This window comes from Vombatus ursinus, unplaced genomic scaffold, assembly GCF_900497805.2.
Source record: "Vombatus ursinus unplaced genomic scaffold, bare-nosed wombat genome assembly UNPS02006779.1, whole genome shotgun sequence".
Taxonomy (NCBI): Eukaryota; Metazoa; Chordata; class Mammalia; order Diprotodontia; family Vombatidae; genus Vombatus; species Vombatus ursinus.
This window is the reverse complement of record NW_020946557.1, coordinates 22,901,307-22,973,395: the sequence shown is the minus strand read 5'-3', so window position 1 is coordinate 22,973,395 and position 72,089 is coordinate 22,901,307. Positions and strand designations below refer to the sequence as shown.

Below are 72,089 nucleotides of genomic sequence, written 5' to 3'. Positions count from 1 at the left end.
TAAAATTGACAGCAGATAATTTCTCTAACTACCACTTATGACAGTTCCAGTTTTCTAGAATTGATGTAAGAAATTATCATGGGGCAGGATATCAAAGGAATTGGGGGAAAGCAAGGATCAAAGGACCAATTACACTAAAAAGTTGCTGGTCAGGTTTTACTGGTATCGTTTGTGTTCTTCCCACCTTATTTCCTGACTTTGGGTTACAATGTTTGGTTTTCACAGGAACAGATTGCAACATGGTAATATTTTACCTCTTCCCAATGGGAAGTCAGGGCTCACTTTATGCACAAACAAAGTAGGCAACCACCTGCTTGGTGTGATTTCACGTTCTTTCCTTACACTATCTTACTTTTTCCCTTCTGAAAATACATAGTATTTAAGTGCATGAAACTATCTTAGGAATAGTGCATTAAGACATTTCTGACATGTTAATCTTAGGGCCAATGACTTTTGTATTCTTACCTGAAAGTAGTTTTAATAAAGGTAAAGGGGAGAAGGAACAAGAAGAAACTAGATGTCTACAAGTAGGTTCTAACAATACCGATATTGTTCATTCTTCATTTTTGAAGAGGACCAATGACATCACAAAGGTGGTGCTTTGACTTGCACATGCATTGGATTTAAGTCAAACAGAGTTACACAACATTCTTACTCTATCTTCCAGAGTCATAGAAGTCCAGTGCAGTGCCAATAAATGGTTGAGGAAGGAGAAGGATGTTAAAGAGTGATAATGAGGGCTCTAGTGCTTAGCACAGTGCCTGACATATAGTAAATTTTAATTAAATACTTGATGGCATGACTTGGTGACTTGATTCTAGAAGACAAAGTCTAGCAACTTGACAATTATAACAAGGAGTTGACCCTTGGAAAATTCTCCTACTCAGAAACACAGAATCTTGGAGTTAGAATGAACCTCAGAGGCCTTCTAGACTAACCAATATTAGAATAAGAATTCTCTCTGCCACACACTTGGTAAGCAAGCATTCAGATACTGTTTGAAGGTCTCCAGTGATAGGAGACTCACTACTTTGTGAGGCAGCCCATTCAGCATTTGGACAGTTCTAACTGGTGGGGAAGATGTGTAAAGTAACAACATGCCATTCTGAAAATTCTGTCAGTTGCTCTTACTTTTCCCTGGAGGTGGGGTGGGTGAGGGTGGGGAGAAGGATAGGAAGATTGGTTAAAAGGAACAAGTCTGAACTCTCTTTCACATGACAAACCTTCAAAAACTTCAAGACAATATAGTATAATGGAAAGAATACTGAACATGTCATCATAGGACCTGAGTTGAAATACCAGCTTTGCCACTTACAATCTGAGTGGAAAATTTCTGGATCTATTATTAGAGGGTTAGATTATTTGAAGGAACCACTAACAGTCAATATGTCTTCATCAAGAAGACGTCTTGCCAGACTAATTCATTCACCAATCTCCCCCACCCCTCCCGTTTTATAGGGTTTCTAGATTAGGTCAGGGAAATACATTAAGGACATCATATCCAGATTTCAGTGAGGAAATTGACAAAGTCTTTCATGATATCCTTGTAGACAAGATGGATAGATATTGAGGATCATACAATTAGGCAGATTCAAAAGTGATTGAATGACTGAACCCAAAGAGTAATGTTTAATGGAATAATGTCAATCAGAGGAAGCTGTCTGGTAAAGAGCCATTGGGAATTATCCTTGCTCCTATTTTGTTTACCATTTTTATTAATGACTTGGAATGATTATTACATGAAATGATTATCAAATTTGAAGAGGATTGGAAACTGGACAGTTGGCTAATATGTTGCATGACAGAATTAGGCTCCAAAAAGGGAATGACAAGTGAAGATGGGATTGAATCTAATGAAATGAAATTTAACCATTGCAAATGCAAATTCCCCCACTTAGGTTTATTTTTTAAAATTTATTTATTTTTTACTAACAAATTTATTTATTTTTAATTTTCAACATTTACTTCCACAAGATTTTGAGTTCCAAATTTTCACCCCATCTTGCCCCTCCCCCCACCCCAAGATGGCATGCATTCTCAATACCCCTTCCCCTAGTCTGCCTTCCCTTCTATCTCTCACCCCCTTTCTCTTATTTCCTTCCCCTTCTATTTTCCTGTAGGGCAGGATAGATTTCTGTACCCCATTTCCTGTATTTCTTATTTCCCAGTTGCATGTGAAAACATGTTTTTAAACATGTGTTTTTAAAACTTTGGGTTCCAAATTTTCTCCCTTCCTCCCTCCCCACCCACCCTCATTGAAAAAGCAAGCAACTCAATATAGGTTATACATGTGCAGTTATGCAAAACACTTCCATAGTAGACATCATGTGAACAACCAACTCTATTTCCCTTAATCCTATCCTGTCCCCCATTTATTCTATTCTTTCTTTTGACCCTGTGCCTCCTCAGAAGCATTTGCTTCTGATAACCCCTTTCCCAATCTGCCCTCCTCTCTATCATTGCCCTACTCTCTTGTCCCCTTCTCCCCTATTTTCCTGTGGGGTAAGACAGATTTCCATACCCAATTGAGTGTGTATGTTATTCCCTCCTTAAGTCAAATCCTATGAGAAAAAGATTCACTCATTCCCTCTCACCTTCCCCCATTTCCCCTCCACTGTAAGAGTCTTTTCTTTTGTTTTTTTTTGTGAGATAATTTACCCCATTCTACCTCTACCTTTCTCCTTCTCCTAGTATAATCCTCTCTCACCCCTTAATTTTATTCTCCAGATATGACCTCTTCATCTTCAACACATCCTGTGCCCTCTATCTATCTATCTATACATACATATAATTTTTTCCCCTCCAACTACCCTAATACTGACAAAGGTCTCATGAGTTACAAATATCATCTTTCCATGCAGGAATGTATACAGTTCAGCCTTAATAAGTTTCTTATAATTTCTCTTTCTTGTTTACCTCTTCATGTTCCACTTGAGTCTTGTATTTGAAAGTCAAATTTTCTATTCAGCTTTGGTATTTTCATCAAGAATGCTTGAAAGTCCTCTATTTCACTGAATGACCATTTTTTCCCCTGAAGGATTATACTCACTTTTGCTGGATAGGTGGTTCTTGGTTGTAATCCTATTTCCTTTGCCCTCCAGAATATTATATTCCATGCCCTGTGGTCCCTTAATGTAGAAACTGCTAAATCTTGTGTTTCCACAATGCTTGAATTGTTTCTTTCTGGTTGCTTGTAATATTTTCTCCTTGACCTGGGAACTCTGAAATTTGGCTACAATATTCCTAGGAGTTTTCCTTTGGGGATCTCTTTCAGGAGGAGATCGGTGGATTCTTTCAATTTCTGTTTTGCCCTCTGATTCTAAAATATCAGGGCAGTTTTCCTTGATAATTTCTTGAAAGATAATGTCTAGGCTCTTTTTTTGATCATGGCTTTCAGATAGTCCAATAATTTTTAAATTCTCTCTCCTGGATGTATTTTCCAGGTCAGTTGTTTTTCCAATGAGATATTTCACATTGTTTTCTAATTTTTCATTCTTTTGGACTTGTTTTACAGTGTCTTGATTTCTCATGAAGTCACTAGCTTCCAATTGGATATAGGAGCTTTGACTTTGTTGTCTTCTGGTTGTATGTTTTGATCTTCTTTGTCACCAAAGAAGGATAATATAGTGTGACTCTTTTTGCACTGCTTACTCATGATCCCGGCCAATTACTTGAGTTTTAAACTCCTTGTTAAGGTAAGAGTCTGCTTCCAATGTGAAGAATGTACTGTCCCAAGCTTCATGGGTTTGTATAGCTGTTTCCAGAGCTACTTCTAGGGACCTGTCCTCTCCACCGCCACAACAAGCTCCACCACACCAGCACTCCTCCTCACCCCAGGACCGCTCCTCAGAACTGTGACCCAGATCCAAGCACGGGCAAAGCAAGAGATTCCTGCCTCAGCACTGGCAAAGAGATCCCTGCAATCCCCCTCTGATCAGCCACTGGATTCCACCTCAGTCTGTGGGCTAGAAGCTCAGGAGGCAGCTGCCACCCCAGGGTCATGCTGAGACCTAGCTTCTCTCTTATCGCAGTCACAGACTTTTCCCACTGACCTTCCAAGTTGTCTTTGGTATTCATGGGTTGAGAAGTATGGAAACTGCCACAGCTGCCTGTGATTCAGTCCTCTGAGGCCCACTCCAGGTTAGCTGTGGCCTGAGCACCCTCACCAAACTGAGATCCTCTCCCCACCCAGTGCATTTTACCTTTCTGATCAACCATACAGGTTGTCTTGGGCTGGAAATTTGTTTCACTGTTTTTGTGGGTTCTGCTACTTTAGAATTTGTTTAGAGCCATTTTTTACAGGTATTTGGAGGGGTATGGGGGAGAGCTCAAGCAAGTCTCTGCTTTCACTCTGCCATCTTGGCTCCGCCTTCCCACTTAGGTTTAAAAGATCAATTATACAAACGTGGGATGGAAGAAGGAGAGACATAGCTAGACAACAGTTCATGTGTAAAAATTATAGGAGTTTTAGTGAACTGCAAGCTCATAATGAAAAAACAGGGTAACATGGCAGTTGCAGTAATAGAGTTGCAGGGAGGAGGAGCTTGATGGTGATGCATGCCAATTATGTGTTGGGTGGAAGTTCAATGGATTCAAAAGTGGTTGAATGACTGGACCCAGAGATATTAGTACACATGGCGTCATAGGACCTGAATTCAAGCACCAACTCTGTCATTTACAATCTGTGTGACCTTGGGCAAGTCCCAAAATAATCAGCTGCAAACACAAGTTGGAGGAAGAGTGATTAGACAACAGGTCATAGAAAAAATCCCTGGGTTGATGACAGTCTACTTTGACCTCTATTCTAACAGTATTACTGATGAGAACAGGAAATATCCCTCCCCATCAGACTGAGAGATGAACTCATTCACTATTCCCACTTGAATTTTATTAGCTTTAATTCAATTCAGAATCTTTCATTCAACAACAGATGGGGCTTGATTGATGTCCCTGATTCAGAGAATATGTTAAACCCCACGTAACATGTTTCTTTCTCTCTAGCAGGGAAGATGGTTCTCAATTAGCAGGGGGTAGGTTTATCTCCAAATTAGATTCTTTCACATTATATAAGTATTTCTAAAAGTCATTATGAAAAATGGCATGCAAATAGCAAGGGCTTCCTCAATAAGTTAAATTCCCCAGGTGGGTTTTAAAGGATGGTAGATTAGGACAAAAGGCCAGGATCTGCTCAGAATAATTTTACAATTCAATTGTTTTAATAAAGGATAGTGATTATGTTGGCATAGACTGAAGTAGTTTTGACATCAGCAATGAGAAATCAATGACAAAAACATAACATTTCAGGATTACTCTAACAGCATTGAAACCTTCGGAGGCCAGTTAACGCTGTAGAGCAAAAAATAAACATCATGGTTGCTGTGGCAACTAAGATCACCTTGGAGATGATTAATACCAACATGGCTTATAGTGGAAGTTTCACACATATCATACTTTGCAGAGCTAATCATGATTGAATGGTGAGCAACAGATAACTTAAATAAAGGAAGAATTGTCACAAACCTTTCTTTTTTCTTGCCTTTTAAGGGCTATTATCTCTCTTTGCATCTGAGGAGAGCAAAGAAGGGATATTTTAGCAATAGTCAAATTAAAACCTCCTGGAACAGACAAGTCAAAGGCTATTTTATTGGTAGTAGTAAAAATAATGAAAATAAAAACAATGAAAATTCACATTTTTATAGCACTTTGAGTTTAGCAAAACACTTTCACTCACAAACATTAATGTAAACATTTTCACTTCTGTGAGCTTGGTAGCTGATAGAATTCTTGGGAGGGGGATATGAAAGGGAAGGTTTTTGGTAGAGAGCATACAGTATACAAGGGCAGATAAGTGGTGCAGTGGATAGAGCTGTTTTAAAGACTCTTTCTTTTCTTTTCTTTTCTTTTCTATTTTTAAAAAGTAGAAGCTCTTGGACTGCAGCTTTCATCTTCTGCCTTTTCCCTTTAGCAATCTTCTTCTCCCACCAAGAATTTTTAAAACAGCTGGCCTAAAATCAAGAAAGACTCTTCTTCCTGAGCTCAAATCTGGCCTCAGACACTTACTAAATGTGTGACCCTGGGAAAATCACTTAACTCTGTTTGCCTCAGTTCTTCATCTGTAAAATGAGCTGGAGAAGGAAATGGCAAACCACTCCAGCATATTTGCCAAGAGAACCCTAAACGGGGTAGTGAAGAGTCAGACATAATCAAATTGAAACCCAGTATGACATCCCTAACAAGGAAATCAGGCACTTGTGGGAGGAAATTTGGCACATCCTCACTGTTTGCATCAGGAACAAAGTTCACAAGTGCTTTTTTTAATGTGTACCCAATAAGAGCTTTATAGTATTCCTGTTTGAGGAATTGGAGCCTGTGGTGTTTTGGCCAGATGTATTTTTTTTTTACAAGTTTAAGAGTTTGTTCCACTGAGATTGTTGCTCAGAAAAGAACTTCATGAAACCTTTACATTCAGATTTTTGGACAGGAGCAAGCTTCTACTTTTAGTCAGAAAAAGAGTTTTCTATGGAATGTATATGTAGTTAAAATCTCTTATCAGCATGGTTGGAGATTGGAGTAGTCTGACCAATTTTATATTATGCAGTAACACCTCTTTTAAAAGAGGGGATTTAGTTCAGCAACGCAATTCTTTGTAAGAAATTTCATTACCAGAGGCAAAAATAACAGAAGAGTCATTGTGCTGTGATATAGGATGTCATAGAAGGTGAAATATAGTACAGAAATCATTAACATAGATCAAATATGGAGGAAAATCAAAGATACCTGGAAATCTCAGAGCAGATTCCCAGGAGAGAACAGGGACTAAGTGAAGATTAGAAGAAAGAGGGAAGGGGCCTGATGCATTCGGTTAAGAAAGCAGAGTAGAAGCAGAGGAAGAGCCTGGAGGGGAGATACCCAAAAGTGAACATAAGCTTAAACAAGGAGGACTTCAGGTCCTAGAAGAACCCCAAGAGGTTCCCCGATTCCCAGTGATCTCCTGTTCACAATGTCTCCTATTTGACCAGTCCACAGCACATTCTTCTTAGAAGAGAAGAGAACCTCTGGCTGGGAATTGGAGAAGAAGGAAGGAAGAATAGATCAAAAATATGAAGCAATAAGGTAGCCCAATGGATAGAGCATTAGACTTGGAGTTAGGAAGACTGCAGTTCAATTTGGCTTCAAGCTTACTAACTGTGTAACCCTAGGAAAGTTATTTAGCCTCTCTCAGGCCCAGCTTCTTCATCTGTAAAATGGGGATAAGACTAACATTGACTTCTCATTGTTGTGACTAACCTTTTAAAAGAAGCTCATTGATTGTGGGATCCAGCTGGAAGGGACCTTAGAGGTCAGTGTATCCAAACTCCTTATTTTACAGATGAGGAAACTGAAGCTAAGAAAGATTAAGTGACTTGACCAAGGGTACACAGGTAATAAGTATATTAAATCCTGAGGCAGGATTTAAACTCAGGTTTTTCAGACTGCAAGTTTAGCAACTGATCTGTTCCACCTAACTGCCTGTCTGTTCAATCATTCAGTAAAAATCTGATCGACTTTCTTTTTCTTTCTATTCATAACAATAACATTGAGTCCTCTGTTGGAGTAGCTAATTCCAAAGGTTGGAGAGGTTATCAGTCTCTCCCACCCATTCCCCAACACTTAGCAGCAAATGCTCTCTAAATGGATATGTGGTAAATGTGCCTCTAAAAGGTAAAAGCAAAACCCAATGAACATTTCACATATAGTAGTTTATCAAACAAAGAGTTTATCAAAGTATATTGCAACCAGTTGGATCTCAATTGGATAGTGAGTACAGGGAATGTAAAAGCTCCCAGAGGCTCCTGGAAACTATAAACCTACTGCAGAAATCTCCAGTATCATTTCTTTTTTAGAAATTATTATGGTACTTTGAACAAGTGAGGGCCATACACCTGCAGGCCTATAGAGCACCTAGTCTTCTCTTTGCTGTCAACAGACACATAAAAGCACTAACATCTCTGTAATAGTCACGAGCTGAATCTTCAGCAACAATTCAATTTGAGATCAGATCTTTCTTGCTTGCACAGACAAAAAGCCCAACTTCCGATATGACTTATATGAGGAAAAAAAAATCTTTCTTTACAATAAACTGGAAAGATTTGGGTACACTGATTTGCCAGGATGGATCTGTCTAAGCTCATAGACCATCTTTTCTGAACTCATAATTAATCCTTTGGGCCAGTCAGCCTTGGCACACATTCAAGACAGAGGCTTCAGAAATAGTTGGTTAATAACTGGGTTAGGGGAGAGGCCTATAATTGGGCAGTTTCTTACAATTAGCCTAAAGATGACATACTTTCAGTGACCTTGAGAGGTTGCTATTATCTCGGGGTGGGCAGTCTGCCCAATTTAGTCACTAATAACTATCCTGAGAAGGACATTGGGAGAAACTACCATTCTCTTAAATTTTGGATGTAAACCTCTTTCAACTTCTTGCAAAAGTTACTAAGGTTTAAAAAAAAACTTTGAACTTTTAACATACAAATGATAAGATTAAAAGTGGCTATGCTTCAAAAAAATTATTAACTCTCATTCTATTTTTATTGTTTTATTTTTTTATATTAGTATTAAGTTATTTCAGTATTTAATGTTTTTACTAGCCCCTTTTATTTCTGAATAAAATCCTCCCTCCCCCTCAGCAAACCTTCCCTTATAACAAAGACGAATAAGAAAAAAAAGTTCGGCAAAACACATCCATCATGTCTGACAACATATGAGAGAGAGAGAGAGAGAAATTGTCTTTTCTTCAAGGCCAAGCTTCATCCTTGAAATTATACAAGGATGCTTTGTTTTTTTCATTCTTTACACTTATATTGTTGTAACCAATCTTCCTATGTTTCTCTGAATTCTTCATAGTTATCATTTCTTTTAACACATTAATATGCCATTGGATTCATGCACCACTATTTGTTTAGCCATTCTCCAGGCAATGAGCACCTACTCTGTTTTCAGCCCTTTGCTAGTCCAAAAAAATGTTCGGAGGAATATTTTACTACGTGTATTTCTCTTTCTGTTTTTGACCTCTGGGTGTCTGCCTAGTAGTGGGATCTTTGGGTCAAAGAGTATGGATAGTTTAGTCACTCTTTTTAAGCATAACTCCAAACTGATTTCCGGAATGGTTGAATCAATTTGTAATCTCATCCACAGTGGGTTACTGTGTCTACCTTTCCACAGCCCCTTCAGCGCTGTCAATTTCCATCTTTACCAATTTGCTGGGTGTGAAGTGATTTGTTGTTGTTGCTGTTGTTGTTGTTGTTGCTGTTGAGGAGGTGGTTGTGTCTGACTCTTTTTGACCCCATGGACCCTAATGTTCACAATGTTTTCTTGGCAAGGATATTGAAGTCATTTGCATTTCCTTCTCCAGCTCATTTTACAGATAAGGAAACTGATTCAAACCAGGTTAAGTGACTTGCCCAGGGTCACATAGCTAATAAGTATCTGAGGACACATTTGAACTCAGGTCTTCCTAACTCTAGGTACAGCGCTGTATCTACTAAGCCACCTAGCTGCCACTTTGAGGTGGTACCTCAAAGTTATTTAATGTAATAATAATATTAAACATCGGCTAACATTCATATAGCACTTTGAGATTTACAAAACACTTTACATATGTTATCTCATTTGAATTTCTCCTATTAGTGATTTGAAATAATCTTTCATATGGTTGTTAATAGTCTGAAATTTTTCTGAGAATTAAAACTGTCAACCCGACACGCAAACAAAAAGAATTACAGTTATCCCTTACACTTGACTGGGGAGTTGGTGAAGGTTACAGATGCAATGCCGCTGTGATCTAGAAAATCCATGTAAAATCTTTTGGCCTTTCCTTCATACCAGAGAAGTCTGAATTTTTTTTTCTTTTTCTTTTATGGGGTGTTTATAAAATTTGGGCTAAGTATTTGTTCATAGGCTGGCCTAGCTGTCATCTCCTGGCCTTCACATGTCATCTGAGGCTTCCGCAAAATTCCCCCCAAAAATTCCCATTTAATTTCTTATGCTGACCTGTGATATATTGAAACCACAATGGGAAAAGTCATGATGTGGAAAGGATAACTGTGTGATAAACCTTAATTGATAAATACTAATACATAATAAATACTCCTATTTAGGAAAAGAGTCTTCCAAAATGGGAGTTTCACTTGCAATTTCAGTAGACAAAAGGTAACAAATATAAGACCTTGCTCTATCCTTTGGCCTCACCACTACAGGTAGAAAGTCATGTATCAGTGGCACTTGGAAAAATGAAAGTTATTTCAGCACTGGCAAATAAAAAGTTCACCCTAGACACATCAGTTGCTGCTGTCTTGTTTCTAGAATATGCATTCAAGGCAATCAAAACCTCAGCATGTCCCCTCTATGAAATATGATTTGGCTCCCTCCTTTTCAAAAATGTCCACTTGACTTGGTCAAAAATCCTCTTTTTCCCTTAAAGAGATGGTAATGCCCAGAAGTTTGCTTGAGTGAATCTAGGAGTTGAAGTGAGAACTCATTCTTCTTTTCAAACTGTCATCTAGTCAACATCTTATCATTTAAAACTCTTCATTCTTTATTGATGTTTGCAGAACAGGGCTTAGTATTTTTCCTTGGCTTTTAGTACTAGAAATAAATAGCAGTTATCACAGGTCTGAAGTGGAATAAGACTAAAGAGAAAGGATGAAAGGACTTTGATTTAGGAATTGCAGTTAATTGTAGCTTCCTGCATTGATCAGAAAAAAGAGTTTGTCTTAGTGGTACATTAAGAGCATTAGTGTGAGGCCAAGTAGAATGTTTGAAGGACACATGGTACTCAGCAGAGAAATTACCTGGAACTTTTCCACTTTTCATTTTACTAATTGCTACTAGGGCTACTTTTGTAGTGACAGAAATCCATAAAATGTTAATACTAGGATTGACCTGTAATGCATAGTCTACTGGTCAGGGGAAAGTGGTAAGATATCCACTCCTGAATGATCTGAATAACTGCCTCAGTTTTCTGGAGACTGAAATAGGTGCAATATTGTGTAGTATGTAAAGTATGGAATTCAGCACTAAACTCAGTGCCACAGTTGTATGACCCTGCATAAGTCATTCAACCTCTCTCAGACTCAATTTCCTCATGGATAAAGTGGGGGAGGGAGAGAGGGGATTCGATGGTCTCTAAGATCCCTTCCAGTCCCAAATTTATAATCCTATGACTGTTCCAATTAGTGAGGGCATTAGACCTGGACTCAGTGACTTGGGAGATCAATTTCGGCTATGTCACTTAGTAATCATGTCAGATATTGGACAAGTCAGATCTTGGGCAAGACTTTCAAAGTTTCGGTTTCCTCACCTGTAAAATAGGGGAAATAATAATAATTATGCTATCTAACTCACATGTATATCGCAAAGTTTGCATTCGATTAATTTATTCAATAAACAATTATTCAGTACCCATTAAGTACAGAGCACTGCACTATGGACTGAGGGAGATATAAAGATCAGATAAGATATCTGCATAAAGTTGACAGTCTAGTTATGGACCTATGACACATAAACAAATGTAATCTTTGTTTTAGAGATTTCCTTGTGACATGAAGGGCTTGAGAATCTTTTGGAAGAACCTCTTACTTATTGCTCCTTAATTACTCATTATTGATTTATTGCTCCCAGATAATATGGGAAAGGAGAGGAGGGCTGAGCAAGCCTGGGCCTGTGATCATGAGAAGAGGAGAACAGGCCTGAGAGAGTGAAATGAGTACTCTGGGGCAGCGAGGTGGCACAGTGGATAGAGCACTGGCCCTAGAGTCAGGAGGACCTGAGTTCAAATCCGGCCTCAGACACTTGACACTTACTGGCTGTGCGACCCTGGGCAAGTCACTTAACCCCATTGCCTAGCAAAGAACAAAAAAAAAGTGAATATTTCAAATTCTCTCCCTTGTAGGTAGAGCAGTGTGCATGAGTGTGTGTGGATGGAGAATGAGGATGTTAGATTTACAGGATTTAAAAACTCATGTGATATCTACTTAAACAGTCAAACAGAGTGCAAGAATAATACACTTAGCTCTTTCCTCTATGTAACTATAAACAGCCCTTTCCTGCTATTTGCTACATGAGACTTAAATCACTTATTCATTCTGTTAATGAAGGTCTCATCTCTTTTTAATCGATATCTCACTACTTTCTAATTCTTGGGAAGGAGAGTGAAGCAATATATCTTCTACTTCAAATCCACATCAGCTCCAGGTTTGCAAAATGGAGTGGGCTTAAGGAAGAAACTTCAAGTTTTTAACAGGGAAAGAATTCCTTAATTCACAATTTACTTGTTCCTTAAAAGCAGTAGTGCCCCTGAAATGATGGTCAAACCTAGTTTGACCTACAGCTTTTAGAAGATGCTGGAGTGCAGTCTATAGAAACTTCAGAAAAAGAGATGACAATGTTACTCATGACCTAACCTAGACCAGAAGTAATGGGAAGGATGTAGAGAGGATGGACACAAAATGTACACAAAATACTTAACTTTACCCCTAGCTGTTCTTTCTGGTTTTGGACAGGTAAAGGAAATTCTAGATACAACTCTATCCCCCTTGCTCTGATTCCTCCTATCTGTCTCTGTCTCTGTGTCTCTGTGTCTCTGTCTTTGTTCTATCTTCTATATCAGTCTATGTCTGTCTCTATCACTCTGTCTCTCTTTGTCTCTATCTCTGTTTGTCTGTCTGTTTCTCTCTGCTCCCCCTCCCTCAGGTCTGACACCCTGAGGCTGTTTTTTTTTTCCTCTCTGGCTCAGTGCCAGAGGCTTCATCACTCCCCCTCCATTTCTTGTGTTCTCTTTTCTGATGAAAGCAATGAATCAGCTGAAATTCCAAAAAAAAAAATCACATCTGTTTTATTGAATGAGTTTCAGCCTACCACAGCATCTTATTGGCTGTCTGCTAAAAGATCCCTAAAATTTATGATGAGGAAGGGGAGTCAATTGCATCCCCAAATTCCTTCCCAAAGAAGTTTCATCAGATTGTTCAAGCGTAGAATTTTAAATGTCTGGACTATTGGTAATATTCTGATGGAGAGCATAAAAACAGAATTGTAATATTGCTAGCCATTCATTCTTTCACTGGGGCAATATTGATTATGCCTGCCATATACAGGCTACTGTGCTAGAGGTTGTGGGGAATGTAACCAAAAATCCTATAGTCTAATCAGGGAATAAGACATGTTCCCAAATAAGAACAGACACCTAAAAAGAGAGGCACAAAATATAAGCGTTCAGAGCTGGGTGAGGACATTCTCTTACTGTTGTCTCTCATTGCAGGCATAATGCTTTCCAAGAGCTAAAAAAAAGTGAAATGCAGGGAACAAGCTTTAACTAAGACACCTGAGTTACATGGCAAGCTGTACCTGAGGTAACACACTTGGTTATGAGCATGAAATAAATGATGATTCATATGTACCATGAAAAAAAACAATGAGACTCAACAGAGCACATGCCTGGGTACATTTTGTATACACATATACACATATACATACATACATGTGCATATATATAGACATACATATATGTATATGTGTGTATGTGTAGGTTTATATGGATACATCTGTATGTATGTGTGTGTACATATATATATATATATATATATATATTTTTGCACAATGGACAACTTTGACTTCCCCCTATAAGTTGTTCCCATTCATCATACTTTGTGTTTTCACACAAGAAATTATTTTCTTATTAAGAATTTTCATTGACTCCCTATTGCCTCAAGGATAAAATATAAATTTCTCTGTCATTTAAAATCCTTCACAGTCTGACTCCTATCTATCTTTCTAGACATTTCACATTGCTCCCTTTCACACTTACTGTTGTTTTCTTGCCAAGCTGGCCTCTTTGCCATTGTTCCCCATACACAGCAGTCTACCTCCAACCACTGCACCTTTCAAAGCACACTGGAATTTTCTTCCTTCTCACCTCTGCCTCTGGTGAGCCCTTGCTCCCTTCAAGGTTTGCCTCAGGTATCATCTCCTTTATAAGGCCTTTCCTGATCCCTGCTAGGCATTCTTCCCCTCCACCCCAAACTAAAATTATTTTTGATTTATTAGACATCTATTTTGTATTTACTTAACCGTGTACATGTCTCCCCTAATTAACCTCCTTGAGGATAGGAGTGATTTCATTTTTTGATTTTGTATCCCTAATGCCTTATGCGGTTGGTTAAGTTAAGCTCTTTTAAGTAGTTATAACTCAAATTCATGAGAGTCTGCTATTAATATACCAGGGCACAATACAACCAGCAAACAAACAAATAATCAGTATTTGTTGTTCAGTCATTTCAGTCATGTTTGATTCTTTGTTACCCCATTTAGGGAATTCTTGGCAAAGATACTGGAGTGGTTTGCCATTTCCTTCTCCATCTTATTTTATAGGTGAAGAAACTGAGGCAAACAAGGTTAAGTAACTTGCTCAGGGTCACACAGCTAGCAAGTGTTTGAGGCCAGATTTGAACTCAGGCCCTGATTCCAGGGCCAGCACTCCATCCACTGTGTCACCTAGCTGCACAAGAGTCACAGAATCACATAGAGATTAAGTAGAGGACTTCAGCTTTCACTCAGGTCTTCTTCCTCTAAGGATAAGGACTGGACTTGTGATTTCATTAATATAGGAAATTCTTAGACAAGGAAACCCCCTCCACCAATGGAGGCTGGCACCTTCATTGCATTCATAATCTTAGAGAGCCCTAAGAGTTTAAGTGACTTGTCCAAGGTCGTACAACCAGTATGTGTGCACAGTAGAATTTGAGCCCAGGTATTCCTGGTTTCACTAGGCAATATTGCCTCTAAAGTCCAAGAGTAGCGACAGTTCCACTCTGTTGAACTGCCCTCTGAATCTTTCATTTCTCCTTAACCTTCATCGAAACTTACCCGTCCTGTGCCTCTTTTCCTTATTGTCTTATTAAGTAACAGAAGTAGATCTGATAAACCAATTCTTGCCAAAATGTCAATAGCTGATGATGAATTAATGTGTTACTCCACCCAATATATAACATTTGCATTATTAAGAAGTCTAAATGTCTTAACCCAAAGAGTTCTGACATGGAAATTTTGTATGATGTGGCAGGAGCTATAGGAAAGATATTATTGATTAGGGGACCTCTTGTAATAATTCAAATTTTAGTGTCTAAAGCTGGCATGAGGTTCATAATCCATTTAGACCAATCCCTTAATTTTATAGATGATGAAACTCAGGCCAAGAGAGGTTAAATAGCTGGCTTAAAGTCATACAGATAATAAATAGCAGAATCAGGATTTGAACTCAGGTCCTCTGACTCCAGATGAGTGGTCTTTCCAGTGTCCTATGCCATCTAAATGCCATGGAGCTCTTCAAGTGAGAGATGCATCTTTACTCTCCTGTGTATTGCTACAGTAACAGCTATAGAAATTTGATTTGCAGTCATTTTAATATGCTGCCTCTAATGCTTCATCATGGCTTGGAGGTGACCCTGGGTTCTCAAAGGCTTTGCTAACAGAGTGCTAACTCTGGCAAGCCCGACCGTATTGGAAAGACTCTGAGCATATTTTTGACAATGATTCAAATGGAAATAGGGCTTTTAAGAAAATATAGAAATATTTTGTGCAAAAAGATGCAGTATATTTCCCCTTCCAAAAATGTTTTGTGAATGAAACAGACAATATCTAACAAACAATGCCTTGCAAATAGCTAACATCCAGTAAATTTTGTTGCATGAATTGCTACCTATTCTTTATTCTTTATATTTTAAATGATTTCTTGATGCCTTTTGTCTTTCTAGTATACCAACCATTTCCTAACATTTTCCACCTGTTAAACTGTAAACTCATTGAGGGCAGCAACTGTCTTTTGCCTCTTTTTGTATCCCCTTGCTTAGCACAGTGTCTGCCACATACTAGGTGCTTATGAAATGCTTATTGATTGATTGACATAATAGAATCTTCCTTAATAATAAAAAAACTATTAAGTAATTACATCTATCAATAAGTACAATAATCAGCACCTGTAGTCCCCCATTTCTTTGCTGTGAGGAGAAAAGTATTTGATCTGTCCTTTGCTACTAAGGTCACTTTATTTAACCTAAGTTTAGCTCTCTTTAATGTTGTTTTTATTTACAATAATGCAGTCATTGTGTATTATTGTTTTACTGGTTCTGCTTTCTTCACTTTACATCAGTTCATCTAAATCTTCCCAAAGTTCTTTGAATTTCTCATAGTTACTATTGCTTATAAACCTGCCTATTCTTAAGATTGTTGTTGTTGTTCAGTCATTTTGTGTCTGACTCTTCATGACCTCATTTAGAGTTTTCTTAGAAAGATACTGGAGTGGTTTGTTATTTACTTCTCCAGCTCTGATGAGGAAACTGAGGCAAACAAGGTTAAGTGACTTGCCCAGGGTCACACAGCTAGTAAGTGTCTGAGGCTAGATTTGAACTCACAAAGAGAAGTCTTCCTGATGCCAGGCCTGGGACTTCATATGCTGTGTCACCGGTTATTAAAATTAGCCCTTGTCAGAACTCACAGTATGCATGAGAACAAGGATAACAATCACAACAATTTAATTTTTTCTATGTTTTATAAGTCCATATCTTATTTAGAATATTTAACCTTGTGCTTAGGAAATATGGATAGTGCATAACTCATCTCCAAAAAGTTATCACTATCAACAAAACTGTTATGAAATTCTAGAGGGGCTGCTGAGCTTGAAGAATATTTTCAATCCATTGGTGCCAAGAGAGACCACACAAAGTTACAGTAACTCAATAAACAAAGAGCCAAGACCAGGGCTAAAGTTGTTTGTTCTGGGACCCCTTGTGCAGCTAAAAGGATTAGGAGCAGGATCTGTAATGTCACTGACATAGGGAGTTTCCAGGTGAGGTTAGCATCTTCTCTGCAAAGTAGGGTCTTAGAGAGTCTAGTGCAGGGGTGCGGAACCTGCAGCCTTGAAGCCATATGTGACCCTCTAGGTCCTCAAGTGTGGCACTTTGACTAAATCCAAGATTTGTTCTGTGCAGTTTGGATTCAGTCAAAAGGTATCACTTGAGGATCTAGAGGGCTATATGTGGCCTCGAGGCCACAGGTTCCCCACCCTTGCCCTAGAGCATCACAAGGTTAAGTGACAAATCTACAAGTTATAATGTTGTGTCCTAGGGACCAGGAGACTCCCTCTTTTTAGTGATTGGAGACCCACATTCCTTAGTGTGAATCTCAACTTGATAAATACATATATGGGACAAAGCTATGATTTTATTAACTTTTTTCAACATGAGAGATATTCCTTCTTTGTATGTAAATATTTCTGCATATATTGAAGACACTATTTCCATTTGAGGTATTGTCAACATTATTTTACTTCAAAGATATATAGCAAAACAATATCAAAACTCTCTTAAAGAGGACTAAAACTGTGAAGCTGACATTATGCTAACAGAACTCCCAGGCAAATTTGTTTCCTTGTTAGAGCAATTTTCCAATGAAGGGATGCTCAAAACCAAGAGAACATGATGCACTTTACTCTGATCCCAGAATGTTATTTTTTAAAACCATTAAAAAGCATAATCTAAACTAGCTTCCATGCACCTTCAAGGATTAATTATTAATTATTGGAAAATCCTTGTTAATACATCTACCGACAACTAAAAATAAACACTCAACTATAGCCACAAAGGAAAAAGAAAACTGGAGTCTATCTTTAGGTGACAGGAAAATTATGTGCAAAGATACATCAGAGATTTTTAAGTTCAAAATTAGAATATAAAAGACTAGGATGTCCAAAAAGAAAACAGAGTTTACTAAAAAAAAATGCTTTAATGGTGGTGATTATGAAAAATGACACGGTTTAAAGTTTAATGGCTTATGTACCATATTTAAAATTATATTATAAGGCAGCAATCATCAAAACCATTTGGTACTGGCTAAGAAATAGAGTGGTGGATCAATGGAATAGGTTAGGTGCACAAGACACAATAGTAAATTACTATAGTAATCTACTGTTCCATAAACTGGGAGACTCCAGCTTCTGGGATAAGAACTGACTATTTGACAATAGCTGCTGGGAAAACTGAAAAATACCATGGCAGAAACTAGGCATAGGCCAACATCTCACAGCATATGCCAAGATAAGGTCAAAATGGGTACATGATTTAGACATAAAGGGTGATACCATAAGCAAATTAAGAGAACAAAAAAATAGTTTTCCTGTCAGATCTATGGAGGAGGGAAAAACTTATGACCAAACAAGAGATGGAGAACATTGTGACATGCAAAATGGATAATTTTGATTACTTTAAATTAAAAAGGTTTTGCACAAACAAAACCAATGCAACCAAGATTAGAAGGAAATGAGAAAAATGGGAAACAATTTTTACAGACAGTTTCTCTGATAAAGGGCTTATTTCTCACTGAATCAAATTTACAAGAATATAAATCATTCCCTAATTGATAAATGGTCAAAGGATATGAACAGGCAGCTTTCAGATGAAGAAATTAAAGCTATCTATGACATATAAAAATGCTCTAAATCACTATTGATTAGAGAAATGAAAAGAACTCTGAGGTACCACCTCATAACTATCAGATTGGCTAATATGACAGAAAAGGAAAATGATAAATGTTTGAGAAGATGTGGGAAAATTGGAACACTGATGCATTGTTGTTGGAGTTGTAAACTAATCCAACCGTTCTAGAGAGCAATGTGGAACTATGCCCAAAGGTCTGTAAAACTGTGCATACCCTTTGATCCTACAATACCACTACTAGGTCTATATCCCAAAGAGATCATAAAAAATGGAAAAGGACCCACATGTACAAAAATATTTATAGCAGCTCTTTTTTTGGTGACAAAGAATTGGAAATTAAGGGGATGCCCATCAACTGTGGAATGGCTGAACAAATTGTGTTATATAAATTTAATGGAATATTATTGTGCTGTAAGACATGATGAGTAGGCAGATTTCAGAAAAAACCTGGAAAAACTTACGTGAACTGATGCATAGTGAAGTGAACAGAACCAGGAGAACATTGCACACAGTAACACCAACACTGTGTGATGATCAACTATGATAGACTTAGCTCTTCTCAGCAATACAATGATCCAAGACAATTTCAAAAGACTTGTGATGGAAAATGCGATCCATGTCCAAAGAAAGAACTATGGAGTCTGAATGCAGATCAAAGCATACTGTTTTCACTTTTTTTTCTTTCTTGTGGTTTTTCCTTTTTGGTCTGATTCTTCTTTCACATCATGACTAATGCGGAAATATGTTTAATATGATTGTACATGTACAACCTACATGTTTGCTGTCTTGGGGAGAAGGAAGAGGAAGGAGGGAGGGAGAAAAAATTTTGAACTCAAAACCTTACAAAAATGAATGTTGAAAACTATCTTTACATGTAGTTGGAAAAAATAAAATACTAGTAAGTGGAAAATTTTTTAAAAGTTTAATTGCTTAAAATTATTGAGATACTGTGTAGCACTTTATAATTTGCAAAGCACATTTTACATTGTGTGTGTGTGTGTGTGTGTGTGTGTGTGTAAGCTCACTTGATATTGGCAAGATTGGTACTAGAGATATTATTATACCCTCCTGCCCCTTTGGATGAGACCTATTATTTCAATGGCATAAGGAATTTCCAGTGTAAACTCCCTCTACCAATGAAGTTCATCACTTCTGTAATTTATAGTCCTAAGAAAGTTATCTGGGTCCCTGAGAAGGTATGTAATTTGTCAGGATCACACAGACAGTATGTGCCAAAAGCACAACTTTAACCAAGTTCTTCCTGACTTTGAGGCCAATTCTTTATCTACTATGCCACCTCTCTATCTCTGGTCCCCATTTCTACATATGAGCAAACAAACTTAGAAAGGTAAAGAAACTTACCCATAGTTCACCCCAGGATGCTTTAATAAGACCTTAGAGGAAATCTTTTTCAGGTTGGACATGTGATTTCATTAGTGAAGAAAGTTTCTACCTTTCACCAGTATAAGTACTTTCTACCAATGCAGCAATTTGCCTGGGACCCTGAGAAGTTAAGTACACATTCCAACCATTTTTATGGTTTTATGTCAGTAGCATAAGAATGACAACACAGGAAAATGGTTAGCATAATTTTGATATGTATGAATGATAAAATTATATGTCTATGATTATATCAAAAGTTACAGAAAAGCTTTCAAAAATATAGAACTCATATACATTTAAAGAAAAAAAACACTAAAAATACAGGAATAAAAGGACTTCAATTTAATATAATCCAAAGCTTTTAAGCAAATAAACAGCATTATTTGTAATGGAGAAGCACTAGAAGCTTTTCCAATAAGAGCTAAGGTGAAATAAACATGCCCACAGTCTCCAATATTATTTGACATATAGTGGAGCTAGAAATGTTAGTGAGAGGAAATAAGACAAGAACAATAAATCTTTTTACAGGCAAAGAGGAGGCAAATTATCTCTATTTGTGGATGATATTATAGCTAACTTACAGAACCCTAGAGGATCAACCAGAAAATGAATAGCTTTTTTGTTAGCAGGAAACAAAGCAAAGCCACAAAAAATCATCAACATTTTTGTACATTACAAACAAAACTCAGAAGGGAGAGGTAGAGGAGAAATTTCATTTAAGACAATGGCAAAATGCATTGAGTATATGGAAAAAATCTACCAAGACACATGCAGGATTTATGCAGATATAACACAAAATACTTTTTACAGAAAGACTAAATAATTAGAGAGCTAATCAATAAGCATAGCTGACCTGCACTAAGATAATCAAAACAATGATACTTGAAAGATCCATTGTTCTACCAATAAAATTACCAAGGAGTTACTTTGTAGAATGGGAAGAATTTTATATATGTATATATATATGTATATGTATATGTATATGTATATGTATATGTATGTGTATATGTATATGTATATGTGTATATGTGTATATGTGTATATATATTATATATATATTTCTTTATATATATATATATATATATATATATATACATCACTGAAAACACAAATAATAAAGTAATTGGGTTGAACTAGACCTATGATTTTAATGGGATAGGGAATTCTTTCATAAGGTCTTCTCCCAATGCAGGTCAGCATTTCCTCTGCAATTATTAGTCGCAAATAATTGCCAAAAGCAATGAGAAGTCAAGAGACTTGCCTAAGGTCATGTACTCAGTCTGTGTCAGAAGCTTGAATTCAAGTCTTCCTGACTCTAAGGCCCCATGCTCTCTGTCTCTGTCTCTGTTTCAGTTACTCTGTCTCTCTGTCTTTCTTTCTCTACCTCTCTGTACAACTCTGCCTTTGTTCATCTCTACATATATAAATATGTATGTATGTATGTATGTATGTATGTATGTATGTATGTACATATGTATGTGTATGTATGTGTATCCATCATTCCTTTCTAGGCTCCTAACTCCTGGATTTCTTTCTTTACCTTGTTCCCATGTGGGTACTTTCTTTCTCCACCAACTTTCCTAAATTTCAGCCTTTTTTATGTATCAACTTTCTCCTTTAGAATATAAGCTTCTTAGGGGCAGCAAGGTGGTGCAATGGATAGAGCTCCTGCCTTGGAGTCAGGAGGACCTGAGTACAAATCTGGCCTCAGACACTTGATACATACTAGCTGTGTGACCCTGGGCAAGTCACTTAACCCCATTGCCTAGCCAAAAAAGAAAAAAAAAGAATGTAAGCTTCTTGAGGGCAGAGATCTGTTCTTTTTGTTTTTATTTGTATCCCTAGCACTTAGCACAGTGCCTTCCAGATAGAAAGCACTTAATAAATGCATGTTGACTTAACTTGATATATGATATATGTACATATATACTGTATATGTACATAAATTACACATATTCATACACAGAAACAATATATATGTATTGCAGAAAAATAGAAGTATATAAAACATAACACTTTAAAGTTTGAAATGTCCTTTATATACATTATCTCTATAAATCTTTACAATAATCCTATGAGGTAAGTACTATAGATTCCATTTTATAGATGAAGAAACTGAGACTTAAAGAGAACAAGTGATTTGCTCATAATCACACAGTAAATAAAATGCATATTAATAACTCAGGCAGAATTTGAACTCAGGCTTTCCATGCTGCAAATTCAATTCTCTAAACCCAGGGGTGGGTAACATGTGTCTTGAGGTCACACGTGGCCCTGAGGCTGCAGGTTCCCCACCCCTGTGTCTAAGTAGTATGCAATGCTATATTGTACACTATGCAAATCACTGTGCCAGGCACTGGGAACCATGAAAAAAGTACAAGACACATTCCCTGTCTTCCAAGAAATTCTAATCTAATTTAGGAGATTAGCTGAGTGTAAATGAAACAAATGAGATACAGTAAAAGGCAGAATATGATTAAGGGGAAAAATAGCATTAGAGATAATGAACACTACTGGATATCTGAAATCAGGAAGATCAGGGTGGGTGGGAGAGGTCTCATGGGGCAGATAGAACCTCCTGCTGGACTAGGAGAATGTGGAAAGGCTAACCGTGCAACTCACTCATCCATCCTCCTTTTGTGACTAGTCTTTGAATTGGAGATCACTTTTTATACTTATATGAAATAAATCAAGAACCAGAACAAATACAGGTGCGTGACTATATATAGAAATTCCAAGGGAGGACAAAATGTAGGAGTGGTCAGTCTAGGACAATTGAGGAAAAATTTTTGAGGAGTTGCATCTCAAAGCAATTCATGAACGTAGACAGGACAGGAAGAGGATAACAACGTGAGCAAAGGCATGGAGGTGAGCCAAACTGGGTGTCTATGACAATAAGGACTGGGATCCAACTGAATGAAGACGAGACATTGGGAAAGACAAAACAAAGGCGGAAGGGTTTTTTTAAAGTTCCCAACATAATTTTACAAATGTTTGTCTATTAATCAGTTCAGATTAAGTCCCATTAGAGTTCACTGCTTCAGTCCTTTGGATGAATAAAATTTGGTATCATTGATTTTTTTAAAAAAGGGAAACACTGCCTGAGGCTTAGAGATCTTATCATAATATAGAGATTTTTTTTTTACTTATTTTACTATTTATTTACTTTGCTATTATTTACCTATTATACTATTTACTATTTACACTATTTATTTACTATACTATTTACTATTTACACTATTATTGACTTATATTATTTACTAGTTATACTATTATTTACTTATTATACTATTTATACTATTATTTATTTATTATACCGTTTACTAGTTACACTATTATTTACTTATACTATTTACTACTATACTTATATTATTTGTTAAAATTGTATTAGGAGTATAAACACAGACATCAGTGGTATGATTTAATTAACAAGAATTCTTCAGGCCCTCTTACCCATTTGCTGCTAAGAATCCCTCCCTTACACCTTCCATTTACATCCCCTTTCTTGGCAGGGAATCAATCATGCCCCAAAGTCATCCAGCTAGAAAACTTGGAGCTGCTTCTCCTTGACTTTCCACATCTAAGCACCAGTTCCTGTTTTTCTTCATGATATCCTTCCTATTCATCCTTTCTTTTCTACTTTGGCTGCCACCATTCTTTGTTCCATTATGCCTAGGCTACTGCAGTAGCCTTTTGGCTTGAGTCCATGTTTCTGATATTTTCCCCTCCATTAGATCCTGGACACTACTATCTCTAAATTAATATTCCAAACAACACTTTTATGTCATAGCCCTCCTCAAAAACCTTTAGGGGCTCCACAGGACAAAGCTCAAATTCCTTAACCTGGCATTAAAGGAAGGCCTTCTGTAATCTGATTATAATTAATTTTTGCAACCATATTGCATCCATTACTACCTTGCATGAATCATCCATGCTAGTTAGACTCATCTACTCACAGTGCCCTTCCTCCCCCTGGCTAATTCCTGACTTTATGACTTCCCTAATGAGCTTCATCCCCAAGTGTCCTTTTCTATTCTTCTCCACATATCACCAACCTTCAAAGATTAGTAGTTTAAGTCCCCTGCCTATCCCTAGTGTCTAACCTAGGCATTCTAACCAATAGTGATCTCTCCTTCCATTAAATTCTTGAAGTGTTTTCTACTCATACCACCCCATGGAATAGTGTATAGGGTGCTAGATTTGAAGCTAGGTGGCTTCAGATTGACTCCTACTTCAGAAACTTGCTAGTTGTGTGATCACAAATCACAAATCATTTAATGTCTCAGAAACTCAATTTCCACATTTGTAAAATGGCAGTAATAATACTTGCACTAAATCTTTCAGAAGGTTGTAGTAAAGAAAGCACTATGTGAAATTTGAAGTAATATATAAAAGTGAATTATTGAGATCAGATCCATATCTAAAATACCATTTTATAGCTCTACCATTAAAAAATTGTTTTCAGGACCAAAGGGCTGTATTAATGCACCCATTCCTTTCTAAAAGGGTCTATCTGTTTTGGACCTAGGTATAGAGTCCTGACTATGTTCAGTCTTGGGGGAATCTAATTAGCAATGTTGTTAGTTTCACTTTCCTCTTACTCTTTGACTAGTTAACTGTTCCACCCCTACCCTAGTGTGCTGAGGAAAAATTATTTAAATCTTAGGGTTCTGGCTCAAGTCTAGACCTCCACAAAGTAGGGAAGTAAAAAGGTACTCAATGTATAATATGAATCAAGTATTTTATACCTACAGTGCTAAACATTATAAATACAGAGCACACATTCACAAAAAATGACAAACAGGATTCAGTAACTTAACTTATAACTATCATTACAATCTACTTGGAGTCTGTTACTTAAAGCTCATTAGAACATAGAACAATTTGCGGGATTTATGATTAGGCATTTTACATTTCACCTCAGCTTTGTACTGTCTCCCTCAAAATCTATATCTTTTAGTAAATAAGACCAGGAACTTGTTCGCCTCTTCTTGTTGATGGCCATCTTTTCCAATGGAAAAATTCACCTTGCTTCCAGTCAAATTCATTCAATGGAACTTGAACCTATGGATCTCTCTAACTCACAGGATCACCTTCAAATCTGGGTAGGGTTCCCCTGAGGTTGAGTTTTGGTCATCTATTCAGGAAGGGAAACACAAAGAAGAAAATGTAGTCAGGGTTACAGGCACACCCACCTAGTGGAATTCCCCTAATCTTGCTGATATGTGACAAAAGTTGCTAGGATGGGAAAGTGCTATGTCTCCCTGGAAGTCTCAGAGTAGAATAGAAGAAAGATATAGAACCAACCAGAAGCTGTCTCTTGCTTTTAATGATATAACACACTGCCCCACTCTTGTTGCTGTCATAGCTGGAGAAAGGATGATGGGACCACTCAGATAGCAAAAAGAAAATGTTATATAAATTAGAACCTGAAGATACACAGAATCAGTAAGCTCTTTCACTGGGAATGAGATCTCTCTATTTAATCAAGAGAGGGAGAGACTATGATCTCACCCAAAGGGAAATCCCCCAAAATCTCTAGGGAGATCAAGGACATGATGAGGCATTGTCTACACCTCTGTCTGACTTCCAAAATCCTCTCTCTTTCTCTCTCTCTCTCTCTCTCTCTCTCTCTCTCTCTCTCTCTCTCTCTCAAAGTGTTCTCTCTTAAAGCTTTTGTTCCAACTCAATCCCTCAGGGAAGTGTGCAAATAAGTCACCAATTTCTACACCAAGGAGGAGAGTCTTATGCAAATGCTCCAGACTTCAATCCATTCCCTTCATCCAGGGAATTTGGGTGTTCTGTTAAAATAGTAATTCCCCATATACTACACAAAGCTGGTTGTGGGGGGTGGGGGTGGAGGATAGTATTGATAAGTGAGCTAAGGGAGCTCTCTTACAGGTAAATTATGAATACTCAAAAAATAGTAGCTGATAATGAAAATGAGTTAAACATCTGGAATTGACTCATTATGCAGCTCTGAGTAATTACTACTGGGGATAATATTTATTTTGGTTCTAAAAAGGTTTAGACATACAAGTAAAATTCAATTGAATTCTATATGCTTTTCCTAAATACCCCCATGTGCCAAGCATTACACTAGGCAGCAGGAATACAAAGACAAAAATTAAGCAGCAATTTTTGCCCTCAGGGGGTGTACATTCTACTAGAGTGGGAGAATGATTTGAACACAGAAAAATTAATGTAAACTATATAATAAAATAAATACAACATTATTCCAGGAAGAAGTACTAATAAGTATGGTGAAATCAGAAAAATAATGCTTTGTATAGGAGATAGCATTTAACCTAAGCCTTGAAGTAAATTAAAAATGCCAAGAAACAGAAGTGGGTGGAGTCAGTCAGTCAGTCAGTCAGACAAACGGAGAACTGGGAAAGACTTTGGTTTAAAAAGGTCAGGGTCTCCCACTGCATCTGGGGCCATCACTAGTCATCCTGACCTATGTCTTGCCACTGGACTCATGATTCTGGAGTATAGTGAGGCTGATGACTTTGCACAGCCCTTCCTCACTTAAATCTAATTCACTTGCAAGTTAAGACATAACCCTCTTGATGTCATTGGACCTCTTTGAGAATGAAGGATGAACAACAACACCTAGCATATTTAATGGACAGTTGGAGATGTGACTGGGGGTGTGAGAGATTAAGGCTGGACAAGTAGATCTGAATGTTATCTCCACAGAGATGATCATTGAAATCATAGGAGCTGATGACATCACCAAAGGAAATCACATAGAGGGGGAAGAGAGCCCAGATTATGTGCAAAGTTATGGAGCCTGGAGATGGAATATTACATGTAAGAAAGAGCAAGTCAGCCAGTTTGGCCGGAATGTAGAGTACAGTTGAATATATAATATAAGATTGGTCTGGAAATATAGTTTAGAGCCAAGTAGTGAAGGTCTTTTGTGTATTATCCTAAAGACAATGGGAAGATACCAAAAAGAGAGTGATGTGGTCAGACCTATGTTTTGGGAATATCAGTTTGACAATTATGTGAAAATGGTATCAAATCACAGACTTTAGAATGTCAAAGTTGGAAGGAATCTTACTAGCCAGCTAGTCTAATCAGTTGGTTAGTTAACGAACATACGTTAAATACCTGCTAAATGTCAGGAATTACACTAGGTGCCTGGGATACAAAGAAGGGCGAAAAACAATCTCTGCCCTCAAGGAGCTCACAATCTAATGGAGGAAGCAACAGCTAAACAACTAAGTACAAACAAGATATGTGCCAGATAAACTGGGGATGTTCTCAGAGGGAAGGCACCAAGATGAAGGAGAACTAAGAAAGACTTTGTGCAGAAGGCGGGGTGTTAGCTGGCCCTTGAAGGAAGTCAGGGAGGTCAGGAGATAGAGATGAGAAGGGAGACAATGAAAATATAGAGACAGGATATGGAGAGCCTTATTCAAGGGACAGCAAGGAGGTCAGTGTCACAAGATCATACTGGGAAGTTCAGTTTAAGAAGACTGGAAAGATATTAAGGGACCAGGTATAAATTTCTTTAAAGGCCAAACAGAGGATTTAATTTCTGATCCTGGAAATAATAGGGAGCCACTGGAACTTAATGAACAGGAAGAATGACATTGTCAGATCTGTGCTTTAGGGAGATCAGTCTGACAACTGACTGAAGGATGGATTGGAGTGGGAGATACTTGAGGCAGAGAAACAAACCAGAAGACTAATGCAATAGTCCAGGTGATGAGGGATGTACCAGATTGGTAACAGTGTTAGAGAAAAGAAGGAGATATTTATTAGAAAAATAGAATAAACAGAACTTGACAATAGATTGGATATGGGGATGGAGAAGAGTGAAGAGTTGAGGATGATGCCTAGCCTGTGAGCCTAGGTAACTAGGAGGTGGTGATGTTTTCTACAACAGTGGTGTCAAAGGTCACAATTTGCCTTCCTTCCCCTTCCCAGAATGAGACTAAACAAAAAAATTAAAAATACAACACAACTTAGATAATGTTAGTGATTTTCTAAGTTAATAGGTGGTCATAAAAGATTTGTTTCTATTTGAGTTTGACACTGCTCTACAGTTGTAGGAAAACTAGAAAGAAATGAGTCATTAGGTAGGAAGAGAACTAGGAGTAAAATCATGATAATATATAGAGAAGAAAGTATTGAGGAAGAGGGTGATTGACAGTGTCAAATGCTACAGACAGATCAAGAAGGGTGAGGATTGAGAAAGGGCCTTCATATTTGCCAATTAAGAGAATGTTAGTAACTTTAGAAAAAGCAGTTTTGGTAGAATGATGAATTGGGAAGCCAGACTGTAGAGTTAAGAAGAAAGTTACTTTTCTTTCACAGCGTGACTAATACAAAAATATTTTTGCATGATTGCACATGTGTAACCTACATCAGATTGTTTGCCATCTCAGGGAAGAGGGAGGGAAGGAGAGAGGGAGAGAAACTGGAACTCAAAATTTTAAAAAATAAATATTAAAATTATTTTTTCACGTAATTGGGGGAAAATAAAATATTAAATAAATGTAAAGTGAAGAAGGAGGATGAAGAGGAGGAGGAGGACAAGAGGAGGAAGAGGAAGAGGAGGAGGAGAACAAGGAGGGGGAGGAGGATGAGAAGAAAGTTAGAAGAAAGCAAGTAGAGGTGCTGATCATAAACAGTCTTTCAAGGAGTATAGCCACAAAAGGGAGTGACATGGGATGATATCTAGCAGAGATGGATAAATCCCCAGTACAACACACCAAATATATCTTGAACCTGTCCTTAAAGACCTCCAGTGAGCATGTTACCTACCAAAATAATACATTCTACTCTTGAATAGTTCTAATAAATAGGCTACTTTTAAAAAAATCACACATATCCTAATGACATCTTTTATTCCATTCCTTTTCATGGTTCCTTATTTTTCATGTATTACAACCTCTTCTTGCCCTCCATGCACACATCTCCATTGTCCTCTGAGTAATACACAATTTTAATTTTTCAGAAACTATAGTGTTCCATGACTCCCAGCCATACAACAATCCTGGTAGAATATTGATATTAAAAATGTGAGTCTTTGTATCTGGCAGAAGTTTGGGGTCATTAAAGGAAATTTGCAACCTCTGTAAGGCAATTCAGGGGGCTCATCTTTCCCTGTTTAATTTTGGACCAAAGTCCTGGGTAGCTAGGTGAAGCAGTGGATAGAATACCAGTTCTGGAGTCAGGAAAACTCAATCTTTGTGAGTTCAAATCTGGCCTCCAACACTTACTAGCTATGTGACCCTGGGCAAGTAACTTAATCATGTTTGCCTCAGTTTCCTCATCTGTAAAATGAGCTGAGAAGGAAATGGCAAACCATTCCAGTATCTTTGCCAAGAAAACATCAAATGGGGTTACAAAGCTAATAAATGACTGAGAGAAGGTTTGAACTCAGATCTTCCTGACTCCCAGTCTATCTATCTATCCATCTATCTGTCTATCTATCCACATCACCTAGCTTCCTCTTTCAGTTACTTTGGGAATTTATCCTACAACACTCTCACAATTGTGTCACCTCCCTCAGAGATTTCTTATACACACATTTAGTCTAATCCAGCTGCTTTTCCCAACCCAAAGAAGTCTGAGTCCAAATGTAGACCCTATTTGATGAAAAAATAAGTGTTTTATAAAGTTTTTTTAGATCTTATCCTCTTTGTGTCTGTTTGTTATTTTCTTTCCAGTTTCATCCTTAAGTGACTTTTATTTGGCTTTGGCTTAGCTGACTTTGGCCTAGTTTGGCTTAGTTGGCTCCCTAGCCAAAGTTTTTTTTTTTTTTAATATTAGCTTTATCTTCCACTTCTTTCTGTTTTTCTTACTTTCTGCTCATCCACTCTCTTCCATCACCTTCTCAATAAGAGTTCATAGCTGATTTTGCACTGGTGTTGAACTGGTTTTGATTATAGATGATTCTGAACTGGTGTCCCCTTCGGTTGTCACAGCTTTCTTTTTGGCAGATAAGTCAAGTATTTGCTGACTAAGGCATTTTTTATCCTCTTGTAGTCTCCCTCTTATGGTAACTGATGTATATCAGTTAAATTTCTGTATGAAATTATTCTACACCATGTCTCTCTTCTTTCTTACAGTTGTGTCTTATTTTTCATTGTGATATCTTATTTGAATAGTCAGTTTTAATTACACATCATATCTTGTTCTCTTTTTTAATTTTCTATGGCTTTGGACTAATTTTGATCTCTGCTTTAATAAGTCAGTGGTCTGATTACACAGAGACAATTGATTCAGCAATGTATTCTTTGAGGTCAGCACCTCTTTCCCTCAAGGTGGACCTTGCTCTTCACGAGACTTATCTGTGGGGGCCCCTGGAGTTTCACTAGCTCTGCTGCCAATATGAAAGATTAAAGTTATTTAACTAAGCTATAAATCTTTTATTGTCAGGGGCCCTGGCTTATTATAATTCTATATTCTCTATATCGCTTAGTAGATGTTTAATAAAGATTGATTGTAATTAAAATACAATTCACACTTCTCAATATTATGAATGTTAAATGTGATGCTATATTCTACCCTTCCTCTATGATTGTGAGGAATCACTGAATTCATTATTCCAAATGCATTCCATAAATAACTTTTACATTTTCCATTTAATTATAAGATACACATTGCCAATAAAACTATTTTCTGGACCCACTCTTTTGGCTATGTTATGTCATAATTCAAATCATGGAATAATAGATTTATAGCTTTAAGAGACCTCAGAGGTCATCTAATCCAACTACCTCATTTTACAGAGGAGGAAACTGAGGCATAGAGAGGTTAAGTGATTTGCCTAAGGTCACAGAGTAGTAGGCTGACAGAATCAGGATTCTAACTGAGACCCTCCAGGTTCAGACATGCAATCCATTCTACTACAACTCTTAAAGAAAGCTTCAATTATTGTGTTCAAAGAATTCCACTCATTTCCTGGTCTCATGCCTCTTAAGCCCCTCCACCCATCCACTCCCACCCCGCCCCCACCCCTGCCAAACTTTTACATTCCAGGAAAGGAGGCCTTATTATGATCAGTACCAAGAGCTCTCTTCTTCCTTTCTCAGAATCTATCCTACATTCATAAAAAACAAATTCCCTCACTTTCTGTTCTACCTCAAGAGAAAAGGGTAGAGTTCTGGAAAAGGAGAGGTGGTATTTGTTAAAATTAATTCCAGGACCTTCAAACATTTAGTAATGAATGACCATGAAAGCATTTAGTAATCAAACAATCAGATGCATTTATTAACCACCTACCACATGTCAGGCACTGTGCTGGGCTCTGGTGGCACAAAGACAAAACTGAAATACTCCTGGTCCTAAGGAAGTTGCATTCTAAATGAATACAAGATGTATACAAAAATATAGAAAGTAATTGGGGGGTGGGGCACTGACAATTGGGGGAACCAGGAGAGGCCTCCTGAAGAAAGTTATAGTGGGAATTCCTGTTGCATATTTGTTTGGACTCCATAGTTGCTGAGGAACATCAGCTTTCAAATTCTGTGGTTTTATGAGCTGAAGGGAGCCATGCATTCAAGGAGGCAGAAGTAAGAAGAGAGGGCATTCTAGACATGGAGTTCAGCTTGTTCAAAGCCACAGGGAATGTCAGGAAGAGAGAATAGAAAGTAGGCTGGTTTGGACCATGGAGTGTGTAAGAGGGAGTAATGTATAATCATCCTAGAAAGAAAAGCTAAAGCTAAACTGTGAAGAGCTTTAAATGCTAAATAGAGGAGATTGCATTTTTATCCTCGAGGCAATAGAACAGCATTTAGTGAAGGTTAGGAATAAGAAGATGGAACTCTGTGGTGGATGAATTGGAAAGGAGAGAAGCTGAAAAGCTGGATTCAATAAGACTGATCAGAAGGTTGAACAGTCCACGTGAGAAGTGCTAAAGGCCTAAACAAGGGGTGCTGTGGTATCAGTGAGGAGAATGGCATGATATGGAAGGTGTTGTGGAGGTAGAATTTTGATCTCTGCTTTATGATAGAGAAGACTTAGCAGCTAACTGGTTATGGCGTGTGAGTGAGAGTGAAGCATCAAAGATAACTCCCAGGTGTTGAAACTGAGTGGTGCCCTCAACAGAAATAGGGAAGTTAGAAGAAGAAAAGTTAGTGAGGGTTTTTGTTTTGGGGTGAGATATGGAGGGGATAATGTGTTCAGTTGAGTTTGATACACATATAGAACACCCAAGTATAGATGTCCATAAGACAAGTGGAGATGCTAGACTGGAGCTCAGAGGAGATTATGAAGGCTAGATTTAGGAGCATCTGTATAGATATTATAGCTGAATCCATGGGAATGGGTGAGGGAGGGGAGAATGAAGAGAAAAAGAGAGGGAGGACGAGAGTGCATAGAATAGAGCTCTACAGGCAAAATGCCATTGGGAGTTGACCTTCCCTCCTCATTCTTGTCTATCAGAGGGTGAAGACACTAAGTGCCTGTGAAATAGTCCCAAAGCTTACAGTAGGAAGAGGAGAAGAGGTCCTGAAACACCTGCCAAAGGAATACTTAACAGCCGAATAATTGGAAGAAGTCTCCACTCTTAGAACTATAAGCCTTTGATCTAACTTTGTACTCACTGTATAATTTCCCAACAGAGTTCCTTAACATATACTGCTGCCAGAAAGACCTCTATGCTGCCAGAAAGACCTCTAGAATTACAGAAAAGAAAAACAGCTCTTCTTTGAAAGTTGCCAAACATCTTTCTGGTCATCCTAGGGACCAGAATGCAAGGCTGGGAAGGCCAGGAGGACTGCAATTCATGGCCATTGCTTCATAGAGGACTTCTTCCTGTCTGTTAAAATGATAATGAGCTCTCTACAGGGGTAAGGGATATTTTATCATATCCTAACAGTTTCATTTGGTTTCCAAATATCCAATTTTTTTTTTGTTCATTTATATTTGATTGGAGCCTCTCAGGACGATTGAAAGCCATGTGATGACAATAAGGAAGTGATAAAAGGCAGATACTTGTGAGAGATTTTCCACTGAATCTTAAATAGACCAGCAGAAAAATTAATTTGTCTTCTTGATGATGTTAACAGACTAAGTGAAGCACAGAAGGAAATAAATCTGGATTTGGGGAAAGCTTAGGGGGATAGAACACACCTAATGAAGAGCCATACATGCTCTATTATTTGAATACAAAGGAGCACAACAGAAGGGACTGGCTCGAAGGCATTCTGTTTTTTAAACAATAATTTTTAGAACAGCTCTGGGCTGCTGGTGATTCATTCATTACTCAACAGTATCAAATTAATGTCTAATTCAGTTACCTTGAGGGTGATTTGTACAACTGAGCTGTAGAATCAACACTGTAATATCTCTTAAATTGCATTTTAGAACAAGCTAAGAAAACATTCTTATTTATTCAGTGATTAGGAATTCAGAGATTGGTCATAGGTCAGGGGGCTGTGATGTACACTGTTTGTGTTACTTTCCCTGATAGAATGCAAGCTCCTTGCTGGCAAGGATTGCTTGATTTTTTTCCTTTGACGTACTGATTAATTGGTGGTTCTTCTTCTATTGAAAAGCAATGCTCTTCTTGATTCCTGCAGCTATCTTTACATTCTCAGAGCCTGGTGCACTGTAGGTGCTTACTTACTTGATTTCATCAGCATGGTGAACTCCTCATGTAGAGAACCCTGTTTGTTGTTGACTTAGTCATTTATTATCTGTGTAGTTCTGAGCAAGTCACTGTCTATCTTAGCTTCTTTATCTGCAATTTGTGTGAATTTTAGCACCTGCCTTCCAGGGTTATTGTGAAGAGGATAAAATGAGGTAACATTCATAAGGTACCTTGTAAACTTCAAAGAGCTATATAAATGCTAATTGTCATCATTATTATTAAGTATGGAAATATTAATACTTTAGAAACTAAAAGTAAAAGTAAAGAGGATATACCTATCTAAAGATTGTATATTCTTTTTGGTTTGCTATAGATCAACTTATGAGCAGTGAGGTGGCTCAGTGAATACAGTGCCAGGCCTGGAGTCAGGATGACCTGAGTTCAAATCCAGACTCACACACTTACTAGCTGTGTGACCCTGGGCAAGTCACTTGACCCTGTTTGCCTCAGTTTCTTCATCTGTAAAATGAGATAGAGAAGGAAATGGCAAACCACTGCAATATCTTTGCCAAGAAAATACCAAGAGGGGTCATAAAGAGGCAGACATAACTGAAATGACTGAACAATAGCAGCAACAAATATATCACCCTGATGCTCTGAAAATCTCAACATCTGATATAGAAATTGACTATATTCCAAATACTGTGAGTGCTGAAATTCTCTTCTGTGTAGGTAAGTCTTAATCTCACCAAGCTTCAGTTTCCTATCTGTAAGATGAGGATGGTACTTGTACTACCTTTTTCATAGGTTGTTGTGAGAAAAATGTTTTGTAAACCTTTCCCCATCCTATTTTTTTTTTGAAAAGCAGAAATCCCAGGATCATAGTTTGAGTTTAAAAAGTGATCTCAGAAGCCAAGTTCATGCCCTCATTTAAAAGATAAAGAAATTGAGCCCCAGGGATGTTAAATGACATTCCCTAGGTCAGTTGCAAAAGTTAAGGTTTAGAGATGGGATTTGAACTCAGATCTTATGAATCACTCAGAAGGACCTAGTATGAGAATGACTGCAAGCATACAGAATAGCTAATCAAAGCTAGTATTGAACCTCAACTTATAACGCAGCAAATACCACCAGAGAGAGAAAAGAATTGTGGCAATTGCTTATGGATTACTATGAGGGCTTTATAAGTTTTTGTGTATCTGCATATAGCCTTCTGAAGGCCCTTTATGTTTCCTATATTTTCTAGGGGTAAAAATTTTCCTTTACTCAATATGCATTTATTATCCTAAGTGCTTATATTGGAACTGGGAAACTGTCACCTATATTCATGGACAGCTAGACATGAGCTATACATGAACTACACTTGGAGATTTTCCCAGCATAAATATTGAGTGATATTAAGATAAGTAAAAAAAAAAGTAAATGCCTTTCTTGAGTCAGTCCCCAAGACAGGACCTCATCTATGTAAGCCCAGAGCTTAGAGATCTTTTGTCCTAGAATTATACTTCATATGTATTTTGTATTTACTTATTTGAGTATTCATCGTTTCCATCTAGTTAGAATAAGTTCTTTCCTGGCAATGACATTTTTTCTCCTGCCTTTGAGTCCTCAGCGCCTGGCACATAGTAGGTATTTGTTGTCTAATAAGTGGAATGAAAACATTTCATATCAACAATAAGCAATTATTAAGCACCTACCCTATGGTAGGCATTGTGCTGGGTCTTGAGACTATAAAGATGAAACAATGGGGCCTTTAATGGAACTTATATTCCATTAGATCCTGGACTTCAGTGGCCTCAGCTACGTGTCCACATACCTCTGATTTGTGACCCAAGTGTTATATGTAGGATTAAAAAACAATACTTAACTATAAACAGAGTTGTACATTCTTTTTTATTTCAAAAAAAATAGCAAATGTATTAAGAACACAAACCAGAAGTTTATTAAAAGCTTCATACCAAAATATTTAGCCCATTCTGTTACAATATATAGGCTCAAGGTTCTAACAAGTAGTAAGTACTAGGCCTCAATCCATAGAGCAAATCATGCCCTGGATGCAAAGATCACAATATGGATTAGATGGAGCTGGAAACATAAATATTTCTGTCTTCTGCTTTCTAAACACAACTGCAGTACACTGATGCTTTGAAATGTTTGGTTATTCAGAGGGAAAGCTATTAAAAAGAATTCCTGAGTACGTCAGTTTAGTAAGAATATTAAGCACTATTGGAAAACAGGAAAACTTTTGGATAAACACGTACATTTTAGTATTTATGTGCACAAAACTTAAAACTGCAACCATGAAAAACTGGCACTGCAAAAAAAAGTCTTTGGGGGTTTTCATAATCCTTCCTTGCCAAAAAATATTTTTCAAGGCAATTTAATGCTCTTGAATCATCAGACTAGAGATAGACCAAAATGAAAAGGCATGGTGAGGTTAGCTGATTACTTTCCCACCTGTAGGAATTTATAAAACTATTAAGACCTCAGATTATTGATGTTGAGCTGATACTGTTTTTGTTGTTGTTGCTGTTGTTGTTTGGGGGTGGGGAGAGGGAGAGGTTAGAGAAAAAGAAGGGATAAAAATCTAAGCTGAGGAAGGAATGAAGCAGATACTAGTTAATATTGTTTAGCACTCATTTTTCCAATTAACATGAAATTAATAAATATTCTTTGGATTCAGATATTTGTGGATGGAACTGCATCCAACAGAATATAAGCTCCTTGAGGGCAGAGACTTTTTTTTCATTTCTTTCTTTGTATTTCTAGCACATTACTCATAGTAGGTGCCTAATAAAGCTTAACTAATTGAATGAAAAACTTTGGGTCATTCATATTCTAGTTAATTTTGATGGTTTCCTTTTCTAAAGTTTCAGTCATCTGATAAAGTTTTGATTTTTCTCCATAAAGCTATGAAAATTTCATAGCTGTGGCACTATAATACATGATGTTGAATAACATATAACCTAGAGAAGAGTTCACAATACTGGTATCTGACTCAACCAATTACAATGAATTCACACACAAACAAAAAAAATATATATTTAATTTGCTTTGTTTTTCCCCTAAGCTCACCCAACCCCATGTGTTTTTTGAAAACAAAACTCTAGGTTACATAGTCAGCATATACATTAAAAAATATATTTAGTCTTTGGCCTGGATTTGGCATTCCTAGTCCAGACTTTAGTGACCTTTCTTTCCAGACTGGAAGCATCATTCTGGGAATGTTGTAATCAAGGGAAGAAATTAAACCTGAAGCAGACGCACTTCTATTTGGATGCAGGCCTCTGACTCATTGTAACCAAAGAGATCATGCTTATTTAGGAACATAAAAAAAAATTCTGCGTGTGATGATAAAGTACAATATTGCAGTTGTATGTCACTAAGTCATAAAACTGTCTCCACTAGAGAAATAAGTAGCCAATTCTCTTACGCCACAACCATTTGGTTAAAGAGGCTTGTACCCATTGCTTTAACAAACACCTGTGAAAATTGTTTTAAAATAAGTTGCCTTGTAAAAGATAGTTTCTGTGTGTGTGTGTGTGTTTTAACATTTAAAATCTTGTTTCTGAAGTTCCTCTCTTTAAGTTGTTACTCAAAAATTCATCATGTTCAAAACTCAAATTATTATGAGATCTTGAGATCATAAGAAGCTTCTCTTTATTTGTAAAGTCTTTTTTGATTGAGGCTTGGGGTACAAGCAACCTATCCATCGGGTCCTCCTTGTTCTCCAGCTTCATGTACCCCTTGCTGTTACTCCGATCCAACCGGGGCCAACTCGGATGTTTTCGTTGTTCAGCCTGGACAGTCAAGGTGGAGGGACCCCGGTCCAAGTCTAAGGATTTCGAGTGTGAAGACAACAGATGCAGGGATGTGTTGGATCCAAATTGTTTCCTGGCAGCCCCAGGGGACAAAAGCTGTCCAGTTCTAGGTCCAAGAGTCACTGAAGATTTGTACTGGTTTGACAGAGATTCCCCAGCGGAATCATTCCGTGGCAGCCCTAAACTGGCTCGCTGGTAGGATTCATTGATATTGGTTAAAGGAACAGCCAGTGAATCCATGGATAAATTCCGAGACCTGCGTTTGATAGTCTCAGAGTCCTCAGTGATGTTGTCTATGCTAGGCTCATCAATAACGCAATTATTGAGTTTGATCACGGGCAACGTAAAAGCGCTGATGGACGAGGACACAATGGACTTGGTTTCACATTTTTTAATGCTACTGTTTTTATCATCTGCTGCCTTGTTATGGGGTGGATAGAGGCCAAAGACAGAGACAGAACTGTCAGATAACAAAGGAGGCATGAGGTGACTACCACTCTTGCTCTCACTGAGTCTAAGTTCATCTTCTTCAGCAGAGCTGTCCATTCGAAAACTGCTCCTAAAACCTGAGAAAGAGGCAAGAGTATTTGCTGCTAATTTTGAGGTGCAGGAGTTACCATTCTGCTTTACTTCAGTCTCTCCCATTAAGCCAGTGTAGACACCATTCATCAACTTTTGCTCCTTGATTCTTAGGGTGTGGATATCTATGACAGTGGAGTAGATGTCTCGCATGTGAATGATTTTGGTTTCCTTGTCACGATTTTCATGTAGAATTGCATTAGCACATATGAAAATAAAAATCCCTATGCCCATCGTAAAGGGGCCGAGCATCTTCATCTTATCAGAGTGTAAATGCTGTTCAAAGAAGCGAGCCATGATACCACCTTGGTTTCTGATCACCTGGGTTTGATTGGTTGACAGCCTGGTTTCAGCATCTATAAAATGTTCTTTTTGGGGCCAATATCCAAGGACCGCCATTGCAATTCCTATAATTGAGATCAACACTCCTAAAATAAGGAAAAATCCAGATGGAGAATAAAGTCGGATTTTGCCCCGAACAACCACAACATCAGCCCTAGGCCGGCGTCTAACTGGTTTCTTCTCTTGATCAGCAGGTGATGGGCTAAGATTGACATGATGCTGAGATCTAGCTGAGTCTTGCCTCTTTAAGGCTGCCAGGCCTGTTATGACACCACCAGTTGCTATCATAGTTCTGTATTCTGGCCTGAAAGGAAGAAAGGAATAATATCATAAATAATTTCTTAGTGTACATCCATAAATCATTTAATCTTACCTGAAATAAGCATGACTGTAACATTATTGACATTTAACTGTTTTTTTTTTCAAAGACAATCACCTTAAGATATATATGCAGTTGATTTTAAGTGTGTAGGAAAAAATGTTTTTCTGGAATAAAAATCAGGCTCGCAGAATCTTAGAATGTTAGAACTAGAAGTGATATTAGAGATTATCTAACCTGACAATATGTTAATACTGACAATAAAGGCTGACATTTGCATAACATTTCAAGTGCTTCATATATGTATATTCTCTAACTTAGGAAACTGAGGCTCAGGAAATTTAAATGACTTATCCAAGGTCATGTAGCTATTAAGTAGTGGACTTAGGGCTGGATCTCAGATCTTCTGATTCTCAGTCCTGTGCTCTTTTCACTAGTTTGCATCCTTCAATTAATTTGTGAAGTTTTGAGACCAACTTTCATTATATACAAATATATTATGGCTATGATACCCTGATAAATATTCACTTTAAATGAGTGCTAGTGTTTAGGACTTCTAAAAAACTTTCTACCTGACAGTTTGTCAAATTTAAAATACATCATTCAGCAAAAAGTCACCCAAAACTAATACAAATGTGCACACTCATGCACACACACACAATTCAATCAACATTTATTAAGGGCCTACCAAGGGTTAGACACTATAGTGAGCACTGGGGATGCAAAAAGAGACAAAAGACAGATCTTGTCCTCAAGGAGCTTACAATCTAACGCACAAACCACACACACACACGCACACACAGATATTCCTTCAAACAGATTACCAGAGATATACTCAATTCTAGTGATATAAATAAAATGTCTTTCTAAATTTCCCAAAATATATCATTATTATATTATATATAATCATATATTTGATATATAATGATAATATATCATATTATTCCATATTTATAGTAGCTTCCAAGGCAGATAGAAGATGTGAAAGCACATGGGTTATTTCATTAAATGATGCTATGATTTTATTTGTCTCCTCTGTTACTTGGCTGTTACCACTTTACACACAAAAGTGATCCTCCCTTCCTGGTGAATAAAACTACAATATTGAGGCTATGGGAGAAGAATTATATAAGTGAAGTAAAATGGGAAACCAAAATTATTTTTCCCCTAATTAAGACCCACAAACAAACCTACTATTGAGGATACAGAGGTTCATATTGATCACACATACTGGATGTTAAAATTTCTACCTGGTTTATGTGGATATAGCCTTAGACACTAATTAGTGTGGAAGAACTTACCAGCACCTCATCTCATTAAAGCATACCACCATAATCAAGAACAATGTTTGGATCTTTAAAAGAAAATACAATTTGAGATATGTGTGTATATGTGTGTGTTTATTTCCTCCCCCCAGGGAAAATTTTTCTAAAATTTTATATTCTTTATCTCATCTTCTATGCCCATGTGGTAAAAATGGCAAAAGTATTAGTCATAAAGTTATAGGATGTTGGGTCTTTATTTCAATCATTTTATTAACAGATGAAGAAACTGAAGTTCAGAGAGGGGAAGCAACTTGTCCAAAGACACACAGCATTCTTTCCGCAGGAGTGTAGCTTGTTAATTTCTGTAAATCCTCCAACAAGCTTTCCCTTGTAAAAATGATTGCTCAGGTCAATTGTGAGAGGTCTGAATTCACTGCATATCACCTTGACATGCTTTTGTAGCGTGCCTTTTTGCCTGAACCTTTGATTTCATGGATGTAGGGAGCATCCTGTCCACATGTAGAATGCTCCCCATATAGAATGGTATCTGCTCTGTAACTGTTTGCCTGGGGGCCCTGAAAGTTTCATGTGCAATCATCTTTTTTTAATTCTACTATATTATGGAGATGTTTGTTTTATTTCATAAATTAGAAATAAAATAAAAACTTCAGGGACTTGTACAGGGTCCAAGGGTTAGTGTGTGTGTGTGTGTGTGTGTGTGTGTGTGTGTGTGTGTGCTCCTCAAGTGTAGGAATTCTGGCCCCCTTCTTTTTTTTTTCCTCTTTGCATCCCCAGTGCCAATTACAGTACTTGGCACATAGCAGGTACTTAAAAACTGCTTGTTGTTTGATTTGTCAGAGGTGAGATTTGAACCCATCTTCCTGAAACTAAGGCCAGATCTCTCCCTATCCTGTGGCATATACATAAAAATCTGTTGCATAGATGTTTTACACACACACACACACACACACACACACACACACAAACACAGAGGAAATATGTACAGGACCTTTAAATATCCTAGACGGTATACAAAAATAATCTGTAAAACTTAACTGAGGAAGAAAGCCTTAATTTCCCTGTAACACTTCTATTTAGAAGGAACAAAGTCTAGTGGGAGAAGTTGCTTGACTTGGTATTCAGGTTTCATGTGCTTAAGTCCCCCACTCTGACACCAAGCTGTAAAACTTTGACCAGTTTATTTAACCTCTGGACTGCAGCTTTCTTATCCTTAAAATGGAGATTGATACCTATACTATCCACTTCACAGGGCTGCATGGTTTGAGAGGCAATATGTCGGAGGTAGTAGATATCGCACTGGACTTCAAGGGAAGTAGACCTAGGTTCAAACACTGCCTCAAACACTTGCTATCTCTATGATCCTCAGCAAGTCACTTAACCCTTCTTGGCCTCAGTTTCCTCAATCTGCAAAATGAAGGGGTTGGATGTAATGGTCTCCTAGACCCTCTAAATCTATGATCCAATAAATATGTTTTGCAAATTAAATGCCTTATTAATAAATATGAACTAGGGCAACTACTATTATCAGTACAAACAAGTGATCTAATCTCAAGTTTTGTTGTTGGAAATATGATCATCAGAAGTAGAAATGAGAGTAGGGATTCAAGTTTTACTAGTTACATGATTATGGGCAAGTCACTGGATCTCTCAATGGCACCAAGCAATTCTCTGAGACCATAATTTGCAGAGGGCAGCTAGGTAGGGCAGTGGGCAGAATGCCAGTCCTGGAGTCAGGAAGACCTGAGTTCAAATGTAGCCTCAGACACTTAATAGATGTGTGACCCTGGGCAAGTCACTTAACCCTGTTTGCCTCAGACTCCTCATCTGTAAAATGAGCTGGAGAAGGAAATGGCAAACCACTCCAGGATCTCCGCCAAGAAAACCTCAAATTGGATCATTAAGAGTTGGACGTGACTGAACAACTCAATTCTTACACTGATGTCTCACTGTAATGTTGAAGGGACCCTGAGCTCTTGGAGACTATGCTGTTGTAGAGAGTGAAAGCTCTAGCATAGCCAAAATAGAAAGGCTTCAATTAGAGCAGTAAATATGTCTGTTGTCCCAGGTCCAGCTTTGCTAAGTGCAGAGAGGCTCATAGTGATGGACTTTTTTCCAACCACAAACAACGCCCAGAGAATGTTTACAAAGTTATATAGGGGCTTGCAACCTGTTGGAGTCTAAAGTGTTTATGGAATACCTTAAACTTTGCCAGGTGTGTTACACAAGTTATCTCATTTCATCCTCATAGCAGTCCTCGGTGCCATTATTATCCCCATTTTACAGATGAGGAAACTGAGTCTCAGAAAGGTGAACTGATTTGCCCAGGGCCATCTAACTCATAAGTATTTGAGGCAGAATTCAAACTTAGGTCTTCCTGACTCCAACACTCTAACTACTGTGCCACCTATCAAATATTGGCAGTGTTAGTGCCCACAGTAATGAAAATAAAGGTTCCTTGTAGTACTGGATGAGAAGAAAGAATGTAGGAGACACCAGGAGACATTTTGTTCTGTTTTTGGACAAATGGGATCATAGAGCCTGAATATTATTAAACATTAGGTGAAGTGATGTCAAATATACTAGAAAAGATAAAAAATAGATCTTAATCGAACTTTTAACTTTTGACATTTATTTCAAAGTTACTGTAGAGTAAAATAAAATAATGCAATTATACATGCACGCTGTTTTATAGTTTTTATTGAAGACCTCCACCTTGGCAGGAGGGCTGGCTGTGGGGCCAGGAATTATTCAAGAGAAGCAGATGGACTCAGCTGGGGCTCCTGTTGGGTCATTTATTCTACTTCCATGAGATCAAGACATCTAGGGTCCCAGCCAGGCTGTCAGGACCCATCAACACTTAGCTGGCAGACAGATGGAGGTGGGGCAGGGGAGCCTGGACAGGGCAGGGAGAGGGAGGAATAAGAGAAATTGGAAGAAGTAAATAGGAAGAAGAGGGGGAAAGGAGACAGAAAACAAAAGTGAGGGAAGAAAAAAAAGGAAACAGATAGGGACAGACCCCTCTACCATTATCCTTGTCCATACGTGTCTATTGGAATCTTATGCATTGTACAAGGCCTAGCTCAAACACCACCTGCACCAGGCGCTTTTCCAAGTTCTCTTTTCTCTTTGGTTATTGTAATAGCCTGCTGGTTGTTCTGCTTGCCTGTCTCTTCCTAATGCAATCCATTCTCCATTTAGCCATCAAAGTGATTTTCCTAAAGCCCACCTCCACCCCACCACACACACTCAGTAAACTCCAGTGGCTCTCTGTCACCTACAGAATCAAACACAAAATGCTCTGGCATTCAAAGCCCTTCATAACCTAGCCTCACTCTACCTACTTTTCTAGTCTTCATACAGCTTAACTGCTTCATCTCTTCCCTCCCCACTCCACGTACTCCTTGATCCAGCAACACTGGCCTCCTTGCTCTTCCTCAAACAAGACACTCCATTTCCCACATTTTCTCTGGCTGCCCCCGTGCCTGCCCCATGCTCCCCCAGTGTCTGCCCCATAGTCCCCTTCCTCGTCTCTACCTTCTAGCTTCCCTGGTTTCCTTCAAGTCCCAGCTAAAATCCCACCTTCTGAACAAAGTGTTTTCCTTAATCCCAGGGCCTTCCTTCTGTTGATTATTTCCTATTTATCCAGTTCATAGCTTGTTTGTACATATTTGTTTGCATGTTGCCTCCTCCCTGTGAGCTCTTTATGATGAGGAATGTCTTCTGCCATTTTTTGTATGCCCAGAACTTAGCATAGCGCCTAATACCTAAAAGGTGATTAATAAATGCATATTGATTGACTGGTTGACTACCTTTCCACCTACTGGAAATTATCAGTCTAAGTAGGCCTTTATGGCTTATTTTTGTTTTATTCTATATTGCGTTCCTATACTGTACATCTAAAATACATTTCTGTAAGAATTTTGCTCTCTCTTTTCCTCCCTCTAGTAAAATATAAATTTCATGAGGGCATAAAATGTGTCCCAGTTATGTCTCTATGTACTCTGCACATAATAGGTATTTAATACATGGTTGGGCAGGTAAGTAGCAAAGTCGGTGGAGCACTGGGCTTAGAATCAGGAAGACTCATTTTTCTGAGTTCAAATCTGGCTAGCTGTGTGACCCTGAACAAGTTACTTGACTGTGTTTTCCTCAGTTTCTTCATCTGTAAAATGAACTGGTGAAGGAAATGGCAAACCACTCCAATATCTTTGCCAAGAAAACTCCAAATGGGATCATGAAGAGTCAGATACAACTGAAACAACTGAACAACAAAAACAGTGTAGTTACTTCTGGCCTCTTATACTATTCTAAGTGATCTGTCTGTGAGCCAAGGCTCTCTGATAATTCCCCGCACCTGTCATATGAAATGCCTTTGAGGTTTGGGAGCAGGCGGTTAGTGGAAGGGGTCCTTGGATCCCTGCCAGTTCCCTTGCCTATCCTTCAGTTCCCCTGACTTACTTGATAAGTTGTATTCCTTCCTCTCAGTTGATTCCCTACAAAAATGAAACCGGAATTTTTGTTTCTCATAACTTCACAAATCACAGCACTCTCAGAAACCCAGCCCTGCACTAATGGATGATGATAATTATGATGAAAATAATAATAGTTGATGTTTACATAGTCTTTTAAAGTTTACAAAGTACTTTCCTCACTATTCTGTTTGAGCTAGACAGTACAAGTATTATTATTATACATCTGTACATATGACATGAACTGTCATGCCCAGAGTCACATTGCTAGAAAATAGAAGAGCCAAGCTACAAAGTCAGGCTCTTGAGTACAGGTTCAGTGGACTTTACAACATACTACCTTTCAATGTAAGCCCTTTTTTCTTGCCTGAGATCAGGTTAGATTTCATTATCTTGCCAGTGCAAGCATATTTCTATTAGCCAACAGGTGCAACCACTGAATGGTGAAGGAGGATAACCACTAGATTGAGGTCCAGAGACCTGGCCTGGTATTCCAGGTTTAACACTGACTAGTTGTGTGACTTTTAGAAAAGTCACTTCCCAAAATAAATCCACATAAATCATTGGCATTTCTATATATTACTCACAAAGCCCAACAGCAAGAGATTTTGGGAGTCTACCTGCCAAGGCAAACCCAGGAACCATATGAACACAATTACAAAACACTTTTCACACAAATAAAGTCAGATCTAAATAATGGGAAAAATATCAGTTGCTCATGGGTAGGCCGAGCTAATATAATAAATGACAATTCTACCTAAATTAATTTACTTGTTCAGTGCCATATCAATCAAACTACCAAAAATTATTTATAGAGCTAGAAAAAAAATAACAAAATTCATCTGGAAGAACAAAAGGTCCAGAATATCAAGGGAATTAATGAAAAGAAATGCAAGAGAAGGTGGCCTAGCCATACAGCCATACCAGATCTAAAACTGTATTCAAAACTACTTGATACTGCCTAAGAAATGAATGGTGGATCAGTGGAATAGGTTAGATACTCAAGACACAGTAGTTAATGACTCTACTGTTTGATAAACCCAAAGACTCCAGCTTCTGGGATAAGAGCTCACCATTTGAGGAAAAACTGCTGGGAAAACTGGAAAATAGCATGGCAGAACCTAGGCATTGACCAACATCTTACACTGTATACCAAGATAAGGTCAAAATGAGTACACGATTTAGACATAAAGGGTGAAACTATTAGCAAATTAGGAGAGCAAGGAATAGTTCACCTGTCCGATCTATGGAGAAGGGAAGAATTTATGACCAAACACAAGATAGAGAACATTATGAAGTGCAAAATGGTTAATTTCAATTACAATAAATTTAAAAGTTTTTGCAAAAGCAAAGCCAATTACAGCCAGTGTCTCTGATAAAGGCCTCATTTCTAAAATATATAGAAAACTGAGTCAAATCTATAAAAATACAAGTCATTCCCCAATTGATAAATGGTCAAAAGATATGAACAGGCAGTTTTTAGATAAAGAAATTAAAGCTATCTATAGTTATATGAAAAATGCTTTCAATCACTATTGATTAGAGAAATACAAATTAAAACAACTCTGAGGTACCACATCACACCTATCAGATTGGCTAACATGACAAAACAGGAAACTGATAAATGTTGGAGAAGATGTGGGAAAATTGGAACACTAATGCATTGTTGGTGGAGTTGTGAAATGATCCAACCATTCTGAAGAACAAGTTGGAACTATACCCAAAGGGTTATAAAGCTGTGCATACTCTTTGATCCAGCAATACCACTTCTAGGTCTGTATCCCAAAGAGATCATAAAAAAGGGAAAAGACCCACAAGTACAAAAATATTTATAGTAGCTCTTTCTGTGATGGCAAAGAATTGGAAATTGAGGGGATGCCCATCAATTGGGGAATGGCTGAACAAGTTGTGGCACATGAATGTAATGGAATACTATTGTTCCATAAGAAATGGTGAGCAGGAGGACTTCAGAAAAACCTAGAAAGATTTGCATGAACTGAGGCTGAGTGAAGTGAACAGAAGCAGGAGAACACTTTACACAGTAACAGTAACACTGTGCGATGACTGACTTTGTTAAACTTAACTGTTCTGAGCAATAGAAGAATCTAAGACAATTCCAAATATCTCATGGTGGAAAATATTATCCACATCTGGAGAAAGGAAGGCTGAATGCAGATCGAAGCATGCTATTTTCTCTTTTTTTTCTTTCTCACGGTTTTTCCTTTTTGTTCTGATTCTTCTTTCACAACATTACTAATGTGGTGATATGTTTAATATGATCATACATGAATAGCCTATACCAGATTTCATGCCATCTTGAGGAGGAAGGGGATGGAGGGTGGAATAAGTAAATTTAGAACTCCAAATCTTATAAAAGCAAATGTAGAAAACTAAAAATAAATAAGTAAATAAATTTTAAAAAGAAGTATTCTATAACAAAAGAGAAGTCACTTCCCTCTATGCACCTCAGTTTCCTACTTGTAAAATAGATGGTTTGGGCTATGACCCCTGAAGTCCATTCCAGCACTAAATCTCATGATCTCATGACATATCTAAGTATGCACAGAGAATGATACCACCATTCTCTTGCCTCTATTGTAGTTATTATACCTTTTTTAAAAAAATGAGACTGGTAAATTGCCAAGAACAAATCCAAGTTTTGGGAGAGTAGCATAGCATGAAGGCAAGAGCATTGGGTCGAGACCCAGGAGATGTGGGTTCTAGTTCTGCCTCCACTGCTAGTTTGCCATGCGTTGTTCAATCCTTTCTGAGTCATGTCCCACTTTGTGACCACGTTTGGGGTTTTCTTGGCAAAGATCCTGAAGTGGTTTTGCCATTTCTTTCTCTAGATCATTTTATAAATGAGGAGACTGAGGCAAACAGGGTTAAGTGACTTAGCCAGGGTCACACAACTAGTAAGAGTCTGAGGACAGATTTGAACTCTGAAAGATAAGTCTTCTGACTCCAGGCTCAACACTATATCCACTGCACCACCTAAAATCCAGTTTGCTGTGCAACCTTGTATAAAACAATTCACTTCTTGGGATCTTGGTTTCTTTGGTTTCTTCACTTGTGAAATGAGAAAGTTAAACTCATTGATTGCAAAGGTTTCTTCCAATAATAGCAATGTGTGTGTGTCTTTGTGTGTGTGTATGTGTGTACAATTCTGTGATGTCATTATAGTGAACCAGCATATACTATTTGTCCATTGGGAAATTTTGCTGTAGTATATTATCAAACTTTGGGCAGCTAGGTGGCACAGATAGGTGGATAGGAGCACGGAGCTTGGAATCAGGAAGACTCACCTTCCTGAGTTCAAATCCAGCCTCAGACACTTACTAGATGAGTCACCTGGGCAAGTCACCTAACTCTGTTTGCCCCCTTTCCTCATCTATAAAATGAGATGAGGAAGGAAATGGCAAACCACTCCAGTATCTTTGCCAAGAAAACCCCAAATGGGGTCACAAAGAGTCAGAAATAACTAAAATGATTCAACAACAATAACATTGTCAAACCTTGTCATTGTACCTGTGGAAATGGAGATGAGGGGGAAAATATAGTGTTAGATTCTTTTTATTATCAAATGAAATAATGTTTGTAAAGTGCTTTGTAAAACTTGAAGTATTATATTAATATGAAGGGTTATTGATATTATTATTCCAAGAGGATCACATATAAACTTATGTGATTTTATATAGGGTAAGGGAAAAAGCATTTCTATAGCACCTATTATGTACCACACACAATAGTTCATATGATCTTTGCAGTAACTGAGAGGTACTGTTATTATACACAGTTTATGATTAGTTGCAGAAACTGAGGCAAATGAAAGTTAAGTGACTTGGTCAAGGTCACACAGCTAACAAGTGTCTATGGCCAAATTTGAACTCAGGACTTCCTAACTCTGGGCCCATTACTCTATCTACTATTCCATCTAGCTGCCTCAGATGGAATTAAAGAATGCTAGAGCTGGGAGGGACTTTAGAGATAATCTCTTCCAAACCGCTCATTTTACAAATTCTTCAACACTCCAAGGATATGTGATTTCATCGGTGTGAGTATTCCCAGTACCCAATGGTGTTCTGGTAAATATCTAACAGCTAGCTTCCTGGGGGAGAAAATATATATGCTAGATATCCTTTTAAATTTAATCTGCATTACTAACATTTTATCTATCATTTTCTTAAGCCTAAATAACCCACAAGATAATACATCAAGATCTTATTTGTAGCCTCTGCCAACGTCTGAGGTGTAAATGATCATAACGAAAATTTAAAGGCTCACTCAGGCTAAAGCTAGCAGGATCGAGCCAACACCAGGATCTCTCTGCCCTTACCAACACTGATTGCAGCCCCTCCAAGCCTTAGGTTGTGAGTTGCAAAAGCCAAAAAATATCCTACTAGGAAACAACTTTCCACATGATGAAGCTGATTAAAAAAGTCAACTGAAAGATCATTCAGAATTCTACCATAGATATTTTATAAAACTAATGCTGATCAGTCAAAGCTATGTTTCTGTATGCTAAAACATAAGAACATACCAATACAGGGTGGCCCAAAAGGGTTGGTGCAGTGTTTTTATGCTATTAAATTTTAGACTTTGAGGTCAACTTACATCATAATTTTATATGTATTTTATATTATATCATATCATATTATGTTATATATCATATAGTAATATTTAAATATCAAATTGTTTTTATATTGTAATTATAGGTATATTTTAATTTTGAGGGACAGCTATATGATACAATAGATAGAACACTGGGCTTGGAATAAGGAAGATGCATCTTCCTGAGTTCAGATCTGGCCTCAGACACTTACTAGCTGTGTAACCTTGGGTAACTCACTTAACCTTGTTTCCTTATCTGTAAAATGAGCTGGAGAAGGAAATGGCAAACCACTCCAATATCTTTGCCAAGAAAACCCCCAAAGGGGTCATGAAGAGTCAGATACAATTGAAAGGACCCCAAAACAACAACATATTATAATTTTAAGTCATTCACTCAGATATTAAAATGTGACACCTGCACATCAGAGTCAGCAACACTGAAGCAGGTAGTAAGGGAAGTATACGTAGTTTTGAAGGCATGAAGAACCAGTATTTTTGTAAGCAAGCATAACACAATATTGGAAAGCTGTTTCAGGAATCTAAAAATCAAGTGTACTCTGATTCAGTCATGCACATCAGCTCCCTCCCTCTCCTTCTTCCCCTAAGGCTTCCTCTCCCATTAATACAGTGCCACTCTTCACTACACTATGGGTCTGCCTACTGCTATGAAAATGACTATGTAAGTCATTCTAGTGACAGTCATGCCTGGCATGTCCCCAAACCACCACGAACAGCCTCTGGGTTTAAGGGAGTGTTAGCAGTCATAATGACCTCAAACTCAGCTATACTTCCTATGACCCACTGCAATACAACTTTGTACCATGTCACCCATCACAAAAGATTAAAAGACTTATTCTAGAGATAGAAATAAACAGTCTTTCATGACTTGAGAACTTGCCTGAATCAAACCTAAATGCACATTTAATTTGCAACATGATGAAGTATGGTTTCATGATGAATATTATTGGGTTTTTTTTTTTGAGAATGGGTTTCCCTATCCTACCTAGGTTAAAAGTGTGGCAGCTACTCAGTTTGATCCCAATACTGATAAACCCAATACTGATTGGCACAAAAATTTAATCCTTCTGGATTTCCCAATCTGGGCTGCTTTATTCCTCCTAAGCTTCCAGGTGCTCACCATATCAGTATTGAATTTAGTGTGGACATTGGATTAGCTTTAGCCCTTCTGAGGCTCAGAACTCCCAAACTCAGGAGATCCACCACCATGGACCTCCCTCAGGCATAGGCACTGCCAGCATGTACCACCATGCCCAGCTGTGATATGAAGAATTAAATAATATGTGAGCATAATGCTAAATGGTGTAAAACAATTAATTGTAAAAAAACAGAATATTACATATTTTTAAAGAGGTAAAAAGTTTTAGTTTATTGTATAAGTCAAAACATTTAATTATTTTACTTTTCCCCAATCACTCAAATGATGATGCTGTAGGAACGGTGGGTAGACATTGAGAAAAAGCAGATTTTGACTTATAAGGGGAAACTAATTATTAGATCTTTCCCAGAATACAATGGGCTGCTTTTGGAGGTAGGGATTTCACTATCACTTGGTGAGGGGTGGGAGAAGTGGAAAGAGTGGGGTGTCCTTTGCACAGACTGAATGATCACTTTTCAGAAATGCTATTAAGGGATAAACAGAGACTGAATGATCACTTTTCAGAAATGCTGTTAAGGAATTCCCTGCTCAGATATGGGTTAGACTAGATGCCTTCTGAGTTCCTTTTCTAGGGTCAGAAACAAACAAAATATCTGAGACCACGGAAGTAATAACTGAAGTCAATGCCAATATAATAATGCTTTATGTACCCAGCACTTAATTAAAAGACCTCATTTATCTGAAACACAGTTGAAAATCAAGAAGGAATCAAAACAAGGTTTTTCTCCAGGCAAAACAAGGGTTGTATAAAGTGCATGCACTTTGCATACATTTATGGAAAAGACCCTTAATTTCTTGCTTAGTCTTTTTATTCTTAATTTGCAAACAATTCTAACAAGCTGGCTTCCAAGTCCACAGGGAATTAGAAGCAACACTTTAAAATGTAAAGATGGATTGACAGGTCACAGATAAAGATGAGACAGAAAAACTATGAAAATTAAACATAATAAAGAAGACAGCAGTCTGAGACCATTTCATGAGGGGTCAAATAGCTTTACAGCACTCATTAGGGCCTGTCTTCATGACTATAGTACATCACAGAAGAATGGTCAATGTCTATAGTGACTTAGTGACAAACTTGAGGCACTAATGAAATTTTAAATTGTATTCTGGAGAAGTGAAAAGCATACACAGCTGGTGCTGAGAAGACCCAGATAGGAGTCCAAACAGCTTGTCCCTAAACAGCAGTGTGACACAGGACAAATCACTTAACCTACCCAAACCTCACTTTTTCTTATTTGTAAAATGAAGGTGCTGGACTAGAAGTTCTCCAAGCATGCTTTTAATGTTAACATTCCATGTTCTTCCCCTTCACACTTCATATTAACATTTTTTGGCATCTCTCTAATGTACCTATCATGAAATATTTTGTGCTATAGTTATCTGTAGGTGTGACTTATCTCCTTTAAACTCTGAGAGCAGTACTCATGTTTTATCTAAAGTTTGTATCTATTTTTTTTTTTTGCCACGAAGCAAACAGTGAGGTGGTTGATAAAATAAATGTTTCTTGAAGAAATGAATGGCATATTCAAGATGATGGAGGAGCCCGAAGTACAGCTGAACTCCTCCTCCTACACACACACACACACACACACACACACACACACACACACACACACTTCTACATGGATCTAGAAAATGCACTAGACAGAGTCTTGATCATAGACCCAGAGCCAACTGAGAAGGAGACCTTTACTAAGGGGTGGCATTCCAGGGTGAGAAGTGGATTGGAGGCCCTCGACTATATCCTGAGAGAGGATCAAATTCAGAAGCAAGAAGCAAATTAAGAATAAAAAGACTAAGCTCTGACCGCAAAAGCCAAGCGGGGTATCAGTTACAGTGTGCAGCTCCAGTCTGAGGTCTGCAGCAAAATAACCAGGTAGGAAGTCCAGACCAAAGGTGAGCTTACTGTTCTCTCACTCTGAACCAGCAGAGCTTTCTAGCTGCTAATAACGATTGAGTCCAGAAGCAGTCTACTGGGACTCCAACTAGTAATGTCTATAGGTGTCTTGCTCAGACTTAAACCCAGGTCAGAAGATTAAGAGAATGACTTCAAAAAATATATAAATAAAGGGTCAAAAAAACCAACAACACAGCTTGGGTACAAGTTCAACTAGAACAGACAATGCTCAGAACAGAACAGCAATGAGAACTTGCCTTGGATTAGACTGCTGTGTAAGTACTAAAGCTTTTAAGTCCCAAACCTGAGATGTGTCTAAGATCCTGGAATAACAAACACTCAGTACCCCAAGAAAGTCATAGCAGAACCCAAGAGGATATGAACTCAATTCAGACATTTCTTCTAGAAGTACACAAAGTCCAAGCCTAGAATCAGAAAGTAGTTTGGAAGAATGAGCAAAGATGCCTATCATTAAAAAAAAAAAGCCAAAAAAACTTCTGGTAACAGAGATGCTCAATAGACAATCCCAGAAGAGAATGATTCCAAAAATATCTATTAACAGAGTCTCAAATAAAAGCACAGCCTGGGTACAAGTTCAAATAGAATTCCTAGGAGAGATGTAGCAAGGGCTTTTTTTTTTCCTTTTAAAGAGTTAAAATGTTTTTTTTTTTTCCATAAATGAAACAAGAGCTATAAAAGGGGAAAAAAGGAGTCAAGAGAAACATAAAAAGGTAAGCATGAGTAAAAAGTCATAAAAGACTAAACAAGGAGAAATTGTTTATATTCTAATATGGGGAAATGATACATTTATCTTGTCAGAATGCTATCATCATCAGGAGTCATCAAGGGAGACAATCAGACAGAAGGCCTAAGATTTGTTCTGTTATGTTTTGATGATGTTAAAAAAAAGAAGGGGAGAGGGAAGAATAATTCACTCAGGAGAATAAGGGTGGCTTAAATGATGTTGCATAATCAAGATATATAAGTAGAAGTCCAAAAAAAAGGAAGAAAGGGGGATAGGCAATATTTGAATTTCACTCTCTTTCGAACTGGTCAAAAGTGGAAAGAATATACTTACATAGTTAGGTACAGAAATACCTTTTTTTCAATATGGAAACAGAAGGGAAAGGGAAGATAAGAGGGGGGAATAAGAAGGGCGCTAGATTATGGGAGCAATAGAATCAAAATAAATTCTAAGAATGTATAATATAATACAGTCTTTCCCAAAATTCTTAGTGCAGTTTTAAGCTTCAATAATTTCAGAAGTATAAAAGCTACAAACTTACCAAAACATCATTTGAAACTTTAATTATTTAAATTTCTTGTACACTTAATTAGTTTTTGTGAATTTTGAATAACAAATTTTTAATTTTCACTTTAACAAGACAGAGCACTCTGTCATTATGCATTGCATGTCTGATAGTTTCTGGATGACAATTTCTTGGGCCAGTAGATTAGTAGAAGAGGTCCTCTTGCTTGGTCACCTCAGTCACCTGATCTATCTCCATTAGACTTTTTTCTTCTGTCATGTATGTATCAAAAACCTGGTTCTTTGGATAACCTTAAAGCTAGGATTACAAATGCAATTGTTTCAGTTAATGAGTAACAGCTAATAAAAAAATTTTTTACAAAGTTTGAAAATCAACTAGAATGATATTTATCATAAGGCAGTGATCATATTGAATTTTAATAATAAACAGGTTTTTTTTTTAAGTTTGTACCACTTATACTTCTGAAGTTATTAAAGCCAAAACTTTAGTAAGACTTTAGAGACATCCTATAAGCAGCAACTTTTTACAGTGGCAAAGGTTTGGAAACTAAGGGGGAGTCCATCAGTTGAGGACTGAACAGGTTATGGCATATGAATGTGATGTAATACTATATTGTGCTGTAAGAAAAGATGAGAAACCTGGGAAAATTTGTATGAACTGATGCAGAGCAGTATGAACAGAACCGAAAGAATGATGTATACAGTAACAATATTGTAATGACAAGCATTTTTTGACTTAGGAACTCAGTGCAATGAAATACTATTATTCCTAAGGACTGATCATAAAATATGCAACTCACCTCCTAAGAGAGAGATAATGGAATAAGAGGGCAGATGAGATGTATTTTTTATGGATGTAGCCAATGCAGAAATTTGTTTTCTTTGACTGTAAATATTTTAAAAGAGTGTTTGTTTTCCTTCTTTCTTGGTGAAGAAAGGGAAAGAAGTGAGAAGAGAAGGTAGATTTTTGTCAGTTGCAATAATAATAATAATAATTTAAAAAATAAATGGATTATATGTTACATTTAATAAGGTAGGGATATTTAGAGTACATTTTTAGGTGAAATTCCTTCTCAAGCACTTAAAATTTTTTTAAAAGTTTGTAAAGAGTACAGTCTCAAATAACTAAAAACAAAACAAAACAAAAGACATCTTGCCTTTTAGAATGATTTTCTTTCAGTTCCTTGCGACTGAAGTTGTATTGTACTTACATTGCTGGTAACAAATTTTTGTAGTTTGGTTAAAAAAGAGTTTGAATTTATTTGAAAGAATCTATTAAGCAATATAATATCTAACACATTGCCAAATATAGCTGAAGAGGGGAGCAGAGAAAACTGTATAACTAAAAGGTCTTTTGCATGGGATAAGATTCCACCCCCCCCAAATCATTAAGTCATTATTTGTAGAAATCTACCTGTCTCCAAACGAATATAAGTTTTGATTACTTAAATGTGTTTACATAAGATTGTTTCTGCATTGTGTCTACATGTTAGCTAAATGAAATAGCCACTGAGCAAATTCAATTGCCTTCATTAGCACTGGCACCACGATTAAGATAGTGAAATGTCAATAGGAGAAACTAAGTTGTAACCCAGCATTATAATCTATGAGTTTAATATACTGGGTCTTTACTTGAAAAAGGTAAACTTCAGCTTAGTCAAAGTTTAACAACATGTCCAGCAGTCCCTGATGCCTATTTTTCCTAAGTGTTTTTAAGCATTTTGGTTGTTTAACACAGTTGTTTTCATTGTGTGGGATGAGGCTTTAGAATGAATTAAATCCTTCTTTGAAATGAAAACAAAATCGTTCAGATTCAGTGTTGTATCTTTCCACTGGATAATTTTTAAAAAGGGAAGCTAAACATCACATTCCATATGGATTCCCTCTTTAAAAATATTTCCTATTAGCATTCCCATGTTCTGTCTTAAAGGCAGTCGTGGGAGGAAGAGGGAGACATATTTTAAGAGGGATAAATAGAAAAGGAAAAATGGAAGAAACAGGCATATATCTAGGTCTCCTAAGTGGACAGCCAAAACAGAAAACGACAGACGTGAAGATAAAAGACGGCAACATTTAAGAATTGTGATTTCATAGAAAATAGAATAAAAAAGAATGTTTAAGGCCCTGGGGAATAAACAGTAGAAGGGATAGAAATATGTTAACACATCCTCTTCTAATTAGACCATTGGATGAGTGGGGATAGGGAGTTATGGTGATAACAGGCTTAGAGATCAGTAGGTAAGGCTTCAAAAAGTCCTGCATCTTGATCTCCCAGTTGGAGCCCCCAGTTGTGATGGCTATGCTGCCACTGTGGTACAAGACTATAGATTACAGATAGAAGTGACAAAGAAATCATTGAGAACATGGAGGCAAGGTTCATGATGAAGCAATTACAGAGGTAGCATGGGGGTAGTGCTTGTTAGGGTACTGGGTTTAAATTTTGTCTTGGGTTCTTGTTAGCTGTGTAACCTTAAATAAAATCACTTTGCTTCTCTGGGCCTTTTCTGTAAAATGTGGATAATAACAACAATTGCCTAACAGGGTTATTGTGAGGATCAAATGATATAATGTACATGAAGTACTATATAAATGTGAGCTATCATCATTATTAATATTCCAGACCATACTTCCCTCTAGAGCAGTAGTCAAACTCAAGTCAAAAGGAGAGCAACTAAATTATACCTAAGGCAGCTAAGAGGTGCAGTGGGTAAAGCACTGGGCCTAGAGTCAGGAAGATGTGAGTTCAAATTCGGCCTCATACTTCCTAGCTTTTCGACTCTGGGCAAGTCACTTAACCCTGTTGGCCTCAGTTTCCTCATCTGTAAAATGAGCTGGAGAAGGAAATGGCAAACCATTCCAGTATCTTTGCCAAACAACAACAACAAATGAACCCAAATGGGATCATGAAGAGTCAGATGTGACTGAAATGACTGAGCAACAACAAACTACAGCTAAAGATCCCTCCCAGCTGCACATTGACTTAGAAAACTACATATTAATATTATTTATTTTTATTGTACTTTTATTTATTTTGTTAAATGTTTCCTAATTACATCTGGTCTGGGTCATACACAGGAGTGGCCCACCATCTACATCTTTGATACCTTTGCTTTTTTCCCCCAAAATAATTTCTTTGAACTTTGTCCCTCAGCATCTCTGTGCTTGAAAGTTTTCATTTATAACTGATGGTGTGACAGTAATTCTCCACTATGGTCCTTCTCTCCATCTGCTAGTAGTGCCTTTCCTCTGAGATTGTCTTCCATTTACTCTGTACATAGCTTATATGTATATAGTTGTTTGCATGTTGTCTGTCCACGTTAGATGCCTGGAAGTCAAGGACAGTGTCTTTTTCCCTTCTTGTAATCCTCAGTCTTAGGACAGTGTAGGAAATATAGTAAGAGATTAATAAATGATAGTTGACTGACTAACTGAACACGCTGATGCCTCATCCAGGCACTCATATGATCCTGGGTTCGTGACCTACTAAACTGGAAAGGCTTTCACAACAAGATTTGATTGTAAGCTATATTATCAAATGGGCACCAGCCTAGCTAAGTAAAGATATTCTTCACCAGAATCTTCGCTATCAAGTGAACTTTTTTGACCTGAGTAAGCCTTCTAAGATATCTAAGGAGATGTGATCTATTTGGTGGTAGAAGTACCCATGCTGATGATGTCATTAATCTTCTGAAGTATTTCCCAAGCTCCTTGACAGCAGGAATTGTTCCCTTGATCTATTTGTATTTCTTGTGCTTGGCACCTAGTCAGTGCTTCCTAGATGCATCTTCATTCATTTATTCATTCATTTTTGGAAAAAATAATGTGGTAATATGGCAAATTCCTAACTACAGAACTAAATAGCATCCTCAATTAACTGAAGTTCTTTATTTCATTTTAAAGGAAAATATCTTTTCTCTTTTCACCCATTAAATTCAAACCCACCGTTTAAAGTTAAACACTAATGCCACATCCTTCATGAAATCTTCCCTTATCTCCCTGCTCAGTAACTATCTTCTCCCTCAGACCTCAAAAAACACTTGTTTTTTCCAACTCTCTAATGCACTTAGTGTATAATATAATTGCCTGTTTTTCTGCATCATCTTTAAACCAATTTCTAAAGTGTTCATGTTTTAGCTCTTCTAGCACTCAGAACAATGTACCTTGAAATGCTTTATAAATGTTGAATGAATGAATAGTTGGACAAATGTGGATGAAAACCTTTTTAAAAGATTTTTAACCATGATGTTGTAATACTAAAGAGGTTTCTGCTTAAATCTCAGTTAACTAGAAAATCCAACTAATTAAAATGCCCCAACTCCCCCTCCCTTTCATAAACTAAGGTTTTGCTGTATCCATCATTCACCCAGAGTTACTGAGAGGATTGATAACCTAACTACCTGCTGTGTACTCTAAGCTCTTTGGATAATAGGCCACATAAATACAAAGTGATTAGGGAGCAGGTAGGATGATAGATGGTTCTCTCCTAGGCATCTAAAAAGCTGTTCTCACCCCAGCACAATGGTTGGACCACTTTTGGAGTACCACATTCAATTCTACCACATGTTAAGAAGGACTAACAAAGTGGGGCCTATTCAGAGAAGACCAACCAAGATGATCAATGCTGGAGACCATGCTACCAAAGATTGGATGAACAAATGAAGCATGTTTAACCTGAAAAAGAGAAGTCTGGGAGGTGTAGGGAGGAAGATATAATTGTCTTCAAGTATCTAATGAGCTGTCATTTGTAAGACTTGTTCTACTTGGTCCCAAAGGTCAGATTTAGCTATAGAGAGGCAGATTGTAGCCTGATGAACTGAAAAACTTACTAATAATTAGAGCTATCCAAATGTAGAATGAGATACTTTGAGAGATAGTGGTTTTCTGAGTTGCTGAAGAACATCAGGTGGAAAATGCCTGATCATTTCTGGGGATATAATAATTAATGATGATGATGGTGATAACTAACATTTACATATCACTTTAATATAAAGTAATAGAAAAGACTATATGTAATGTATGTAATAATACTTTAAACTATATGCTAATAATACTTAAAGACTATATGTTATAATACTTTAATGTAATAATAATAGGCAACATTTATATAGCATATTAAAGTTTGAAAAGTACATTTGTAACCTCATTTGATGCTCGTAGCAACCCTGGGTGGTGGGTGCTGTTATTATCCTCATTTTACAGGTGAGGAAACTGAAGCAGATAGAAGTGAAATGACTTAACTAGGATTATATAGCTAGTAAGTGCATGAGAAAGGACTTCACTTCAACTTTTCTTGCCTCAAAATCCAACATTCTATCCACTGTATCACTTTGTTGCAGAGAAAATTCCTGTTCAATAACCGGATGCATTAGAAGACCTCTGTAGTTTCATGATTCAGCAGACTTCCATCCTGAATTCTCTGAAGTAACCAGATTGATTTTCTTACTTCAGGGAATTTGATGTTGAGAATTGGCAGAAAAAAATATTTCTTTGGTTTGCTGACTCCTGGGGTATGATAAACATAAAGAGTTGGGGAAGATCATGATGGAATTGTTGTGGAACTGAGCATTCCCACCCATGCACCATGAAGACAGAAAATCAATTTTTCCCACACCTCTCATACTCTACCTAAAAGTGCAAATGATTTCAAAACAAAAATTAAGTTAAATTTGGCAGATTCAATGTCAAGAAGCAACCTCTTCACATAGTACTCAAAATCACCCTATAAGAATTAACAAATGAAGAATTAATAGCATAGCTGAAGATTACTGTGAAACTGAGGCACTAAGAGCACAATCTTCTTTGTTTCTTTGCCATCAACCCACTTCAACAAACAGAAATGGGTTAAACTATATATCTACAGGAGGGTAGCAGAAAGAGTATTCTGGACAGCTCCACATGTCTCATCATACCAAGATCTTGGCAATACCTCATGCTATGTTACTAAGGTTCACAGAGGAATCAAGAAGGAAACAAAACTACCGTGTTTCAAGGAAAGAGTATATCCTTTCCTTTCCTTTTGTTTTCTTCTTGTCCATTCAGAAACCTAAAGCTATCCTTCATATGTGAAAATTGCCAAAGTAACCGTTAGTTTGGGAGACAGAAGGATAGTAGGAACACTTGAGGTTCAGGGAACAGGAAAAAAAAGTGTACCAACTTTTCTCTGCCACCCCAACCACATCTTAAACAGTTAAAACCTGGTTAAATTGATCCACAAATGTTGATTAACATAATGGGAAATGTCAATATTAGAAACAAGGACAACTAATTAAAATGCCCCAACTCCCCCTCCCTTTTTTAAACTAAGGTTTTGCTGTATCCATCATTCACCCAGAGTTACTGAGAGTATTGATAACCTAACTACTTGCTGTGTACTCTAAGCTCTTTGGATGGAGCCAAAGTTAGCACTACCTAACTCACAGGCTTCTTGTGAGGAACAAGTAAGATAATTTATATAAAACAGAGGCAGTGTGTCATAGTGGTAAAGAGCCAAACTAGAAGCCAGGAGAACCTTAATTCAAGTCCAGCCTCTGAGAGATACTGGCTGTGTGACCCTAGGCAAATCATTTAACATTGTAGTGCTCTAGGCAACTCTCTAAGACTCAAAGTTGCAGAAAGCGTTCTGGCTTGTATTGGTAAAGGAAATGTCCTCAAATAGAAATTTTCTCCTAATGAAATAGCAGATACAGTCCTAATCCTATGCTTAAAAGACTTTGCAAAGTGTTATATAATACGTCCACATTGCATAAATATACATACATATATGCACATGGAGGAGACAGAATGCAGGTAATAGAACACATACACCCATACAAGCTTTCATAATTGTTAGTAATCACATGATAGTGACAAGGTACTAAGGTGAGGATGGGGGCCAGTGTGGAGGGGTGGAGAACCTGGCTAAAAGCAACAGTAAAGTCCTAAAGGTTAAAGAAGTTAAGAGTTGAAGTGGGGGATCAGAAACTCCCTTCCCAAGGGTAGAGAAGTGAAAAATTATAAATGGAGCAGAAACAAGAAACTCATGGGAGACTTTGTGGTAGTGTTCCAAGGAGTGAGGCAGTGAAGTGAAAGGAAAGGATGACAGCGATGACTTCAAGTGTGCCTCTAGATAAACAAGCATAGCATTGCCGGCTATGGGTCAGCCCCAGTCATAGCCATGTCATGTCAGGCATCAGAACCTGGCAGTATCAATATCAGATCAGGCCTCCACAGAGCAATTTATTTTTTACCTAACCATACAAACAACTTGAGGAAATCCCATTATACAGATCATACTGACATTCAGCTGAAAAAGGAACAAAATATAGGTACTCCTAAGCAATGAAAACAAACATTGCTCAGAACTTTCTGTCAATAATACTTACAGAAGAGTTATAGGATGTGGGGGCAGTTGATAAGTGAGGGATGTTGTTTTCATGCTGACAATAAGTACAGGGTGAATTGGATTTTGCCTCAAGGTAGGGACATTCTGGGGCTAAGGTATGAGCTTTCTTTCCAAACCAACTACCTCCTCTGAGCCTTCCATTTTCACCATCTTGTAGCCTATACTGCAACATGACACAACAACTCAGGGTCCTGAAGCTGTCTTAGTCATTCAATAAATCAAACAGATGTTTATGAAGCACCTACTAAGTGCCAGGTACTGTACTAGGTGCTTGAGATAAGAAAATGGAACAGTCCCTGTCCTCAAGGAGCTTACATTCTAGAATCATTATATACATGTTTTGTAAAAGATACAGGGTAACTTGTAGGGGAAGGTATTTGAGCCCAACTTACCCCCCAGTCCTGTCAGGAGGATGAAAGACAGACTTTCCTCTCCCCCATACAAAAAACACAAACACTGTACCAGAACTTTCTGGTTGAGGGACCTAAGGTCAACTGAGAGAATTTGACCCATAATTAAGCTGTCTTCAGTGTTGTCCCACTTCCCATCTTTCTCCCCTCAACTGTGTGGGGGAAGGGAAGTGTGTGTGTGTGTGTGTGTGTGTGTGTGTGTGTGTGTTTTGTCTCAGATAAAACTAACTGCAGTTTTGACTGGGAGAATTTAGGTGTTTTCCTGGCAATAGCTGCCAGTAATATCTTTCTCTGCTTTTTCCTTGTCCTGCCATTGAGGATGGTGCCCTGAGCTGGATTTGCCAGACCCCATAGACAGCCCTGAGAATGACCTTAAGGATCATGGAACACATTCCATTCCTTTGTGCTATTTATCACCAGAAGCCAGGATGTTTTGTATTGAACTAATTCTAGCCATGCTGGTCCCTTATAACAGTATCACCTTGATTCACTCTCCTCTCTAGATTGGAGGTTTTAATTTGCACTCCTTTCATACTGTCTTATTCATATTGTTTTGGTTTTCATCCCAAGACTTAACAATTTACTACAAAATGCAAGTGTCTGAATATGTGAAGTCAAAATTAATTTCAACTAAACACTTAGGAATGCCCCCTCCCCAAATTGCATGAACCCAAAACAAAACAAAATCACATACTACCTTTGTGGCCTTAAGCAAGTCACTAACCCCATTGTGTCTCAGTTTTCTTATCTGTAAAATGAATGGAGTGGCTAAACTGAACCTCAAGGTCCCTTCTAGCTTTAATTTCTCTGGTTCTTCATAAAGTATATACAATTGTGACTCTGAATATATCTCTCAGAGTGGGGATATGACAGCTATTACTTTCTCTTTATAATGAAGACATCTAAAAATTACACAAAGATAGATTTATTTTTTTCACATCTTTACCAATAGGTGATGAAAGTAACTCTTATGCTTTATTAGCATTTTAATAATACCATTTTTTCAAAACATATAAATGATTGAAGGCATCCTTTAATGCTAACTCTTCAGGGCTAGAGACAGTTAAGCAGATCTTCAGGATCCCAGAACTGAATTATTGACTTGCTACTGCTCAGGCCAGAGAGATCTTGATTGCAAGTTCAAGCTGAGGTTTCAAGTTCCAAAACCATCTGAATGGAGTCTCTGTGTCTTTGAAAGCAAAAGCACTCCTGAGTTAGGGTCGAGGAGATAGTGATGGGCAGGAGAAAGAAGGGAGTGAGAATAAAAGAAAGAGCAAGTCACTTAGTTAACCTGCGTCTTCCCAGGTACCCCATTCTGCTCTTCCAACTTCTTGCTCCACAATGGGATTCTGAGCCTTTCTATAGTAACAGATGGAAAGGTAGTTCATCTGATTACTTTTAGCATTTTAAATGACTGAATTAGAGCCATTTCATGGTTAATCAGGCCAATTGTAGAACAGTGCTCTAATTCCATTGGAACAGGTTTCTGGTGGTAATATAGATCAGGTTGAAAACAAAGAGAACCTGAAGAAAACCATGGGAGTATGTGAAAGAAGAATTAATGGGTCAAGAACAAAGCATAACCAGGTCAGGATAACTGGAACCAAAATTTGTGGTTGTTGTTGTTTAAGTTTTCAGTCACATCTGACTCTTTGTGACCCTATTTGGGAATCTATTGGCAAAGACACTAGAGCGGTTTGCCATTTCCTTCTTCAGATCATTTTACAGATGAGAAAACTGAGGCCAGCAGAGTTAAATGATTTGCCCAGGGTCCCATAGCCAGTAAGTGTCTGAGGCCAGATTTGAACTCAGATCCTCCTGACTTCAGACCCAGCACTTTATACACTGCTATCTCACGGAACTAAAAGTTAACAGGCCCTAACTCCATCATCTTTGATGACTTTTCTCCCCTCTGTCCCTGTCCCTTCCTATGTCCTACCTCACCAACACTTCAGGAATTTCAAAGTAACCCGTTGCATACTCTCTCTCCTCAACGGTCACATTCCAGGCAAGTTTTCATCCTGCCCATCCCCTGCTTTTTTACATCCTACCTCAAGCTCAAAAATTCCTCATTAAGGATCTGGTCAAGCATTTACTTCTATGAGGCTATTTGAAAACTGGGCTTTTGTGTATATCCTAAAGACCTCATTTAGCCTACGTGAAAAAGAACAGTTTTTCAATGTGACAGTTCAACAACCATACGAAGACATAAAAGACTGGGATATTAGCACTAATAAACCCAAGAGAAAAAGTCATTTTTAAGGTCAAGCATTATTTTTTTTTTAAATGCTTCCTTCCAACATCCAGGAAATACATAAATTGCCAGAAATAGCAACTGCATTTGGAAACTATATTTGTTCCTTTGTGAGTGATGCCTTCAAAAATCTGCCAGTCTGACAAACTGTTAAAAAAATGGTCCCTAACCAATTACTATCTGTGTAACAAGGACATGGAACAATGGCACTTGTAGTCTGAAAAGCCATGAAAACGACAGAAAGCAAGAGCAGCCAAATAACAGATCAGTAATGAGCTGTTAGGAAAAAGAAAATCCATGCTGAGGCACAGTGGGAGACATTTGCAGTATGGAATGAAAGAAATTAGAAACTTATTTTCCCCAGAGTAAAAATTTTATTTCAACTCTGTAACCCAAGCTATTCGAAGTCTGACCAAATTCTTCTAATCACTAGTGGAATACCTGGTTGCTCGCTCAGATTTTTGACGGGGACACTACCTGAATCCATATGGAAAGCTATGAGTGTGAGAGAACCTAGACATTTCTTAAGACGTAAGTAGTGAGCCAATATATTGTTGGATAAATCACTGAAATTAATAGATAAGGAATTTAAGCTAACATTCCTCCCTCAGAGAGACAGTGGTGGGTATTGGATAAAGAGTAAGTCCCAGGGGTCAGTGTGGTACAAAGAGCGCTGATTAGGTCTAGTTTTGTGAATCAGGAAGACCTCAGCTCAAGTCTCTTCTCTGAAATATCATGACTATGTGACCTTGGGCAAATCATTTAAACTCAGCTCCCTTTGGCAAACCCCTAAGACTATACCCTCCAAAACAAATTTTGTTCATGTGGAGTGTATACAGGGGTGTATCAGTAAATGTTTAACAACCAGCTTTCCAGGAGAAAAAATGTGCTCATGACATAATTTTAAATGAAATCTTCATTGCTAACATTTTATCCATCACTTACTTAAGTCTTAATGATTAACAAAACAATAAATTAAGTCCTGATATATAGCCTTTTCTGATTTCTGAGATGTACATGCTCAACTGAAAATGTACCAATCCCTGTTTGAGCTGTTTCCAGCACACCCCTGGTAATATCTATTGCCACTTACCATATTAAAAATGAATTAAATTAATTAAAATATTAAAAATGAAAGCATCTTAATATTATTACAAAAATAGCTTTGACCTTGAAGGCCCCAAGAGTCCCAAAATTGAGAATTGCTACCTTTTACAAACAAAATCACAACTCTGTTAGAAAAAAGAAAAAAATTTCTCAAGTATTTGGACTTTTTCAGGTAGACTTCTTCCTCCCCTGAAACAGAATAGAAATAATACACTTCCAAAAACATCAGTTTCAGAGTTTGAAGACCTGGGTTCAAATCTTGGTTCAGTTACTTACTACCTATTAGATCTTAGGCAAGTTACTTCCTACTTCTGGGCCTCAGTTTCTTTATCTGTAAAATAGAGGTGGGTCGGGGCAGGGAAGAAATGGACTAGACTTAGATTAGAGGTTTCCAATGTGTTTTTTGTCACTTGAAACTCTTTCAACAAAAACAATGTTTTAAAATTTTTTTTAAAATTAAAAAAAATAATGCGTTGTGAACCGCAAGGTAATTTAATATACTGCTCATTATATCCCTTGCAGTTATTTGCTGCTTAAGGAGTCATTAAATAATTTTTAGCATGAACCCCTTGGACTATCATCACAAGACTCCAAGGTTTTGTCAAACCACTGAATGGGAACCACTGATCTAGATAACCTAGATAACCACTCAGTTTTATGGGGAATGAGGGAAGCTAATCCTCATTTGTAAAGCCCAAATCCAGTTGTATGGATACTTAGAATTCTCCTATAATCCCATAGTTATTGTCCTGCCCTAAGTAGTGTCAGCATCACAGCATTGCAATTTACTTTTACAATCCTACCTTCTGCAAGTTATAAAATTGTATTAATATTTTTAAAGTCATTTAAAGATATTTAAATGTAATCTACTAAAGGAGTAGCTGCATCTTCTGAGCCTACTCCTGATCGCCTTCAACAACTTAGCTTATACTGTGTGTATGTACTCCTTATTGGTTGCAAAGGCACACACACATGCATGCATTCACACACATACATCTATTCCATATAAGTACATATCTATATATATGCATACATAAATATATGTACACATATACATAATACTTTATACATAATCTCATTTGGTCTTCCCAATAAGTTCTTATATAGATATTACAATTGTTACTATCACCATTTTACAAAAATAAAACTGAGTTTGATGGTTCACCAATGGTCTCAAACTAATAGGAGGCAGAGCCAGGATTTAAAAAACCCTTTTTCATATCCAAGCTTAGTCTTCTTTCATTATAAAACAATGCCCTAATACTGGAAACCAAAGATTGCTTCTATGAATTGCATCTTAGATGAAAGACAGAGCTGTAAGTGCCTTTTATTAGCTTGTTGAAAGGCATATTGAAACCATTATAATGACTCTGAAGGAGGTTATCTGACTACTGAATTGGTTCCAGGCAGATATCCGGGACCAACTAAGATTGGTGAAACAGTTTTGTGAAGGTAATGGCAGAATTCATCTGAGGATCCTTTGGTTGATGGGAATCTATGATACCCTTCTTGAAAAGGGGGTGATGGATTCAAGATGTAGAATGAGACATGTACTTTTGGACATAGCCAATGGGGGAATTTGTTTTGCTTGACTCTGCAATTTTGATGTAAGGCTTTTGTTCTTTTCTTTTTGTTTTTCAATTGGTGATGGGGGTTGGAAGATGAGAAAATAAATGTATATTAATTTTAAAAAAGATCCTATGGTTTTCCTTCTTGGGAGAGTAGATTTCTCCTGGATGATGAGCTCCTAGCTTAAAAATAAGAACAAAATGACAGTAAATAAGCTCTCCAATATAAGACATACAGCAGAACTGACAAAACAGGATATAAGTCTTACCAGAATTGAAAAAGCATAAATGATTCAGTATTTTATGGGCCAGGATTTGACAAAGGTCATTGCAAACACCTGTATCATTATTTTTGCAGAACAGCTTGATCTTTGAATAGTTGATAGTTTCTCTTCCTACACTAATAGAAGCAATGGGTGGAAGGAAAGAGAAGCAAATTTCAACTTAATATGAAGAAAACTTTTCTAGAAATTATAGCTGTCCTAAAATGGAGCAGAAGGTAGCAAGTTACTCTTTATTGAGGGTCTTCAAGTACTGACCACTTTAAAGGATATCATAGAGGGGACACATTAATTTAGGGCTTGACTAGATGATTGATTAGATCTTTTCCAATTCTGAAATTCTATGATTCTAAGTAGATATCTTTTTAAAATTTATTTTTAGTTTTCAACATTCACTATTATAAGATTTTGAGTTCTAAATTTTCCGCCTCCCTCCTCTCTCCCCTCCCCAACATGGCATGCAATCTGATATAGGTTATACATGTACAATCATATTAGTCATGTCGTGAAAGAAGAATCAAAACAAAAGGGAAAAACCACAAGAAAGAAAAAACAAACAAACAAACAAAAAAGGAAATAGTATGCTTTGATCTACATTCAGACTCCATAGTTTTTTCTCTAGATGTGGATAACATTTTCCATCATGAGTCTTTTGGAATTGACTTAGACCCTTGCATTGCTGAGAAGAGCTAAGTCTATCAAAGTCAGACATCACACAATGTTGCTGCTACTGTGTACAATGTTCTCCTGGTTATGCTCACTTCACTCAGCATATGTTCATTTAAGTCTTTCCAGATCTAAATAGATATCTTGACATTTATCTAATACCGAGCTGCAAGAGTTGTGAAGGGGCTTTAGAGATGACAGAGGAACAGAAATATTTGCAAGGTCAGGTGATTGGGCCAGGAGGAAAAAAAATAGTTAAACACATCATTTAATGCATTTTGTCTTGGGAAAAGAGGAAATGCCAGTCATATCTAGTAGTATTATAGTTTAGAGGAGAATGAAGAACTAAGGAATACTTGAGTCCAGTTGATAAACTTAGAGGTGAATTTGAAGTCTCTTGCTCTTTCTCAATCTCTGAAGGGTTTGAGAGTAACCACAGACGGCCTTGTTTGCTTGCTCTGTCTGTCTGTCTCACTGTCTCTCTGTGTGTGTCTCTGTCTCTGCCTCTCTCCATCTCCTTCTCTTCTCTTTCTCTCTCTCCCCCCCACCTCTCTTTCTCCCTCTCTCATAGGAGTTTCTTGTCCCACAAGAACATTCCTACAGATTTAAGGGAAAGTATGTTTATTGATCTTGTATAACTTGCCATAGACAATTTCCTTACAAATTGTAACCTCCACATCTGTTCCCTCTTCTCCATTTGTATATGTGAACCTCAATTGATGGTCTCAGTTACATATAAAAAAGGAAGTTAAGGTAGATGAAAACTAAGTTCCCTTCTAGCTCTAAATCTTATAATCCTATAAACTCTCATGGGTCTTCCTTTGGGGAAAAAAAGGAGTGTAAAATTATTAATACAAAAATAAAATGGATGTTAATTACCTTGGGAAAAGCTGAATTTAAAGACAAGTATGAGAGTCAATTTTTACCAATAATCATAAATTTGCACAAGTTATTCAAAATAACAATTTTAGACATGCAGTGAACCTCAGAGGCTATGTGGACCAAATCATATCTGAACATAAATTTCCTCTATAGCAAATCCAACAAGTGGTCTATGAGCCTTTGAATACTTGTATTGAAAGTATACCCATCGCCTTTTAAGGAAGCCTGTTTCTTTTTTCCAAGGCTCTAATTATTAGGAATTTGTTCTTATTTCAAATCTCAATTGGCCTGTTTGTGACCTCCATCCACTGCTCCTACGGGGTCAAACAGAACAAATCTAATCCTTCTGCTATATGATAGACCTTCATATACTTGCAGACAGCTTTCCTGTATCCTCTAAGTTTTGTCTTCCCCAGGATAAATACACCCAGTTCTGCAATGTGTCATCACGTGGCATGATCTTAAGACCCTTCAAAATAGTAGTTGTTCTTAGCTGAACATCTAGAAATGAACATGACAATACAGAGTCTGACTAGTATAAAATATAGCAAAACTATTACTTCCTTATCCTGAATATTTTACCTCCTTTAATACAGTATACAAGGTCACATTAGCCTTTATGCCTGTGAGATCGTACTGTTGATCAATATTGAGATTACAATCCATGAAAAGTCCAAATCTTATTTTTGGATGAACTGTTACGTATTGAAGCTTACTCTATCTTATCCTTATAAAATTGATCTTTTGAATCCACATTTAAGACATTACAGTTATCCCTACTTGATTTCATAAAATTAGATTCAATATAATGCTCTAGATTGACAAAAAATTTGGATTCTGATTTTCATCTTTAAATTTGACAAGGATTTTATTCATGCTTTTATCCAAGTCATTAATAAAAATGTTAAACAGCACAGGACTGAGCCCACATACCTGGGCAATACACTATAGACCTTTTGACCTCTCAGCCCACTTAACACCTATCCCATATGTCTCCATTCTATCCACAAGAAGAGCATGTGAGATTTTGGCAAGTGGTTGGCTAAAATCTTGGCAGACTAAATCTATATCATTCCCCTGATCAACCAGTGTAAGGTTTATTGTTGAAAAAAGAAAAAGGTTTAAGTCTGGTCTGATCTATTTTTAAGCCATGGAAGAAAGTGATCAATATTTTTACTGCCCCTTTAATAATATATTCTACAATTGTGTCAGGAATTGAAGTCAAGCTCACTGACCTATAATATGCAGACTCCATTCTCTTATCTCTTTGTGAAAATCAGGCCATTTTTCTTCTCTAGTTTCCTTCTCCAGTCTCCACAGTTTTTCTAAAATAACTGACTATAGCTTAACTATGACACCTGCCAATTCTTTCAGTACTCTAAGATGTAATTCATCTGATACTGGTGACAAACTCATTCAGGGTAGCTAAGTATTCTTTTACTATGCTCAAGGTTAGCTTGGATATCTTGCATATTAACCATTTTTGGTTAATCTTTTGGTTAAATCTTTCTCCTTGTCAAAATAAGACTTGAGTAGTTTTCCCTTTTCTCCATCATTGCTTATCATTATTTCATCCAACTCAAGCAATGGTCCTAGCCCTTATTTTGTGCTCTTCTTTCCCCTAAAATAGCTGAAACAAGCAAATAACCCTAAGCTTTTCTTGCTAACCTCATTAATTCTGGGCTTTAGCACTCCTGATACTTCTTTCAAGACTATTACAGGTGCTTACATTCATCTTTTGTGACCCACCCTTATTTTCATCTTCTAGATATGGTTCTCAAAATTTAAGTTGCTTAATGAATTCCCTGAGCATCCACTGTATCTGTGATTCTCTGATTCTGCAAATTTGTCACTGCGCACTACCATTTTGTTCAGAGTAATGCACTAAATTAAATCCCTTGTAAGTTTTCCAAAAGATGTAAAGGATTCAATTAATATCAAAACACTTCAAACAAAATTTTAAAACATCACAGAACATTTTAAAATGGGAATATCATCCTTGGAAAACTTTGTTGTATTACCTACTCCTAGCTGAAATATTTTATATTAAAATTTACTTTTTTAAAAAAATTAACAGTAAGTAATCTCTCTAACCCCAAAGTAGAAGCAATGTCATGAAAGAACCATGGGAGCAGAAGCCACATAGGATGGCAAAACCAAATACAATCCAACCCATAAGAACCAATCTATTTCATTAAAAACATATAGCAGATTGCCACTTCAAAAGGATATATTCTACAGGTCCTGTACAAAGGGCATGGATTCTTAAAGTGGGGTCTTAGAACTTGTTTTTTTTTTTAATATGTAGATACTGTAGTTTAATATGATTGGTTTCCTTTGTAATCCTATGTATTTTATTTTATGAATTTAAAAATATTATTCTGAGAGGGGCTACAAATGCTTCACCAGACTGCTTAAGGGATTCATGTCATAAGAAAGGTTAAAATCTCCTGGCATAGGGAAATCCTCCTGTACTTAAGCAACTGGATGGATAGAGGGCTAGAACTAGTTAAAAAGGCATGAGTTCAAATCTTCTCTCAGAGTATAGCTGCTGTGTGACACTCAACAAGTCACTTCTCTCTCAGTCTCAGTTTTCTCATCTGTAAATGAGGATAATAATTTTACAGGGTTGATGTGAGGATCAAATGAAATAATATATGTAAAGTGCTCTATAAAGGAACTGATTCCAATTTATAAGACACAGAGCCTTTCCCCAGTAGATAATTGGACAAAATATCTGTACAGCAGTTTTCAAAGAAAGAAATGCAAGCTATCACAAACAATATGAAAAGTGCTCTAAATCAGTAATAATTAAGGAAATGCAAATCAAAATAACTTTGAGGTTCTATTTCATACTCATTAGCCTGGCAAAGATGACAAAAGAGAAAAATTATCAATTTTGGAGGGGCTGTCGGGAAATAGGCACATAAGTGCCCTTTTTGTGGATCTGAGAATTGGTCCAGTCGTTCTGAAAAGTAATACGGAATTTTGATCAAAAAATTACTAAACTTTGCCTGCCGTTTGACCAAGATGCCTATGCCGCAAAGAGATCAAAGAAAAAGGAAAAGGACCTATATGTGCAAAATACTAATAGTATCTCTCAGTAGCCAAAAATTGAAATCTGAGGCTAGGAAAGAGGGTGGGGGTGGGGGAGAGGTGAAAGGTGTCCTCCTATTAGAAAATGGCTAAACAAATTATTTCACATGAATATAACAGAATGTTGTGCCATAAGAAATGACAAAATGGATGATTTCAGAGTTAATTTGGAAAACCTCTATAAACCAATGCAGAGCAAAGTGAGCAAAACTAGAACAATTTATATAAAAATTACATTATAAAGTAAGACAGTTTTGAAAGATTGAGCAACAAAATGATAAACCTGAGTCCAAAAGACTGAAGACGAAACACACCACTCATTTCCTGCCAGAGAGGTGATGAACTTAAAGTGCAGAAAGTGACATACGTTTTCTGGCATGCCCAATGTGGGAACTTATTTTGCATGTGTGTTTGTAATGAGGATTTTATTTATTTATTTTTTAAAAATGTAATCAATTGGATGGGGGCAATAGAAGTCATGAATTATAAAACTGACAAGAAAAAATGCCAAAGGCTAGCTGTTATTATTACTGATTAAAAAAAAAAAGGCAATGTGAGAAAGCAAGGAAGTATGTGCCCTCCTATTTTTTTCCTGTTTGTCCCTCCCCACCTCACTGTTCCTCACAAAGTGAGAGAAATTGGATAGGGTGATAGTGGGCTGAACCCCTGAGATGTTGAGCTAACTGATCTAGCCTGAAATAGGAAGGTTGCTTTGAACTGAGAAAAACTAAGGTTAACAAACTAGTTAGCACAGGGGTCTGCACACAGAGGTACTTAATGAATTCATATTAATTGATTGATTGAAGCTAGTCTTGAGAGTTTAATTGAAGTGGTAAGTCAACCTACGGCCGCAATTTATAGTGCTAGATATAGCAGGGGCCCAGGTACAATTTCTAAATTTGTCTTTTTTATACTTACCATTCTTTTCCCTTTCAGAACCCTTTCCTAGTGTCCCCCAGAACATCAGGGCCTTTGTGATGCCTCTACCCTCACAATTCAAAGTCCCCAACTCCACCCAAGCCTGCTTTCCCTTCTAAAAAATTTTTTCCCTTCCTTTCCTCAATCAAACTCCAAGTTCTTGAGTCAAGATTAACTGATTAAAGTAATTCATATTAAGGAATAAATGAGGCTCATCATTTCCTGAGGCCAATGATATTTTTTAATGAACTTGTTAATTTGTGGGGATAATTTAATCACCAGACCAC

The 72,089-nt window shown here is 37.3% G+C and overlaps 1 protein-coding gene across 1 annotated transcript; it reads right to left on the bottom strand.

The window, feature by feature from the left end:
* Nucleotides 1–35,339: 35,339 nt before the first annotated feature.
* TMEM200A (transmembrane protein 200A) lies at nucleotides 35,340–38,547 on the bottom strand. The gene has a single exon (XM_027848529.1). The coding sequence runs from the start codon at nucleotides 38,493–38,495 to the stop codon at nucleotides 37,020–37,022; it is 1,476 nt and encodes a 491-aa protein (XP_027704330.1). The 5' UTR covers nucleotides 38,496–38,547; the 3' UTR covers nucleotides 35,340–37,019.
* Between the last annotated feature and the right edge of the window lie 33,542 nt (nucleotides 38,548–72,089).

What these genes read in the sequence shown, in the direction of transcription:
- TMEM200A (XM_027848529.1), bottom strand. Translation starts at nt 38,495, where the DNA reads ATGATAGCAACTGGTGGTGTCATAACAGGCCTGGCAGCCTTAAAGAGG.